The sequence below is a fragment of the Oreochromis aureus genome, linkage group 15, assembly GCF_013358895.1.
Source record: "Oreochromis aureus strain Israel breed Guangdong linkage group 15, ZZ_aureus, whole genome shotgun sequence".
Classification (NCBI taxonomy): Eukaryota; Metazoa; Chordata; class Actinopteri; order Cichliformes; family Cichlidae; genus Oreochromis; species Oreochromis aureus.
The window spans coordinates 35,942,111-36,013,261 of NC_052956.1; the positions used below are offsets into that span (position 1 = coordinate 35,942,111).

Consider the following 71,151-nt stretch of genomic DNA (forward strand, 5'->3'; position numbering starts at 1 on the left):
AGGCTGAGCTCGCTCGGTGCCACTGTTCACCCGGTGTTCTCGCCAAGCTATAGGAGCTCGAACTTTTGTGAACAGACTAGGTCGCTGTTGACCAGATTCCACATGTGCTGGAGGTCCGACGGGAGCAGCTTGTGCACCACAATCATGTTCTTAAAGAAACAAGGTTCTCGGTTCAACTTGCTGTTTTTATTTTTTACCAAGCCAAATGTCTTAAAGGCGTCGTGTTTGACAGGCGTGACCTGAAGCACCTCCAGGCACATGCCCAAGAAGACATCGTCGATGGGGTAAAGCTCCAGCGTGTCTGCAGCCCAGTGAAGCCTACTCACGAGGCTTCCATCCATTAGAAAACCGCCTCCACCTGCGTATGGAGGGTAGTGCGTCTTGTTATACAAAGCCTGGGGGATGTAATATTTGTTGTCCTTTTTACGAATAGGCTTAGCTTTGAAAATCACATCCCCAACAAACAGGTTCTTTCTGTGGCTGCTGTTTTCCAGGTATTCAAAAATATTTTCCACGCTGACAAAGACGTCATCATCCCCCTTGAAGACATATTGCACGTTGTAGCAGTATGTATGGAACCACTTGAGGAAATGGGTCTCCTTGAGAGTCAGGTTGAAGAAGCTATCTAAGAAGTCCCACTGAAGAATATCATTGTAAATCTGGTCTTCATACTCCACAAGTTTCTGATGGTTTGCCCTTTCTGCCTCATTGGAGGACTTACCAAGAAGAAAAAGGGTCTTTATCCTTTTGCCGTCCACCACCTGCTCTCTGCCCCATGTTTTTCGGATGACCTCCCTGCGGTCATACTGAGTGGCCACTGATTTAATCACCATCAGCAGAAACACCTCCCCTGTGCACTTCTCAGGGTGGTTGAGGGTCATGGGGAAATATCGGCAATGCCGATAAAGCAAAAACTGCTTGAAATTGTCCTCGAGGTTCCTGAACCACTCCCCCTGGTTAGAAAAGTTGACATTGGCGCTACAGTTGGAACTCTTTACATCCCAAGTTGTGGGCCTGCCGTCCTCAGGGATTCTGGGCTTCTCTGTGGTGGTTGGAGCTTTTGGCTTTGACCAGTAGCTGCCAGACTTCCAGAAACTTTTTATCTGTAGGTATGAGTCAGTTCCAGATCCTGCTTCCTGAGTAGCATCCAAACGAGCGTGCCTCTCCAGCTCGAAGCTGATGCTCCCTCTCTGGACAACGGTTAACGCAACCACCGCTAGGAGAAACATGACACTCACCCTCTTGTACACTCTCCAGCGATCTCTGCTATTCATCCTGGGGGAAGACAAAAATCATGGGATTCCAGTTAGACAGGGCAACATTATACCTTTTAATAGAGGGAAAGTTGAATATATAAACATTGTTAGTGAAAGGCATATCTGTGCAGTGTATACAGAGATTACCTCCAGGTCTTTTTATCAAACAATGAGAGCTTATTTATTTATTTTTGCAGAGATTTGTGTATTGTAAAGTGACAGACGTTCATTTAGGATTATTTATTTAAAATTGTATATTTAAGAATAAAACCATAAGGGTGAAAATGATCCAAACTATGACACGACACCCTCGGAGGGTACCTACATAACCCACATGTTGCTGTATAGACAGAGAAAAGACAGACGGACTGTCAGCATACCCACACGTCTCCAGAGATTCATTTGTAGTTTTGTGTATGGCCAAATATGGAAAATGTACTTGGGAAAGTCCTATGACACCTGGACTATCTTCACTTGAAATGTTATAACCTATAGAGGCTTCACTATTACCATGTTTCTAGAAAAAAAACAACCCCACCATAGCTATATTGTAAACTTTCTATAGAAGAATAGTCATGAAATACTACTTATTTAACCAGCAGCAGTGCTGTCTGTGGATTTTAAAAACATGGATTGCACTTCAGATTTTTTTCTATGCCAGGCTATATGGCTCTGTATTGCATTCATGATCAATAAGACACTCCTCTATTCCTGCATGGGCCCCTCTACCTCTGAAGATCGCTATCTCCCCCACCCCCATCCTCAAACAAAGTCACTCCTGAAACCACACAGTCGACATACAGCTACAAGTTACAGACAGGTGTGTTTGTTCTTAACAACATCAACAATAATAATAATAATAATAATAATGATAATAATAATAACAATAATAATAATAATAATGTGATTAAGTCATATCCTTGAATCTCTATATGAGATCGATTCCTTTTGCTTTTCATTAAATTATTTGGCTTTCCTTTGTTTGGTTATTTCAAAAGCTAATTCCAAAGGTTAAATTGCTGCTTTCTTCCTTATTTTTTTATTTATTTTTATTTTTTTTACTTATCTGACAAGTCTACTTTCTAAAAGACTTTAAAGATACAGAAAATCAGCTGAAATAAGTGAAAAAGAGATTACGGTGAGATCAGACGAAAAAAAAAAAGATAAACTAAATACAATTAAATCTTTTAATAAAATGCGCCACTTACATTTTTCCTTGTGCGTCAGATTCTTTGTGATGATGTGCCGGCGATGATTGATTAGTTTTGGGGCTTTTTGTTGTTTTTTTCTTTTTAAAGGTAGAATAACTTTGCTTTATGTAATTTCCGCTTCTTGAAAAAAAGCTAAATATTCCTTTCCATCGAAAACAGTCTTGAAGCATCAAATGTTCTGTTTAAAGGTTTTCAGGGACTGTGGTGCGAATGTGCGCTGTATGGTCTGCGCCGCGGAGAGTGCGCTCAGGCGCAGAGATCCGCCTTTAAAAGCTCAGCCGCCGTTACGTAGCCTGGACTACACACACAACAGTTAATGAAAGAACAGAGAGGGATGCATAGTGTCCACGACAGGCCAATTCATCATCAGTCGACAACCCCTAAATCTGCGGCAAAGCAAATATTGAACTTCTTGTCATTTTATTTACTTACGTAGACGTATGTCGTCTGTATGAGGCGGATGAAGGGTGGAAAGGCGGCTTGTCCTGATGACATATCTGTGAGGGTATGGAGAGAAGGCAGAGGAGTTTTTAACCAGTATTCAACAAAATTGTGGATTCCTGAGGAATGGAGAAGAAGCGTGTGGGTACCGACTTTCAAGAGGGTCATGTGCAGAAATGTAGTCGACTACAGGGGGATGAAACTGATGATCCATGCCATCACGTTAAAGGAAAAGGTTGCTAAAGCTAGGTTAAGAAGAGAGGTGATCATCAGTAAGGAGTAATATGGCTTTAAGCTGAGAAAGAAGTCTACAGATGCAATGTTGGCTTTGAGAATGTGGATGTAGAAGCATAAATAAGGTCAGGAGGAGCTGCATGGTGTCTTTGTGGCGCTAAAGAAAGCATGCGATAGGGTGCCCGGACAGGAAATGTGGTGTCTGGAGAAAGTCTGGAGAGGTAGAGATATGCACTGGAGAGAAGAGGAATGACATGGTGGAGATGAGTGTCAGGGCTGATTTGTGACAGAGAGATAGCAGCAAGACTAAAAGAGAGGGTAGCGAGACCTGCTATGATGAATGCTTTTGAGGAATCGTGTGAGGGTTTATATTGTCCCTTTCCTGATCACACTGGGAGAGATCAGGATAGACAACAGCAGAAACGAGTACATGAGAGGGACAGCTCAGGTTGAGAGGCTTGGAGACAAAATTAGGCTGGTGGTTGGACATGGATATGTTGAATATGGAGGTGTCAGGCAGGGAGAAAAGAGGAAAACCACAGAGAAGGTTATGGAGGAGGAAGGAAGACCCATATCTTTTGTAACAAAAAAGATTTATCCAACTAAACTGTATATATAGTTTTGATTATTTATCTAAAGAAACATGAAGTCGTAGTTTTCGCCTTGCTCTCCTGTATGTTACAGCTTTGGCTCTGCATTTTCATATTCCACTTGTTTGTACCTCATGCCCTATAAAGACCATGACGTGCTATAGCAACATAATCCCTTTATACAGAACGGTAACCATTAACTTTGTCAGATAAATGCAGTAAAGTGAAGTCAAGTACAATAAATAAGTCCCATGAAATGTCACACAGCTGAAAGAAGAAAGAATTCCTTTGTTGTTTGTTTTAAGGCAGGTATTTGAATGTAATTGTTGGAACCAGTGCTTTTGTTAACATCTGGCGTAAGTCCTGTAGAAATGTTTGCAAATAAGAATCAATCAGCTATATTACATTACAGGAAGTCTTCCTCATTTCTCCTCATTTTTACACTGCTTAACTAAAGCATCGTTTGAACAGCCAGAGAACTCAATTGTTAAGGTCCAACCTCCACTTGTGTTAATCTAATGAAACTCGCAAGATATCAGTTATCAGACTATTATTAAGTAAATCTGACACTAAGCCCTGTTTAGCTTCAGGTTCAGTGGGTTTTTTTTAACTGATATACTTGTACTTTTCTATGGCTGTAGCCACTACAGAAGAATCAGTAAAAGCATTTGATACACTCTGTCCTCAGTATTTTTGCATTGTGATGTGGCTAAAAGCAGCTGGTTATCCCAAATTATTTATTCTAAACTGTGAATTACTGTTAATAATTAATTACATATTCCAAACGTTTGAGCTTTTACCTCTTAAGTAAATGTTTCTTTTTTCTCCGTATGATTAAATCTGATTTACTCTCCCAAAAAAACCCTCTCACCTCTTACTGTATATCTCTTTTCCAGACGGTAGTGTGGATGGGATTTTTTTGGTATAAGCAGAAAAGGCTTTTTTTAAGCATTCCCATTTTAAAATCAATTATTTAGTTGTATATAAATCTTTGGCCTGTCACATTATTCTCTGGAAAGGGCAAAATAAATAAGAGAGCAACAATGATTCAGCGAATCAGTGTCGCAGCTTGCAGAGAGTAACTCATGACTTTCTTATGTTTTTCAGAGACAGGGCTGAAACACTTAGGAATCAGATTACTCCCTCCTCGAGTAGTTCATCAGACTCCTCAGCTGCTTTACCTGTTGGTGCTTATAAACTGTTCTCTGACTTCAAGGTTATTTCCGTGTCTGGATTAACTAAGGTTGTAAACGCAGCTCGATGTACAACTTGTTGTTTGGATCCTCTGCCAGCCTGGGCTATAAAGGAACTGTGGTCAGTATTAGGACCCTACATTCTGTTTCTTTTTAATACTTTGTTGACAACCGGAGTCTTCTCTGAATGTTTTAAATCAGCTGTGGTAGTACCAATCTTGAAAAAGCCTGGAATGGATGTTGACATGGTTGCAAACTATAGACCCATCTCACATCTGTCATTTTTGTCTAAGGTCTTTGAAAAAGTGGTTTTTAAGCAGTTCACTGAACATCTGTCAACAAACAATCTGTTTGAACCATTTCAGTCTGCTTTTAGACCAACTCACTCCACAGAAACAGCTTTAATCAAAGTGGTAAATTATCTGCTGGTAAATGCAGACAATGATCGCACTTCAGTTTTATTACTGCTGGATCTAAGTGCTGCGTTTGACACTGTGGATCACTGTATTTTCGGGATCACGGAAAAAGTTTTATCATCGCCAAGATCCTACCTGTATAGGAGATCTCAGTCTGTTAGTTTTAAAAATGATCTCTCTGAGACCTGTGCAGTGGGGCATGGTGTGCCTCAGGGCTCTGTACTTGGACCATTGCTGTTTTCGCTGTATCTGCTGCCTCTTGGTGTTCTTTTACGCTCTTTTAATGTAACCTTTCATTGTTACGCTGATGACCTGCAGCTTTATGTTCCTTTAACCATTGGAAATTGTGGTGAAGTGTCTAAACTAGAATCTTGTTTATCTGCAATTAGGGGCTGGTTACCGGATAATTTCCTGCTTCTTAATACTGATAAGACACAGCTGATGGTCATTGGACCACAAAAATTCCAGTACTTGTCCCAAAATTTCACCTTGAGAATTGATGACTATATCATAAATTGCAGGGACAAGGTAAAAAAACTTGGTTGTGTGGTTCGACATGGTGCTCTCCTTCAAGTCTCATGTAAAAGAGACAACAAAGACCGCCTTTTATCATTTAAGGAACATAGCCAAAATCAGACAAGTTTTGTCAAGCAACACTGCAGAGGTTCTTGTCCATGCATTTGTGTCTTCACTTATCGATTATTGTAGCGCAGTTTACAGATGGTGCAAAAATGCAGCTGCTCGCATTTTAACGAAAACTGGGAAATTTGAGCACATTACTCCTGTACTGAGATCTCTTCATTGGCTACCTTGTCTGGTTCGAGCAGATTTTAAGGTCCTGCTGCTCACCTACAAGGCCTTAAATGGTTTGGCACCATCATACCTCTCTGATCTTTTGCACCTTTTTGTTCCATCCCGTGCTCTCCGATCTCTGAGGCTTTCTAAAAGTTCCAAGAGCCAGAAAAAAGACTATTGGAGAGCGTGCTTTTTTCTTTTCGTGCCCCATTTTTGTGGAACAACCTCCCTCAAAATATTAGGGAGGCATGCTCTGTGGAGGTTTTTAAAACTAAGTTGAAGACCCACTTGTTCACACTATCCTACATGTCTTAATTCTTTGCCTTTTAGTTTTTAAATTCTTATTGTTTTTAACTTGTATTGTGTTTTTAACTTGTATTGCTATGTATCACTTTTATTTATTTATCTTTTTAAATAGCTGTAAAGCACTTTGTTTGAAAGAGCTTTATAAATAAAGTTATTGTTATTATAATTATTATTAGCTAAAGTATAGTAATATTGCTTGATGGTATTCCACCGACGTCAGAGGAGGTGCTGGGGTCAATGAGGCAATGCAGAGCAAACTACACAGGTTTTTTTTTTATCAGGTCTGTGGCCTTTGACAGCCATTGTGTGACAAAGAATTCCTTTTTCTTTTGACATCCCATACAAGTGATGCCTTTAATCCATTCTCAAGGAAGGTTAGCTTTTTGGATAAAAGCATAACTTTAATGTGAGTCACAAATCTTGCATACTTACTCTGAAACAAAGGGAAAAATCCCAAAATCAATCATTACATGTTTAACCAATAGATCTGGTGGCTGAAACTGTTGCTTGCAGAACTGCCTTAACCAAAGCTGCACTTAACCCTCGCTGTGGCAAACTGTGCTGCGTGTTTCCGCCTCCTCGTTTTCTGGAGAAAGAACAACAAAATGTCTGTCTGCGCTTCAAAACAGGAATTTTTAATATGAACACAGCTGCGATCCAAAACCTCTCCTTCCTCCCCTTTTCTCCCGATTTCCTGAATCCAACCAGTCATCCTTCTCGGGGCCATGTGCATCCTGTTGCCTGCTGGCTGTGTTTTTTCCGTTTTGATTTTTTTTTGTCATGCCCCCCCCCCCTCCCCATGTGGATTTAGTCTGTAACAGTTCTGCAGAGGAGTGAAGTGGATATGGACATCACATCTTTTCCCCTGGCTGCTTGGCTGACAAGACAAGGAGTGTCGGCTAAAGAGTGAAAATAGGGGAATCAAATCAACAATGCATACATATTTTGAAATTTCAATAATGGATCAAGTCATAGAGTTATGAATCCACAGAAAGTTATCAAAGAACTCTAACACGATCACTGAACAACCTAATCCCACTAAAATGTGAAAAGAGAAGACGCTACACGATCTAGATCTAAAGAGCTTGCAGGGATGATTAGTCCATCGCTGTGAATCTGAAAGCAAATATAATGTTCTCAAAGAAAGATTAAGGCCAGAGTTTAAAGGGTTAATAATTGCTGGAGTAGACTGAATCTACTTCCTGGCACACAGGTGCTCATTTATCAGAACACCATTAAGTTTCATTAGCCATGAAAACGTAACGTAGCTTTAAAATCTTTGCCCTCATCCGATAAACTTACACAAGTTGACCCGCCCTTTTCATATCTGTCCCTCACGTCCACAAACAACGGCAATTGTCAAAAATCTTTGCCAGCTCCTTTATGACTTCAGTCTAATTCTGCTTATGGCGGAATTAGAAAGAGGTGAGCTGAAAGGCCTGAGAAGTTGAGTGGATGAGAAAACGATTTTCTTAATATAAAATAAAGAAAAAAACTGCCAGCACTTTTTAGGGTTTGGGGAAGGAGAAGTTTAACACCTGAGGGACTTTGGTCTGTCGTCAACTAACTAACGCCAATCAACAGGCTTAGGAAAATATGTCTTCTTCCTCTTAAATCCAACTCCAAGCTCCTCGGTCACCATGAAAGAATTTACTGCTAGACAAGAAAAAGGTATCCTAAGGAGATTATTTCTTTTCTTTTTTTTTCTTTTTTTGCACTCAAGTCATCACTTGAGGACCTTTCTCTCTGAGAGAGGATTGAACAAAGGAGGTGTCACCAAGCCATGTTATAAATGCCACTTTCAGCCATGGCTACAAGTAAACACTGGGCCCCCCTTTATGGCCAACCAGACTTCATTAGGCTCAGTAAACACTAAAGTAAGGTCAGATTCATTTCACTCTATGGTTTTTTCCATGCTTTGCTGATTTTGCTGACAGAGGTTTCCACTAATACTGTATTAGTGCTGATACACCTCCTGCTTCGGTTAAAATACATGACTCGTTTAGACCTACGGAAGCATACCAAAGAGAAAGCTGACTGAATGATATTAATTATACTTGGTGTGATTTTTTAAAAACTGTTTTCAAGGTCAAAGTTTCAGCTGAGCCTATAGCTTCACCCCTAGCTCCACCCCACCTCGACTCTGCCTCGCTGTAATCGTGGCGTGATGGGTTTATTACTCTAGCCAAACTGTGAAAAAACACTCAGTGGTACTTTTCAGCTGGTATGAGTCACTAATCCCGTGCCCTACCTCCTTTTGATAAAGACACTCAGTAAACCCGAGACCTTCTCGATGGAAGGCCAGCACCTCGAGCGGCCTCTTGGCTGCCATCGGTGTTTGTAAATGGGTAAATGAGTAAGCCATTGCAAAAGAATTGTTGAAAGGTTAAGAAGGTGACGTTTTTTTGTGTGTCAAATGCTGTTTGCAATCTTAAAAAATAGACCCTCATGCACGAATCCAGAAATGCTAAAGTCAGCAACAGACAGGTCACTCTGGGTGACTGCAGATATCAGAGAGTGAGATTTAAAGCATCCTTGAAAACCCGCAGCAGGGATTTGATCCTGTGTACACACAATAAAAAAAAGTTTAACTGGTTTCACAGGAACTTCCCAATGGTTAAACGTGTAACTAAACGGGGGAATTCATTTTTTTAGTCTGTTTGATTAGTTCACACTTGTAACTAATCATAATGTGCTTTGGACATTACAATGTTTGGTGTGAATGTTTCTGTTAATATCTCATCTCTTCTAATCCTGTGTCAAATAAATTGAATACAACAAAAACAGAGAGCTTCATGTCTTTAACAGAGCAGCTGCGGGGGTCGACTTGACACAAAGGAATGGGACAGGAGGAAGCAGGAGGTGGGGGAGACACTGCAGTCTTTTCTTGGCTGGCGTCACTCCTTTATCAGCAGTGCACATGGCTCCCTGCTGATAAACACAACTAAAGAGGGTGCCGGTGATCCTGATGACATATTGGGCTGTTTAGTAGCAGAAGTGAGCCTTTTTTGTCGAGCACATATTTAAAAAAAAAAACTTTCTCAAATTAGACATATATTTTTAAAAAGTACACTTCATTATTATGACAGAACCTGTTGTAAACAAGTACGTTGAAAATGTCTAACGTTCTTGGACCTTGGACATGTCACCACAGTTTCCATTTGGTAGCTTTCCATAGCTGTTAGCCTCACCCCCCACCCCCCCAGTTGTTATCCATGTTTTGTTATGATAAAGAGCAGCAGCTTCCTCTCAATTGCAGCTGGTCGGTTCCAGCATGAGTGAAGCTTTCGGGGTTACACCTGGCAGCGACAGTGCGTCAGTCCATCATGTGCGGTCCGTTTCCTCGCATTGTGCTCCTCCTCGCCGGCAGCATTTGCAGCTGAATCGGTCAACTCTCAGGAGACAGCATGGAAGGGGTATAAGGAATTCCCATCCAAATCTATCTTTCAACAGCCTTTATATTCCAGAGGTGGACTGACCATCTGTGCTATTAAATAAAGTCCTGCCAATAACTTGACAAAAGTGGACTTCAATCTGTGTTATTTGTCATGCACTCTAGTGAGTCGTGTAGCACGGAGGCAGCAATGACACGTTCCCTAGAGGGCAAGGACCCATCCTATTGTACCTTTTTCCCATACTTCTTCCCTGTGCTGTCGTCACAAAAGCGTATGACAACAACAACGCCATCAGTCAATACTTCACTTGAGTACGGGCACGGATACAAGGCTTAAAAATAGGGTTTGGAGAGGACAGCAGCTCAGGAGGCAACAGATCACTGTCTGGCAGGAATGAGTCACAAGAGCTCTTACAGTCACATGTTTGATATAAATGACGGCCAATAACAGCAGCCTGATGGTAAGCAATTCTCCTGTGTGCCTCCACTCAACCCTCAACCAGTCATGGTAGATCTCTGGAGGTTTCTTCCTGTTAAAAGGGTTTTTTTTCTTCCCACTGTCACCAAGTGCTTGCTCATAGGGGGTCTGTCTCATTGTTGGGGTTTCTCTCTATTACTGTAGTGTCTTTACACATAAAGCACCATGAGGTGACTGCTGCTGTGTGTTGATGCTGTTTAAATAATCTGAATTTAAAGTCTAAGTGAGAAAAACATGGCAAGTAAACGAAGCACTGTAGTCATTTTGCAAACTGCTGACTCATCACACATTTATTTAAAACTGCTTGAAAGAATATTATCAATGAAAATGCACTGCAACAGAAATGTCTCACTATAAATACAAATAACCACAGGCAAACAGTGCAAATAGACAAGCAACTCAAGCTGAATTTAAGACATTAACACAAATTCAAGTTGTTTTTTTCCCCGTCAGTTATAGTATACATGCTACTCGTGTGTTAAAAGTAAAAAGTTCTGGATATCATTTAAAAACATGCACAGTCATACCAGGACTCGTCTTTCTTGTAAAATCTTTTGCAGCATCTGTGAAATAGGAGCCGCCACAAAGAGCTATGCATTTGTGGTAATGTTTTACATTTGAAACACAGCTTGTATAATAATTTATTCATGTGGACAGACATCTTCCACCATAGTTAAAAATCAATACAGTACATTGTGAAATTCACAACGATTATTGATTTACAAAGTCGAGATGAGAACTTTCAGTACCTCTTTGCAATGGCGTTTAAGAGATAAAAATGTCTCTGCTGTATTTTTAAGCTCCCATCCTCCTCCCTCTCGCAACCCTGGCTGTGTTCGATCTGAAAACTTGAGCTCATGTCCGAAATGATGACAATTTATCTGCAAAAAGCTGCACCTCGGGGAATCTTCTGATCCCCGCTGAAGTAACGAACATGACAAGTAAGCAAGTAGGGTTGAGTGAGAGCAAGAGAGACAAGCGTTATCATATTCTGCCCCAACTCAGAGCGACACTAGACTTCGGAGTTAAAACACCTGAATCTTGTTACAAATAAATTCTGCTGTGGTCGGAGGGTGTCGCGCACATTTTGTATCACCTTGAGGAAAAACTGCAGAAACTCAGGGCCAACAGAGACTGTCAGGTGCGCAGAGTTGCATGACTGTGGGTTGTGTTTATTGTCCAACATCATATCAGGTTACAGAAGTAGTCTGCGCTGAAGCCGAAGGGAGAAAAGAGAGAAAAAAGAGAAAAAAAAAAAACTAAATGCAGAACCACAATCCTACACATTGTTCCACCCAGTCCAGCTCCTCCTCTTGCCACTAAGCCTCGACCATCTCTGTTTGACCCTGATCGTAACCTGGTTGGATGATGTTACAGGAAGCCCGATGCTCCTGGGAAGATAGTGCTACCTCGTGGTGACAGCTCCCTCCTCACCTCCTCTTTGATTGCCTGCCTGAAGACAGAGGGAGAGGGGAAGGAAGAAAGGTTGATAGCGTGATGAAGGGGGGTAAGAGGGAGAGAAAGCAGAGGACAATCAGACTTTCATCAATAATTCATTCATCAATAAAATGAGAACAAAATTAAGCCGCTTTGTCATCAATGTATACAAAACGTAGTTGTTAAGCTTCTGTCACTGTGTAAGAAATAGCATATCTAAATAAAAGATTTAATCCAGACCTATTTAAAAAATAAAAAGGACAGTGCTTCTTCTTCAGCTTCTCTCGTTCTCAATCGGCTAGGCCATTTTCCAAACACGTAACCGAGGTTATCATGGTTAACTAAAAACAAACACTTTATTTGAGAAAACACTGTAGTTAACTAAAATAAAAGGGAAACAGTGGAAGTTTTAGTTGTTAGTTTATTATCATTTTGTTACAACTTGCCTGATGAGGCTTTGATTGACGCATTTACTGAGACTCCAAGACTGTGAGTCAGCTGCTTTCAAAAAGTTCAAGGTTTTTATTGTATTACCTACTCTGATTGCGCTTAAATATTTCCTCTGACACCTGCCCGTCATACAACAGTAATTAACAAGACTAAAACCAATAAAAACTGAACTGAAATGGGCAAAACTGCTCTGGAAACCAACTGAAACTAAAGTGGGTGGCCCGTTAAGCCACACATCTTTTCTTTACCCAAGGGAGCCTTTCTCTCAGTCACAGCAGATATGTATGCTAGAAAAAACAAAACAAACAAAGCCATCAGCCTGAGGGGAATCTTGCTCAAATGTGTGGTTGTTATTACACAGGTCGCTGAACCACCCCCCCGACAATAGCTTGAAACATGCCAAAAAGCTTACTATACAATACAGGTTATTTTATATAGCATGTCTGTTTGCTTATTGCCCTTCAAGATGAGATGTGATTAAGTGACAAACATCTGATATTCACCAGACCTCAGAAGTACAACACACTCACAGAAGGATGTGGTGGCTTTGAGTAGCTAATAGGTGCCATTACAAACTTTGTGGTAAGGGCGCCCACCGTAAGAGCCGGAGGTAATCGCTTATGAAATGCAATTAGGATGCATGAGAGCATTGAGAGATGTTATCAGCCAACTAAGAGCACCAGATCATCTCTGTGTTGACTCCAGTTCTGTGTGTAAGACATGAAGTTGACAGCAAATAAAAATGGACCCAATATCAGGCCTGACAGTGCAGTACCTCCAATAAAAGCTAACTCAATTTGCTTTTCCCAATTTTCATTTTCCCAATAACTGCTTGCTGTGTTTTTTGTTTATAGCCACTGTTATGTTCTGCATGATAAGCCAACTTATGATTCGGACTACTTTGTGTCGCCGGCCATAACAGGCAAAACATTAACGCAGATTTATAAGGAAAGCCTTAAAAACAGGGGGATATTTTATTATATAAAGACTTCCGGTAGAGACTGGTAAGAAATGAGAGAGTGGCAGGTGAAATTCCTTAGTGGAACTGAAGCATAAGTTGCTGGAAACCATTGCAACATTTTTCCAGATAATTTCCTTTAACCACTGTGTTGCTGTTGTTTTGTTAACTAAGTACAGTGTGAAAAACTGGATTTTCAGGCCTGGGAAAACCCACACACTCAGAGGATTCCTGACATGGTTGTGCTGATATGTGAAATGTAAAACTGATGTTACACAGAGATTTGGTGACTGTGTGGCAGAGTTTTAATCAAGCAGCAAATATTTCACAATGCTCTACATGTTTGGTTGTGTAGGGTCATTGCGAATAACGCTACAACTCCATGACAGTCACCGGTTTATGGTTTCATCATTTATATAAGATACACCTTTTTTTTCTTTTGCTATGGTTACCAATTTAATTGCCAGACATACGTGTTAATATCAGTACTGTTTTCCATCATAAACTGAAAATGCATGCTTGGAAATGGAGACTCAAATAAGTAGTGTTGTGCTGATATACTGGTCGATACCAGCCATCTGCCAGTATACTGGTATCGATATTTATAACAGCCAATAAGTAAACATTTTAATAATAAAGAGAAGATGGGAACCTTCAACCATGCTATAAGTATTGGTTATTTGTTTCAGAGTGCACTCTGATACTTTGCTGTTGGCAGGGTTAGGCCTGCAGATCGGCTAACAAAAATTGGCTGATCTGCACGGTCGGACAGAGCGTAACCGACTAATCCATGACTTACTGTGACAATAAACAAGATTTCTTTTTGTTAGCTTATCTAACAAGGGTTGATAAATAAGTACAGATAACAAATGTTAGGGAAATCTCTTTATGGCATTTGCCAAACTGTGTGTGTTTAAAAGAAAAGAAAAAAAATCTCGCCTGATATATTAGCTTTTTTAATCGCCACATATCTGTATCGGTTTTAAAAATGCAATATACCATTGCTTAATTCATCTGGTAAAAGTGCATCTACAGCAACTCTTGTCTGAGAGTCAGTGAACATTCAAATCAATGCTGGCCACCATCTAGAGAGGTTGGCAGAGTAGATGAAGTAACCAGATGGGGCCAAAATCTGCCAGACTGGTGTTGATTTCCCGCTCTTAGCATACGCTTACTTCCATTCCCGCCTCCTCCTGTGGAGCTGGCAGAGCCAGGCTGGCTGCTCTGCTGCGGCTCAGACTGTGAGAACTGAGGAGCCAGGGCCAGGCCTCTACCCCGGTGAGCACTGTTCTGGTTGGCTGCTGTGTCAGGTGTACGGGAAATCTTGGGCTTACTTGGAATTGCAGGGATATAATCATTTCTGCTGACAGGGACAAAAACAGAGAAAAAAAATTATCTGTTTTTTGGTAAAATAAAAAAAAAAGAAAGAAAGAAAAGAACATTAACAACAATCTGCCAGTTAAATGAATCACTATAAATACCATGATAATAATCAAAGAAGGACAAAACAGAAAAAACCCCTCAAATTGGTAGGATGGGAATATTTAACAGTTAAGTTGATCTACAAGACTGTGCAAAAGTCTTGCAATCCCTCTCATTTCTGTATATTTTGCAAGGAAAATGGGAGATAGGCACAGCAATAAAGTGAAACATGGAAACATACATGGAATAAACAATATATAAGGCAAAAAACTAAGTTAGTTGATATGATCAGCTTTATTGTTAAATGGACTGATTCTTATATAGCGCTTTTCTATAATCCCGGAATACTCAAATACTCAAGAATGTTTATTGACAGCCATTGTTCCACTGAGACCATTTCCAGTTAGCGTTATGTGAACACTAAAGGATCAACTGAAAGGCCGGATGTTTCTCTCAGGTGCTCTGTCAAGTCTTTCCTGGATTTTTCTTCTTAAGGACATGACATACAGATACTGTTCACCTACTGCACATGTTTTTCTTAGGCCTTCCACTGCACAGCATGTCAAGATATGCCAAGTTTTCAGCTAACAGCTCTTTGGAAATCACTGTACTAGGACAAAAATACTATTTAAAGAATTAGAAATTAGAAAATCATCCATCATCTTCTTCCGTTTATGTGCTAATACAATCTAAAATTGATTCTTTGTTAACACTGTCTTATGTGTTGACACAGATTTAGTTCATCCCTTGAGTCAACTCTCCTTTTTAATGCTTCAACAATACTGATACCAGTGTAAACAGGCTTTTTGAGACACAACAGAAACTACCCTTTGTTACTCTAATTCTTTTTCTTAGCTACACATCGTTTGGTTGGAAAGCTCTAGAGAAAAGCTACTACAGTTATGAACAGATCAAATTTCACAGAGTTTTTTACAGACAAAAATAAATCATGATGTTCTTATGCATAAGATCAACCCTTGCCCTTGATGTTTATCATTATGTGAGTTCAGAGTCTCCACTTCTCTTGACAGCATAAATGACTTTTGTACTGATTATTATTAGCAGGGTTTAGTGTTTGGCCACACCCACCTCATCATTTAAAGAGTATATCTCCAACTTTGAGTTTTTCTCTGTCATACTTTGAATATTACAGCAGGGCACGACTTCTGACTGGACATGCATCAGTAAATCCCCCATTAGTGTTAGCTTTCCTGTTTTGCCTTTCTCTAAAGCCTAAACACACGTAGGGTCATTGTGGTTTCCATAAAAACAAGAAAAGAGGAAAAATTATTCATTTTTACTTCTATATGGGTAACAGACAAGACAATCATTTAGTCATTTTTAGACAATCAGTGTTAAACACACTAATATAACATTAGAACGTATTTACAATTCCTTCCTTCCATTCAAATTAGACATTTTCTTTTTTTTGCACCTAATTTGGTTTGTGCACCTTCTTTATGGTGTAATAGAAACCAAGAAAAGATGCGCGGTGTTTGAGAAACAGGGTCACAAGTGAATAAATGTCTTCAGCATCCAGTCACAACCTCTTCTAATGTTCTTATCAGGAAAGAGCTAAGCGACCTACATCCTGTTGAGCAAGCTCACACTTATCAAATGGATGGATTTCATTCTGGTTTATGTTCAGGGTAGTGACATTGGATCCAATATCTCTGATAAAATCTGGTATAACTAAGCATTACAGTGTATTGTATTTCTGTAAAAATGGGTGGAGGTGCTATCCTTGCATGCTGAGCCCAAAATGAAATGGGTACACATTTTGCAAAACTTCCATCAGTCCCTAAAATTCTTTTTAAAAAGTCTCGAGTCTGAGTCCCGATTTCTGAAAAAGTGTGAATCGAAGACAGCCTGAATCTCCAGCAGGTGTTACTCTGTATTAGGGAATCAGTGAATAAGCCTAAAAACTATTGCAAACACACACATCTGCTCTTTTGGCATTTGCCAAACTGCAGTGTTGCTAAGATTCTCTTCAGCTCAATATGAATGCCCATTTCATCTCGCTATAAAAGTCTTGCTTTCCAAACTGGGGTGAAACGAGGCTACCGAAGTCAGACTCAGCCAGGCTGTATTGTAGAGGTGTTTTACGTTCCTGGGGGGTGAGGTGTGGGTGATGCGAGGGACTACTGAAGCAGTTTCCTGGGACTCATTATTGTGGGTGGGTTTCAGGAGTCAAGTTCCTCTGGGATTTAAAGGAGAGGAGAAGCAGGGGAGGTTTGATTGAATGGGACTCTTTGTGGGCACTGCTCGTTTAAACGCATGTCACAGTCTCACAGACCAGCTTGGCAGTGCTGAGTCATCGGTGTTCAGCAACATTCTTGCCAAATCTTTCCACAGACACACACACACACACACACACACACACGCACACACACTCTTACAGGAATCTCTGCAGTTATGTAGCGGTTGTTTTTTGTGTTCATTCCTTAAAAGCATCAGATCAGGTCTGTTTCTAGTTCTCAGGAAAAATTAAGCCAAGAATATGTTTAGCATGTTATTGTTGGCTCAATAACTTATTTTTTTAAATGTAAATTTAGATTTAGTTCGTTTATATTAAACTATTAAATTAAATACAGAGCGTGCGAATTGGCCAAATGTTTGCTTTTTGAGTGATTTTTCTTTTTTTTGTTATGTTGAAACTGCAAAAATGTTTTTGGTTTTTTAAAATCATCTTGTTATCCGTTATTTTCCTGGCTGCTCTTTCAGTCATTTTCAATCGATCAATCAAAGAGAAAAAAATAGTAAAATATTAAAAATAGTATTTTAGCAGCACCAAGGTCGTCTACAGAGAGCTAACAGCTCTTTGGGAAAAATCCCTGTAAACAAATCTGATAGAGTAAAAAATCCAAAGTGAAACTGTTCATATTTCCATCAATATGTGCAGAGGAGGTCAGAAGAAGGGAACAACAGTGAGCATCTTCTGCTTGGCTGCACCACGGTCTGGGGCTCGATTTCATCCCGTGGTGTCAGGGGATCTTGTTAAAACAGATGGAATTATGAACTCAGAAAAGCACTGTCAGATTTTGATCACCATGCATTGCCATCTGGAAAGCATCCAATTAGCAACAGCTTCATTTTTTAGCATGACAATAATAATAAAAACACTGCCAAGGCGTTAAAAGCACGTCTGGATAGAAAAAACACAAAATATAAATGAATATTAAGTCATGGATTGGCTTCTTCAGAGATCGAAACTCAACATTAATGAAGCAGTCTGGGATTATCCAGAGAAGAGCTTTGAAATGTCCTTTAGGATGCCTGGACAACTATTCCTGAAGACTGCTTAGAGCAATTACAAAAAGGAGAGTTCAGTCTCAGTTGAAGGATAAAGACGGTCTGTTTTTGCCTTTCATACTCTATTTCCCTGTATGCTTTCACTAGGAAAGGATAAAAAAATGAGGGGTCTAAACAGTTTTAACAGTCTCTCTGTGACTGTGTGACAGTTCAAACTCTGATTTAAAAACAACAACCCAATTAACTTTGACTGTCATTAAACTGTTGCAGTTTTATTCAAAGAACTGGAGTAAAATTCAACACAAACAACCATGTTATACATAAAGTATGAACGTGAGCGCGCTAAGTTAACATTTGTGTGTCAGTATACCTGGCAGAGTGTCCGTTGTGGTCCTCCTGGGAACATCCTTTTCTGGCTCTACCTTCATACTGCCTGTCCAATTCTGACTCCTGGGACAACCGCCCACACTCTGAGTCTAAGTGGGAATAAACAAGAGTGTCAAAAGACTAATTTTAGAATCATACCAAAATATCAGACCTTCAAATGGAAACAAAAGTCATAACTTTAAAAAACTAAAACAAAGTAGATGGACAGCTGAACACGATCAAACACAGAAGCACACATGATACCATCAAAATAAGGTCATTAGCCATTTGGTGCTCATTTGGTGCCCACCCACCGATCTGAGCCATGGTGTGAGTAACTCATCACTCAGACCACACACACACATCCTTGGAGTCCTTTGCAACCTGTCCTCTAATGTGTGCCTCCCTCCTGTTTTGCATATACTCCTCTTGTCTACTATTCACTCCTGCTGTCCTACTATTTATATTTGTATTTCAAGCACCCACAATTTCACTGTACATGTACAGTGACAATAAAAGGCTATTCTATTCTATTTTGCTGAGTCTTTATCCCTTATGGTTTGTGAGGAAGTTGCAGGAACTTCCTTCTCTGGAACTACCTTTTGTTGCTTGTGGACACTGGGCACCACGTCAAATACACACAACCAAATAAAAAGCAGCAAGTGGAAGGGAAATTAAAGATTTTTCCACAAAAATGCGCAGAGCTTCTATTAAGTGTTAGTAATCTGAGCGCAAACAGCTGATTTACAGCCACGGCTGTTAGACACGTTCAAAGAGTTATTATTTTACTCTTTTGAAATTCTAGTAAGTAAGTAAGTAAAATTTATTTATATAGCACTTTTTAAGACAAAAAGCTGTTACAAAGTGCTTCACATGGGAATGAAGGCATGTCAAACAAACAATATAGCAGTATAGAAGCATATCAAACAAAGCAATAGTACAGTATAAATATAGAATAAAACAACATATTACACACTAACATTACCCAAATGCCTGTCTAAACAGATGTGTTTTAAGCTGTTTTTTAAAAGAAGCCACAGTGTTGATGGTGCGTAGCGGGGGGGGGGGGTAAACAGTTCCACAGTATTGGAGCCAGGGTTTAAAAAGCGAGATTCCCCTTCATTTTCAAACGGGTCCGTGGAATAGATAGAAGACCACTATCAGTGGATCTAAGAGTCCGCTTTGGAGAGTAGGGTTGGAGAACCTCATTGATATAGGTGGGGGCCTCACCTTGTAGAGACATAAACATAAAGGTGAGGATTTTAAACTTATATCTATACCCAACCGGAAGCCAGTGCAAGGATTTTAGTATAGGAGTGATATGGGAGAATTTTTTACCATGGGTTAACAGCCTTGCTGCGGCATTTTGAACCGCTTGGAGCCGATTTAGTGACGCCTTAGATACACAGGAGAAGAGTGCATTACAATAGTCTAGACGGGAGGAAATGAAAGTGTGGACAAGCATCTCCAGTTCAGTTTTGGAGACAATAGTCCTGAGTTTGGCAATATTTCTTAGGTGAAAAAAGCAGGAGCGGGTCACAGATTTAATATGAGCGTCAAAAGACAGAGATTGATCGAAAATTATCCCAAGATTCCGAGCAGTAGCTTTTATTGAGGATGAAAAGGCACCCAGATGTTGACTAATTTGGGGCTTGATATTCTCTGGAGCAAGGATTAAGCACTCGGTCTTGTCTGCGTTCAGCTGCAAAAAATTGTTTGTCATCCAAACATTAATTTCCTTAAGACAGTCCATAAGAGTGGATAGCTTGTCTAATTCCCAAGGTTTAAAGGAGATGTATAATTGGATATCGTCTGCATGCAGATGGTAGGAAATATTTTTGAAGCCGCTAATGATCCGGCCTACAGGAAGAATATATAGTGAAAATAACGTAAAATAAATTCTACTGGTACTCCTAAGATACATCTGAAACTCTGAAAGTTGAGTCACCCACCGATGCTTTGGCGTAGGGAGTCTACGGTGCTGGGCCGACTGCCAGAGCGTGTAGGAGGTCGCGAGTTGTATCGAGAGTGTGGCAGGCTTCCTTCCCCGCTCTTCTGTCTGTATTCTGTGTCTCTGCTGGTCTCGCCTCCCCGACTGGCGGGTCGATAATCCCTACACATGACACAAACACAATCTCACATTAAGAACTTCTATGAGGATGTTTGTGTAAGTAAGATAGCTTTTAACTTAAAAACAATTTATCTTGATGATTTCACTGACTTTCATCAGTGCTAGTTCTCCACATTTGTACAGCTCTCTCACAGTTAATATTTAAACTGTATAAATAAATACAGGGTTAGGCCTTTTTCTCTAGGTCGGTGCTCAGAGCAAGGAAATGACCTTGTCAAGACCAAGCAAGATGCTTTGTAGCAATGGTATGCACTCATTCAAGTTCTAGTCTACCACGGCTGACTCATCTCGTCAAAGTTTACGCTTTGCAAAGAAAAACATCAAAATACATTTGAAACATTTTTTGCATTTGCAGAGTTTTAGCTAGAGAAACGTCGTAATCTATGTATCATAAAGAAATGGTGGCACAATTATCTACACAAGCTACAGATTAGTCAGCTCATAAGGTCTATGGACTACTGTGAAGTGATCAGCCTTTAAAGAAATGAGGCCTGAAGACCAGTATCTTAGATCTAAAGATCAATGTTTATGGTGGTTTGTAAATCACTTAAATAGAGGCTGCCGCTGCACAGTTTCTCATGACTTACACATTTTATGGTCCCACAGACACCACAAAGAAGTGTTTTAGCTTAAGAGTGAACTTCAGTCTGGATTTCATGACATAGTTTGGTAATTTAACTTACCCCACGCCGATATTCCGATGAGAACTAGGGGTGACTGGTCGCTGTAGCGGCTCATCGGCAGCTGGCTGTGGTAGAGGGGTTGGCTTCCTTTTCACTTTTGTCATGTTGGTCAAGATCTACACAGCCGCACACACAATGAAACAGTAACATACCAAACACATTTCCATTATGGAAAAAAGTGTCAATTGGGAAAAGAGAGATTAATGTGATGGAGTGCTGTAACTGTCCAACACATAACTTTTTCTCACTGTAAAACTGACTGTGTTCTGTATTGGCCGGTCATGAACTCATAACCACATAAAACAGATCCATAAAAAAATTAACAGGCCAGCACCTGAGCTGTCAAGAGCCATCAGCACAAAGAGGCAGCGATGTGTGTGATACCTTATCTAATCATAAGGTAAAATATATTCCACGCTAGCATTTAGGAACCAAGTAGCAAAAATGATTACAATTCTGTAAATGCACAGACCGTGTGTCTAAAGTTCAGTGCATACTGCAATAATGTAATATCCTGTTATTGGTGCAATAAATAAAGTTTACAAGCTACTCTGCAACTTGCCCGTACACATTTATATATATGTACACTAGCACCCCTACTGTTAGTAATTCGTATTCTTGATTAGTGTCAAAATTTGAACTCTGTATCTTCCTAGCTACAAACAATCTGTTTATGGTGAAAATGTGTGTTTTGCTCTTACTCCCAGGTACTCAGTGGTGAGGAGGCTTTCCCCAGACAGTTCCCTGTGCTGTGGCTGGAGAACTTCCTCTTTATCAATGTCGATCTCCATTAAATCTTCCTGTCACAATGTAAAGACAATAAATCACTTCAGAAAGAATTTGTGTGCAGTGTCAAAATTGCATATTGTCCACACATGCACTGAATGGATGTTTAAGCATTAAGCAGCATTATAAAAAAACACCCACAGGGTTGCTGCCGGTTGATTTCCACTGGGTTACTTTGGCAAACTTCCTCAGACGGACTAAAAATTAACTCTCTCCCATTAAGTTTATATTTAAAAATTAATACACTGCTTGGCACCATTCCACAAGGCTCTGACAAGGGACCAGTGTATTCTGTAGCTTTGAGACTCCCACTCAGAAACAGGTATCGTACAGTACGTGTCAGTTCACCATTGTGGGCAGGGAAACGGATAGCAGCTATAAAAAACACAAAAACAAAAAAAACACCTAACTCGAGATTACAGCCCAGAACAAGGGCACTCACACTCAAGGAACTCTTATGAGAACAGGAAGAGAATGGAATATACACAGACTGCACTTATACACCCATCCACACACACACACACACACACACACACACACACACACACACACACACACACACACACACACACACACACACACACACACACACACACACACACCAGGAAACTGCTGTCATTCATTCGCATTTGAACTTTTTAACTCCCTCATACTTTGTTTTCTTTTTTTAGTTCTTTTGATATGTGCCAGTTAATATAGTTCAGTGGTTTAGTTGAATTAATTTTTAAACGGGCATTTAATATGATAATGGAAAACACCAGCACACTGATGTTTATCAGGCGGCCTTACGTCATTGTCATCCTCTTCCTCCTCATCGTCAGACTCTAGTCCTTCCTCTTCAGCTGGGTGGAAAATAATCACAAGGATTAAAAAGCTGGCAGATTTTTCCAAAATTATACTTCATAAAAAAGTGCCACATATTCTTGAAGTATAGATTCAAATGATAACTTATGTTATGAAAACTGGGGATCTGAAACAGGAAATGTAAGATATCAAGTTTCATATTTACATATTTTGTTTTTCCTGCTTAGCGTGAGGCGCTTATTTTTGGACTACCAGTTTATCATCTACATTTTTAACAGTAAATTTCACTAACCTGAGTTTAGCTGTTTAATGATGAATTCAATCTGTCTGTTAAGATTTGGGTTCTCCTCTCTGATGTAGCAGCGTAGAATCTCTTCAACGCTCTTCACACATAAGGGAAAGATACACAAAACATTCATGTCACTTATGAATTCTGATGAAAAAATGGCTTACTAATTAGCTAAAATTTGTTAGTCAATACACTGGATAATCCTCCTTTTTGAAATGATAAAACGATCAAAACAGATTTAATTTGTTAATCAATAAAACCCGAAACAGGTGACTGAGCCAAGAAACTCATCCGGAAAGACGTTATAGTTGTAAAGACAAGATCAACTATAAAATCTTCTTTTTTTTTAAAGCTTTTATAGGACCAAATCTCCTTTTACAACCACAATTATGTCCTGCAGGTTTTAGATGTGTTCCTGACCCACACAGCTGATTTAGGTGTGCTGACCCAGGGTTCCCCAACCCTCATTTAAAAGAAAGCATGTTTTAAAGGACTCACTGATCGCATTGACTTCAGTTTGCAGACCTGGAAGCTGCGTCCATCTTTTATACTTTTTGTGATTGCAACTCCACATTTTATGGCATACGGGAAAACTGCACTTCCATTTACAACTTTCTCTGCCTATTAAATGAACACCTGTTGTTTAGCGAGGAAAGCGAAGAGGAAGAGAAATGCGGAGCAAAATGCAAACTGCTATCTCACCATCTCTCTGGCTTCCTGTCGCACAGAGGGAATGCACAGGATGCTGTATAGAGCTCCATTCACATATGGCCAAATCTGAAAGTGACACAGACACAGACAACCCCTATCTTTATGGTCTCAGCCAAAGTGGTAACAACTTGTATGGAAATACAGCAATTAGAGATGTGTGCCCACAAAGAGGAAATAATGTTCGTGCTGTGGATAAGCATTTTTTTTTTGCAACCTCACCGCTAACATAAGTAAAATGAATGAACTCTGTGCTTTCTATGTTTTACTGACGTTCCTGTAGTCATGGCTCACTTATGCCAAGACTGCAAGACATTTCGAGGGACATAATTACACAGTTTAACACAACAGTAGAGAGAGCTTTTGTAGAGCAGTTTTAGTTTATGATATGCTAGCAGCTCGTGTCATTTTCTATCCTCTAATAGCATTAATTCTGCACTTTCCACCTATTGCATGCAGTACACACTGTTGTGTTGTGTAACCTGTATCCGTTTCAACCACGAGAAATCTGCTCTGCTTGCACATTACAACCACTGTGCACACAACATCTGTGCTGTGTGTTGGCAGATGTGTATATCACCTCGTGGTTCTCATGTCCAAGGAGGTCAGTCAAAACTTTTAGCACATGCTTGGCGTTTTCTGCACACTTCCTTTTTCCTGTAAAAAGACAACCATCCAACACACAAATTTAGCAACACTTTTTCTGTGTGCATGATGATGGGACTCTTGTTTGATTTAATACAAAAAACCTCAGGTTAATGACTTCACAGTACTTATCCGTGTAAGACAATACAATTACTGATAAATCAAATGTGAAACAGTATTTCATTGTGGCATTCTACATTGAGCAGAACTACAGGAAATAATAAAAAAGAAAAGAGGGATCTGAAAGCGATACATCCCAGATATGATGTAAATGGAAGACAAATAAATGTAAAAACGATAGTTCAGTGATAACCATGCGTTCAGAAGGACCGAAAAGCTAAACGTTTGCTTTCAACGCAAACTTAGACAATAATTAACCTTAGTGTACCAGCAAAAAAAAAAGAAAGAAAGAAAGAACAGGAACAAACCTAGACCTTGACTCGTTGTGGCGTGAAACAAGATCATTCTGATTTTCATGATAGCATGGACTATTAATAAGCTCCATGAATGAACGTTAAAGTATAACCCATGATATGTTTGAGAAGACTTATTTGACTATTCACGGACAGTGAAAAGAAACAAAGACACAAACAAAAACACAGAAAATCAACACCAGTCTTAAAGTAAATATAGCATAGTAGCATAGCACAGTAAATATAATAAAGCCAATAATTGTTTAACATGGATTAAAGACAATAAGGAAATTGTAAGCCTGGGTCAAAAGTCAGCTGATCAGAAAAATGTTACCTACAGTATGGCTTAAAAAGAAATCAGTTTACTCTTTAATGCCATGTAAAAGCCTTGAGCCAGCTCTCCCTCTCACCTTCCTATATTTGTTTATCACATTTTGCTTCCACGAAGTGAGACTTTTTTGTCATTTTATTTACTTTATAGTAAGGTTTAAAGTCCAGCCTTTATACCTTGCGATTTTCAGAGGAACGATTTTTTGATTTGTTGATGAAGCCACTTAAACACTGACCTATAAAGACAACTTGGCAACTTTAAATTCTACTTTGAGGGATTTAGTTATTAGCATAATTTGTTCCTATTTCTTCAGTTCAGTCTTTAGTTGGTTGCTGATGTGATTCACAAAGAGTACCCATTTCCCATTTTCCTGGCAAAATAAAAATGTATTTGGCAACGGCCAGAGCTGCCTCTCAGCCTCCTAGCATACACACCTATCAATATCAAAATCCTACGTCCTCTTGTTCTCAAGTTATTGCATTCACAAGATTTTTACAGGACATGATGCGGTCACTGAAATTGGAACTCGTCGATACATCGGATTTTTAGTAGGTACATCTGTGGTATCAGTTTGAAGCTCCTACATCACCTCATTCTGTTATTGCATTCACGTTATCGCATTCACAAACTTAGGCGTCCATGCCGCCCGTCTGGTGTTCGCATTATTTAGTTACATTTGCGATGTTTTTATGCTTACCTTTTGTTCGCAAACACAGGTTCATAAGCAGAGCTGCAGAATACTCCAGGTTGTAGTCACTGAGGCAGTCTGAGTCCTGGAGCTCATCCACTAGCCAGCCAATCAGATCATCTGCGATCATGGCTGTCTGCTGACTCCTCCTAACAGGCGAGACATGATGTAAGGTCAGATATTCATGCTTGTCAAAGGACAAAAATTGTGACTGATAGTCATTTAAGAAACACACATTAATCGAGGATTTTAAGAAACCCACATTTCATTCATGTCAACTTCCCATTTGTGGACAGAAAAAGATGATAACTAGATGTTAATTATACAAACTTCTATGTAATCTACTTATTAATTCTGCTATTTAGGCTACACTATCATTAAAAAGACCAGATAAGGAAGGATTTAGAAAACCCTAGTAATTTTAAAAACTACCTGAGGCTGAGTTTCTGCAGGGCCACAAGGACATTTTCCCGAGTAAGAGATTCTTTTTCTTCCTTCCTGAGCGTTTCTGTCAGATGTTTCAGAAGAATGGGGATTTGGGAGAGGTAAACACGACCTGTAATAAATATCAAAGGAACATCTTGAAAGCATTGACAGCCATTCTAAAGTCTCCTAGTCTTCGTCTTTTTACAAAATGCTGTCTACAGTTTCTGTTTAGCTTTTGTGGAGCATCATTAATAGTTTTTCTTCGAAACGGAAAGCCAGTGAGGTCAAGCCATCAGGAATCAGCTTACAAAGTAAATGATGATGCTTAATGAGCTCTAATGGCAGTTTCAAACTTACCCTCTGCAAGGGAAGCAAATGCATTGATGAGACGGGCCATGTATTGACGGACAATCTCATTTGGTGATCTCATTAAATGAAGCACAGTTTTCTAAGGAAACAAACAAATGTAGGGCAAGTCACTTAGATATACCTAGAAAACCTTGAAACGTACACAGGATTACAAAGATTGAAAGCATTCATGAAAGGGTTATTCATTCTAAAGAGGTTGTATTCAGTGTATCACCTGAAGCTAAAGGCTAGGTGAAAAGAAAATGACGAGAGAGAAGAAAAAAAAGAATAGAGCGTGTCAAAAGTCTTTCATGAGGGTAAAGTTTGGGACACAATCTGAGCTCCTCAGAGGAAACTGCTTATTCCATTTCTAAATGACTCAGCATTGGGTTCAAATATTTCTTAATATAAAGTAATCACTAAACATTTGATAATGTTAAGATCATAAAAAATGAACTTCTTCCTCTAAATTTAAATATATGACTTAGAGAGCTAAACAAACTGACAGATTTGACCGCCTGCCATAAATAAACAATAAGACTATAATATTTTAGAAATCTGTCAAAAAATTTGTTTAAAGTTTGATCGTGATTTTCCCCATAAATAAACTGAATTTACATTTTTAAACCCAAATTTGAGTCGGCATTGAGCTGCAACATTTAACCACTAGAACACATTTTTCCTCTTCAGGAACATCAGTGAGTTAATTTAATTTGAAATGTTAATGAATAGCGTGCTTCATTGTTGTTCCTGCTTTTTTGCTGAACAGTAAATTTAAAAATTCGTGGATAGCAACAATAATTATATTTTAATATTAAAAATATAACTCGTATAACTTTGTGTGCTCCAAATACAGCTTGCACACACTGGTGCATTAACCATTACAGAAAGACAGACAATTATTTGGCTATTACTCATGTTGTTATTCACGGCAGCTGTGCTATAAACCTTACATTAGTTGTTGCTAATATAGCTACCTTTTCCATAAGCTCCAGCTTCGTCATGAAAGTCACCTTGGTAACTTGTGATGAATACATAACCTTTTTGGGAGCGAGTTATGCTCTGAGTGTCAGTTTAAAATTGTCCTGAAGCGCCACGTTTCTATGATTCTTTTATTTACGGCGTGTTTTAAATTTGAACGTTCACAAGTTAATTAACAGCCCCTCTGAATGAACTTTGTAGTGTTAACAATGACATGCATATAATGAAGCTATAGCCCCACCTCTTTAGTACTGTACCGCTCCAGTAGATCATTGCTGATGTAAGCCTGAAGCACAGTGTCTCTCTGTTCACCAGGGAGTGAGCGGGTGAGTCTCTAAAAAGACATTAGAAACAGATCCAACAATCAGCACTCAAAAGTCTAACCCAAGTAAATATAAGTGTCACTCTTCGTCCGGGTTCACAAACTAAACCAAGTTTTTGGACGCCCCAAATTAAAACTGTACTTAACGCATTCTACTCTCTGAGGATGAAGACAGACAAATACACTGATTGTTAGGTTATAAGCGAGCGTAAGAGCCAAACAAAGTCACAAGGAAGGCTGATGAACAGATAAATACGAGACATCTTATCACTAAGGAGAATGCGGGAGATAATAAACAGAATACTCTCACCCAGCGCAGTGCTTGAAGTAGCAGAGACTGAAGTCTCTCTGAGCCTTCGATGAGGTCTTTCTTAAGCTTCTCATAGTCTAACGAGGGCAACATTGGCACATCCTTTGTTCTCCTGGTGATTTAAAAAGAAAGGAAATAGCAGCCTTGTTTTATCGTGGTTTAATCAAACTGTATGATTGGTACAAAAATGATTTCTTCCAAACAAAGACTTACTGTGGTGCAATGGATGCTCGTAGCATAGAGGAAGCCTACAACAGAAACCAGAGGGAGAAAAACAGAAATAATGAGAAGAAAAAAAGGAGGATCTTTAATGCATGGTATTTTTTACAATCTGGCTATATTTACCACTTTAAAGTGTGCAAAACATAGCACATGCAACATTAACCATATGTTACTCTTACCATCTGGTCCATCCAATCTAAGATAATCCAGTTAGCTAATGTGTAAATATGTCATTAGTAGTTTTTAAGACATGCATAGATCATGCGTGTGGTACATGCTGAGTACTGGGACATACAGTATTACACTGTTTGGCAATATTATCTATGCAGTAAGAGGCCAAGAAACAGTACCAGAAAGGGTAGGTTAATACATCTGGATTTGTCACACATTAGTCCATCTGTGGGGTTTTTTAGGTGGCTCCAGAGTGTAGCAGCTGACAAAGTCATCTAACAAGTGAAAGATCCCCACTTTGACTCCAGGAGAAGAAACAAAAACTTGATCACCGAGGAGGTGTTGTGTGTAAGTAAGGTGAAACTGACTATTACAGTTTTTCCTCTGAGGGTATTTTGAAAACCCCTGAAATATAATATAAAGAGCAGGAGGAGGAGGCTGGACCTATGTTGGGAGAACCATAAGGTCAGAACATTGATCCGTGTAAACGGAGTTATCGCTTTGTCTGGCACACTAAAACAAAGAAAGAACAGAACAGTGATACCTGGCTTCTTTCCCAAGTTCCTTTCCCCCTAAACATTCGGTGCCCATGTACGCATCATAATATGTTGTCATGGGACATTTGACACTGGCGCGCCAAGCAACCAGAAGGTCATACTAAAAGCGAAAATCAAATATGCTGTTTAGTAATAAGAGAACCATAAAGCTAAACAAAGGTACTAGTGACAACAGCAGACAGCTGGCAGAACAGAAATCCAAAGGAGGTTTCTGCGAAGGCAAAGATGGAGATTTTCAGTCAATGCCACCAAAGAGCCAATTATATGTTGAACCTGAAATCTAGTGTTTGCGCTGTAGCGTGTAGAAGCTACATTTTAAAACGACTAATTTCGACCGTGCGGTGGCAGGAAAGTCAACTATATTTAAACTACCAATGTAAGCAGGTGTATTTACTGACTTTCTTGAATTACTGCGACCCTAAACTGAATTAGCACAGTTTTTAGATGCTCTTTTTAATCCTTCAAAATTAAAATAACTGTCTCCCCCTTTATTTAGACAAGACGTTCAACCTGCCCAAATAAGTGGCTGGAGTCTTTACCAAGACAGCTGCAGAATAGGGAGACTTAGTTGCAGCAGGAGTTTAATGTCAAAGTTTTATCTAAATTTTGAGTCCTGATTTGCTCTTAAATTCTTTGAATAAATGAGAAATGCTTTTTTTGTTTTTTTTACCTTTTCAGTGTGTCATCTGGATATTTAGATCTGTTTTTACACTGTGATTACAACCAAAACCATGGATTGTTGATGCTATTGTCTAACTACAAGACTTTACGCCTTGGTCCCAACAGCAATAAAAAAAAGATTGATAATGTTCAAAGACAAAGACTGTGATAATTAGGATAAATTATGGCCTTGCACATACATACATACACATACATTAAACTAGCAAGCCTAAACGAGAAAAAAAATACTATCCTCAAAAATACTTTATGAAGCTAAGCAGGTATGTTGACATGCTTAAACCACTACATAACACTGGTTTAAAGCCTGCTCATTTTTTAATGTTTAACTATACCTAAAAACAACAAATATGATATGTTGACCCTGAGTGCCTGTTTTTAAGGTTGTTAAGAATCCTACATGAAGTGTTCTTGTTGTTTCCTTTCAAACAGCTGTAATATAACCTGTCCTATTTGAGAACCTGAGCGTGCGAGTAATACTTTTAAATCAAAGCACCCTGTGATGGCCATTCTTGTTCTGTCATTTTATATGGCTATAATCTAAAAAACAAACAAAACAAAAATAACAATAAGCATAAGAGAAGAAAAATGAACCTGAGAGATAAGTTGAGAGCTAAAAGCTCTAAGGAGAGTTGAGAGGAGGAACAATAACTGTCATCTTTTGGGAGCGAGTGAATGTCATGATTACGTATGCCCTGAGAGGCGTTTGTGTTTGCCATAACAAGCGGTCTGACAAAAAGTGTCATCCTTACTGCTAATAAAGCCAAACATACTTTTAAACTGGGACAATCTAGTGGGAGTGCACATGTAGTCAGGAGGGTGAGATGAAGAAATATGTTAGGAGGTCATGAAGGACATACAGACAATAACAGGAGGAAAAGGGAGACACCAAGGCAGAAGCTAGATGAGAACTGGGGACCTGAGCAATAAGAAAATGTAAAGATGAAAATATATGAAACTTACATAGCCATCATCATAGGGACTCATAGAGTAATATCCCTTTGGGGACAAAAGCATCACACAAGCAAAAAAAAACAAACAAAAAACAACAACACACACAAAACACAGAAAAAATGTTGTTCAGTTCAAATAGAAAGAAACAAGATTTCACAAGCCAGAGGTCAACACCACAATGAAGGCCGCTGACAGCAAGCATGATTGTCAAGCTGTGGACAGTTTCTTAGGTCAGTTGGGAGCTTTTCTACAACGTTTTGATTATCGGTGGCACAAAAGAGGCAGAAAAAGAGGCTGAATAACAGTTTTAATGTAACAGTTAAGTTTTAATGTAACTCTGACTCATCTGGACACCTTTAACTGTCGTCTTTATGGGAGAAACATAGTTACATTTCCAAGGCAGATGATTACGTAAATGTCTGTGACTGGTTATTAGAAATTTGCGTCGTGTACATTTGACTTTACAACAGTGAGTGTATTTATTCAACTCCAGGATCCAGGAACCACTCACTCTAGGATGCATACAACAGAATGACTACACAGCTTACACAAAAAGAACAAAGATGTCTTTTTGTACATAATGCAAACACTCCTTAAGTGCACTTTTCCCTGATTGTGGCTCTTATCTCTTCACCGTCTGCTATGCATATTCTATGCTTTATTGAAATCACATTAAGTTGGGGCCAGGTGTTGCTGTTACTATTCTGAGCATGAAGAAGAGGGAAGGAGTGAAGACTGCGTGCTGCGACTCACAGTGCCTGGCCTGGTGAAGTCCGTGCTCTGCACCACACTCTGTCTCATCTGGCTGCTGAACAGGCGAACACACATACTCTGCAGGTACTCGGGGGAGATCTGAAAAAACAAGGCACGCTCCCCTGAGCTTTAAAATACTGTTCGTGTGAGAAGAGCAGGGTACTAATAGTGTATTCCTGTTTTCCAAATATTAAAATCTTTTCACATATATTTTTCATCCATTTTGTGCATCAAAAGATTTTCTTGTTGGCGCTCGCATGAACACCGCTGGACTTTGCATACGCAAAATTTGTGGGTTTTTTCTGTGCGCACGCATTCTTTTCTAACATTCTTTTCGTGCCACACTTATGTACTCCGTACTTGTTGCACGTCTGACAGAATGTGTGCTTGTTTGTCCCACAGTTAGCCTGCCTTACCATCTTTCCGCTGGCGGTGGCCTCCAATGAGTCGACCAACTCAGCAGTGATTCCAATCAGGTTGTGGTAGTCAGCTTGCATCTTGTTGAACTTCCGTACGTAGCTGTTGATGCGGCGATCCGATTCAGCCAGCTGGAGCTGTAACTGCTGTGTGGCCTCTGTGCATTCACCAAACAAACAAACAGAAAAAGACGGAGACTGCTGAAACCAACACTGGCTTACAACCATTAGGTGAAAATGCCTGTTATCCTTTGAGATCTCAAGAGCCTCATTTAAAAATTAAACAATATTCTGAAATGCAATTTTTAATCAACCTCTCCAACACCAATCTCAGCATTGACTTTTCTACTAACATTTATCAATACTTAACATAATGTCTTTTGTCCATTAGTGAGAGCACTGTGAGTGTTATTACGTAAATAATACTTTCCACGTTAGACAAATGAATCAAACCAAAACCTAGGCAAACAGATGTATAATCGGTGACGCTGATATGACTTCTTTATCTGTAGTATTACTGTAGTTACTTCTGATTAATGAGCAGGTGTGGCCTTGAGCCTTTGTTCCATTTGAGATTATGAAAAGTTGAAAGAAAGCCAAAAACTATATCACATATTCGGGGAAAAAATGAATATCTGGCACTAAGAAACAGCTGTTGGGGTAGGGGTGAAGAACTGCAAATTGAATGCACAAAAAGGTAGACTCTGTGATGGGGTAATTACCTTTAGTACTCCTTCCACTCTCCTTCTGCATGAAGCTGGTTAAAGATCACATACTTAGAGACAAATCAAACATTTCTCCTGTATTTATTCCCTTGTTAATTGTTTTATCCAGAATTACACACAAATGGAATAATTAGTAACAGGACTGCAGATGGAACTAGTAAATATCTGAAGCCTCAATTATGCTTTCTGTGTCCGCTTGAGTCCAAGTGACGCAAATTTCATCATGAGATGCTGAGCGTGGTCCATGCGGACATCTGTTTTCCTGAAAGCAGCACAGACTTTACATTACAATGTACCAGATGTGCATGCACCCCAGGCGGCGGACGACAAACAAGGACAACTGGTTGTGTTCCTGTTTTCACTTAAGTACCCTATAAATGTCATGTAAGCACATGTAAATGTTGTTAATTGGCTGAGCCAAAAAACGCTGATGCTCAAGTGTTCCCACTTTTGGTAACCTTGTTAATTTTGTATACACTAGAAACATTTTTTTCAGCCCTTAGCATTTCATTTTACAAAGCTCTGAAAGTTGGCCAGTTTAGTTTCACAAACATGTACTGAGCAAAGTCCATGTGGTGGGTTTCCAGTATCCCAATAATTCCATTACCTTTGCCTGCCCTTCTACTCTGAGGAGGTTAGGATAACTTTGTTTCTTTCGGTGCATTAGCTGACTTGACAAAATCTAAAACCCCAGTTGGGGTTGTCACAACGATTGTTATCAACTTTCTCTTTTAGGCCAGGCTTTGTGTTTCAGATTGTGTGTGCGTTCTCCAAAAAAGTGCACAGTTTGAATTACTGTAACTTTACAGTAAGTAGTAAGTAAGTAAAAATGTGACAGTTCCAGATTATTTTAAATCAAAACTGACTTTTAGTTCAACATAACTCACTAACCAGTCAATCTCTCTTCGTGGTCCACCTCTCAGGTTGTCACATGATCAAACATGTTACAAGAGACTGGTTGTTAAAGAATTCCTTATTCACCTACAGAACATATTTTTACTCTACATTTAAATGTGCAGTCCAGCTAAAGAAGGCAAGTTTTTTGCTCCTCGTGGGTTTATGTTCTACACATCATATATTCCCTCAATGAAATTGCTAGATTTTTACTATTTGCTAAGTTTTATAACCTTCATTGAAGGCTGTAAAAACTACCTAACCTAATAATCTGTTTATGTAAAAAGCTGGAATTGAGAATTTAATTGACAAAAGTTACATTTTACTTGACAACCGTTTACCTGTCACGTGGGTTTGTGCAATGAATGAAAATAATAATTTTGTGACTATTAGTTTGAGATGCCGTCCTGTTAGATATATCGCTAATGCCATCTCACTGAAATCAAAACAAGACAGACACAAATCCATTTGTACATCTGTACTCTGATGGTTTTCCCAGCAATGGCTCATTAGTGAGGCACAGTAGAAGGATACATATAAAGTCATCAGCCTTGGGCTGTTAGATGGCTTAAGTATCACTGACAGGAACTGCTCCAGCTTATCTCTCAATTTTGGCATCCAGGAATCCTAAAACCATAAAACACAAGCTAAATATGAAATATGATGATGTTCATTCTCACAGTGTGACTTAGTAACTGTACTAGATGGTAAAAAGCTAAGTAATATTCTATAAGTGTAATACCTGGAACAGTTCTTTGAAAGAAGGGTGGACAGTTGGGTTGGGAACAAAAGGCAAAGCATAGTAAGGCAGAAACTCTGTGGTCTGGCTCAGAGCTTCTCCTCGAGTTTCCAGGTACTGCTTGAAGAAGGAAACCCTCTCTTCAAACTCAGCGCGGTCCTTGAGGTAGATTTGAAATTTCCATCAAAAACAATTCATGAACAAAGTTTTTTAAAAATAAATAACTAAATCAGGTAAGCTTAAGGGGTCACTTAAGAAGACACAATACATCTTCAATTATGATTGCATGTTTTGCTAAAAGAAGCATAAGGTTTTTTAAAAAAAAAATCTGTATAAATAAATGAACTCAAAATCCAATTGACTTCACGATGAAAGGTATTTCACACTGTAAGAGATCCACAAAACTGTTGCCGCAGAGGTGGGAAAATAAGACTCTGGCGCAGCTTAGTGGACATATGAAAAACAGCACATAATGACATAAGTATTAACATACACATATAAATACACATGTAAATACATACATGTCCTACAGGGTGCCTCCTCAGTGGGTAGATTGTAAAGTGGATGTAAAGGTAGAACTCCAGTCCCTGGGCCTCAGCATCAGTGTCTTTAACTCTGGGGGGAATATTCTCTGTCCACAGTTCAAAGAACACCCTGTGGTCTCCATCATCAAATGAGCTTAGAAGGTCTTTCTACAAAAGTCACATTTTTTGTGGTTTATCGCACAGTAATAACTGAGTCATGATATGTACATGACTATTACAGACCGTTACAATTAATACAGATACATCAATTTGAAACTTGCTTTGAGGTTGCAATATTTACATGTTAATTACATTTTGTAGTCAAATAGTCTTTTCCACATTTTCCCATCACACCTCCACAAAAAATCAAAGTGTACCTGAATGACACGTGTCTTTGAGTCATTGAGAGTATTCCCTCGAGGCTTTGAGGCGAGTTTGCCTTTCCTTTTGCACTCCTTCTCAAAACTGTGAAGAGTCTCTTCAAATTCTTCAAATTTAAGGTACTACAAACAAAAGAAAAGAATACAAATAAACACACGTGACATACCACCTCAATCAGAGCAGAATGTAACTATGCTTTCAGTCATCTATGCATAGTTGTAGAAACGCTATATATAAAAGTTGTACATTTCGATTACTTCACTTCTATTAATGCTCACTGCGATTTGCATATGGCAATTTACAGAAAAAACGTCCTACCTCCTTAATCATCCCAAGAAGATCGGCTTCATTTGCCAAGATGTCCCCCATCTTGGCTGCCTCCCTGGAACTCATGTGAGTACCGAAAAGCTTCAAAATATCCGGCAGCAAAGAGTCCAACTTTCATTCAATAACGTTTTCGCCCCGAGTTAGCATTTTGCGGTCTGTTTAAATTGGACAGCACAATCGTTTAAGCAACACACACACTCACACACACACTCACACACACACACAGAAAAAACATCTACAGAGATACAACTGATTGGCAGTTTTACTTTAGAATCTAAAATTCAAGCACATTTGCATTAAAAGTGAATTATTTTCAGCACAGTAAGACATCAGACACAGCGTCAAGATGTCACAAGCTAGCTAATAAGCTAGCTCATCAATTAACGTTATGTGACATAAAGAGAGCACATTAACATCATTACCTCGTTCGCATATCAGGTACTTGATGAATACATTTCATTGACCCTTCCGAGGCGCTCACGCGTAGAACCGTCCATTTTTGTGAGGATTTGTGGTCTTGAGTTAAAACTTAAGTTAGTTAGATAGCCATTCGCTAGCAACAGTACACAGACAGGACGCTAAAAAACACCTAGCAACCGAATAGACTGGAAAGTAGAGGAAAATGTCGTAAACAATGACGAAAGGATGCTATTTGGTTCTTAGGTATTCTTTGCAGATTATTGTTATTTTCTTTTCCTCTTTTTAACCTTATAACAATAATAAGGTATCTCATGAAAACCTTTACTTTTTAAACTAGCTGGAAAACCTATATGTTTTTCTAATATTAACGTAGAGAAAGAGGAGATAGGCAGGTATTTTTTTAATTATGCGTTTTATTTTTTGTCTGTGGTTGAAAAAAATCGTCTATCTGTCTTTATCTAATTTTGTTATATATTTACATTTATATCTTTTCTTTCCGTATTTCAAACCGGAAGCACTTTGTATGTCAAAGGTTGAGCACATTGTTTCTGCGCGGTACAGTCTGTTTGGGATAATAATGAATGAAATTTTGATTAAATAAGACATTAGCGCAAAATTAAATACTCGCTGTCGCAGTCTGAAAACCCGAGTGAACGCGACGCCATTGTATTTACAGTATAATATCAAAACTTTATCGTATTTGAGGTAAGTCTTTGCAATCGTGTGGCCAATATGCTAAGGCTAACAATTAGCATGAATGAGAGACGCTAAAGTTAAAGCTTAACCAAGACCTTAATACTTTGGCTAACTGATTCAGCAACAACAGGTATTAGATTACTGTTACATGTTACAAAAACAAATGCACGAAATATTAAGGCTTGAAAGTTTTTTTTAAGTTGTGATACACAGTTGTCTCATTAATGGGTCATTGGAGGTTAGGATTTTTGAGATGTAGTTATGCACAGAGTACACAGAAAAAACAGTAAGCAAACTCAAGTTTCTGTAAATTTCAGTGAAGTGTGTTTGTTGTACTGGCAGGGTGGGTTGCAAGTCTTAGTAATGGTTTTAGTCTAATAAATGTGGCTTCATTTCGTGTTTTTGTCTTTATTTTTCCCTCTTTTTACAGGTTGACAGACTTGGAGAGAGATGGCTGGAATTCTTTTTGAGGATATTTTTGATGTAAAAGATATCGATCCAGATGGCAAGAAGTTTGACAGAGGTGTGTGAAGTATTATTATAAAAGAAAAATGTGAAATTATAACACCAACCAACAGATAATGGCTTGTTTTAAAAAATTCTAGTCTGTACTGCCCTACTAGTAATTTCAGACACAACGGACAGATTATTAGCCGTTGACCCACACTCTTTTAATGTAATATCATCTTGATATAGATAAAGTTTAATTTAGAACCCAAGTGCAGTTTTTTTTTTTAGTGGAAATGTATTGTGGAAAGGGATCTGATAAATATTAAACCTTTCAAATACATGAACACAACTTCTGGCCAATCATGAGCCAGTCTAACTTTCATTATCAACAAGAGGCATTATTTTAGTTATTGTTGATCTTCTTTAATGTCATTTAATTAAAAAAAACAAACAAACAAACATATAAATTATCTAATAGAAACTCTGCAACTGTTATTCTACAGTATCTCGCCTCCATTGTGAAAGTGAATCGTTCAAGATGGACCTCATCTTGGATGTAAACATTCAGATCTATCCTGTTGATCTTGGTAAGAAAAAACCTTTTTTTGTCCCTGTGTGTCTTTGTGTTTCTTTTTTTTTTTTTAAATTGGAAGTCATTTGCTAGTTAATTTTTATCAAATACAATAGTGTAAACCGGCCCTATATACAGTATAATTATAGCAAATGACTATGTCAGCTTTTTGGAATATTTCATCAGAATAAACTGGGACTCTTTAAAAGTAAAGATTATACTGTAATACTTAAAAAAAAAAAATATGATTGCTTGTTAATGTATCCCCTGACTCCCTCAATATTTGACTTTTTCACTTGCAGGTGAGTTGTGTAATAGCTGTATATTAACATTTACTCAACCCAAAGGAACCCAGCTCTATAAGTAAACCTTTAGCAAAAGCCTTAAAGAACCATGTGTCAGAGTTGTATCTGTAACTCAAAGTGTCCAAATGCAAAATATGATAAAGCCTGTTTGTTATAATATACCTGTTTCATTAAGGTGACAAGTTTAGACTGGTGATTGCCAGCACGTTATATGAAGATGGAACACCAGACGATGGAGAGTACAATCCTCAGGATGACAGACCGTCTAGGTAAGACAACTGCTTCCAATTTAAAGTTTTAATTTGTGTAACTCTAGCAAAAAAATGCTGTTTTGTTGGCATTTTTAACAATAATAACATCGTTAGTACTTTATTACACCTATAATTTACAAAATGACTTTCACACTCATTCCACTTTGTTTAAATTTCCAGAGCAGACCAGTTTGATTATGTGATGTATGGGAAAGTTTACAAGATTGAGGGCGATGAAACTTCAACAGAAGCTGCCACACGTCTGTAAGTGAAGTGCTTAGTTTTCTGAAAATGACTATATGTCATGTATTTACTGAAATTCATAACCTGCTGGAACAAAACTGTTTCTAACAGAGAACATGACCTTTCTGTGAAACTATTTGTGGAAATGAGATACCTTTTGAATTTGCCTGTGTGATAACCTTTCCAAACTCTGCTGTTGGTTTGTGCTATTCCAATTTCTTGTGTGTTCTTCTTCTTTCAGCTCTGCTTATGTGTCTTATGGAGGCCTCCTCATGAGGCTACAGGGGGATGCCAACAATCTTCACGGCTTTGAAGTGGACTCCAGGGTCTACCTGCTCATGAAGAAGCTGGCCTTCTAAAACACACCTTTGGTCACCCACCCATGGTTCACCAGTCAACCTTAAAATTATACTGAACTGAGTACTGAAAACATGCATATTTTCAGGTCTGGAGAATCTACAAGGAAGCTGTTGGAAACTTTTATTTTGTTGATTCTCATTCCTCCATCAGGATGGACTAAAGACTAAACACTGTGGCACATAAGAACAGCTACCGACTCCACCTGCAGACAAACTGTAAATAAAGTTTTCTTTTATACACACTGGCATGTTTATTCTTAGGTTTATTTCCTTACATCGTAGCAGCTGCTCTCAAACAAACATTTAATTATCCTTGTACTCGACAAGAAGGGTGAGTCTAACATTATTACACAGGCATCATGTGTGCAGCTATAATTGGGATGGAAGATGGTTCTATAAAGAAACAGTGCTAATTGAATTAAGTAGCTCAGAGAACAGTGAACCTTCAGGTTTGTAATTACAGTTCCAATAAATCTGTTTGCGGTTTTTGGCTCCATTTATTCCCCCTGCAGACCCTAAATGGGCCACTTATCCTCAGCCTACTCACAACAGCAACAATGCATGTTGGCTGATGTCATTCTGACTGCACAGGAGGCAACAAGGGATCCACAACCACAGAGCAAAACCTTAAGCATGTGTAAAAGGAGAAACACGCATAATTAATGCCTAAAGATTGAATCTCCCTAAAAAGAAAGATTAGGAAACTTTAAAACTTCCTTTTAGTTTTAGGAAACTAAAAGGAAGATTTAGCAACTTTGAATAATGTAACCCTACCTCATGTGTGGGACTTCACAGTGTGATGAGCAAATGTTCTACATGCCAACAAACTAAAATGTGAACACACGACAGACAGAAAATTTAATCAAGCGTACACAGGCAGCTTTTTGTACGGAAATGGGTTTTTCTTCTAATGGAAGTCACAAGATGGGGAACATTTTTTTCTGACTCCGACTCGAGTTTAGTGATGCAATAAAGGAACGATGTAACTTCTCTGAGGTCTTCCGCTTTTCCTCCTGCTTGGCATCTCCGTTTTCAACATCCTTTGTCCAACAAATCCACTATCCCTCATCATCATCCCGTGTTTCTCTAACTTCATCTCCAAAAGACTTGACGTGAGCTCTCCCTCTGATACACTCATTTCCTAGCTTGTCCATCCCGGTCACTCTCTATGAAAATTTTAGCTTTTCCAGCTCCAGGTTTATGTCAGTGCCACTGTCCAAAATTATACATCATAGCAGGTCTCACTCATCTTATAAACTTGCTTTTCCACTCCTGCTGCCAGCCTCCTGTCTCACCCCTGACACTCATCTCCCCCGACTTCAAACTGCCTGCGGTCTCTTCTACTCCTAAACTACATTAATCAGCATGACTGAATCCACAATCATTAGTGAAATTAGTACAACGGCTTGTCTAATAATGCACATATAAGCAAGAAGTGCAGTTCTATCCTGGTCATCTATAGGTATAAAAAAAACTTTATTTAGATGGTGCTTCCACAACAAATTTAAGAAATGAGAAAGAGTTTTGATTCACCTACGTGAGGCTTAAAACTAGAGGTGGAGGTACAAACGAGCACATTTACATTTCAGGTCTCCAAAAAACAGAATTTTTTTTTTTCAAAAATGAAACACTGAAAGGCATGTTTTGTTGTATTAATATTAAACAAAATCACAGAATTTGAAAGATGATAATGATTAATGTCAAAAATCATGGCACGCTGCTCTTCCCTTTATAAGCTACCTTTAAAAGTTGAAAGTATCAGTATTGGTATCGGCAATGCTCGCCTTGTATTTACTTTGTATCAGATCGATACCAAAATCTGCAATATCGCACAGCACTACCATCATGTATCTTGTTAAATGGTCTTGCAACAGAAAGAAGAAGAGAAAAAAAACCCCAAACAAACTTTATACTCTATTGTGTGCGTATATTACTCAATCTATGAAAGCAGTTGAAGTTTCAAGTTGCGGGCAACCGGAAGTTGTGTAGGATGGCTTTAAACTGCGCGCTGCTGTGATTGGTTGTTTCCCCTCTGCTTCGCTTTTGGCAGTTTGAGGGCGAGTGTTTAGTAAGCTACGGCTAGCATCAATCATTGCGGAGTATTTACCCGGCTGGTTTAATTACAGACATTTTTACATAGGAATGGACTTTGATCACGACGAAAGCACGAGTTTTCCATACGATATGTGATAACGAGTAGTGCTAAGTGATATTAGCCTTGCAAACGCTGTTCAGGTAGTAGGAACAGTATGCTCTGCTATTTGAAGCATTCTCCAGCTGTTCTGTAATTGGAAGCACTGCTCTCGGGATTATGTCGGCGGTGTTTGGTAGGGAGACGAGAAGGGAAATGTATGTTTAAATTCATACAGAAAGAAGAATTCAGCAGTCAGACATAATGGATAACAGACGGGAAAGGAGGTTGACATTTATCACCATTGGACTTATTTTTCTTCTTAGCGGCGTGGAATATGGTAAGACTTGTTATTGAATGGGGTAAACATGGGTGGATGACAATGACAAAGAAATTGTAACAACTGCAACAAAACAGTTCTATAAAGATATTTTAAGTGGACAAAATGGACCGTTTTAATTATAATGTAGGTGCAATGACACATGAGTCATAAAGAGTCAAAAGGATTTTTCAAAACAGGTAATTTCTTTATTTTATATATATGTCCATATCCCCTTCATATCATATTTACTACAGTCTATTTAACAATGTATGCGAATATATTAAACATTAAAAAAGACTACATTTTCAATGAAGGTCATCTCTACAGTGCATTTGTGATAACAAATGTTTATAAGTATCCCAATATATACGATGTATATGTATTGCATAGGATATGTAAAAATCAAATTATTAGAAGAGTTGGACATAATAATATGTTTCATTGTGTTTATTTACCACATTGGCATTGGCATTTAACAAAAAACATCTGTTCTGTGTTACACACTGCATTATAAGTACCATAAGCTTAACCGGTTATAAATACACACACAGACAACTGTAAAAGAATAGATTATAAATCCAAGCTTCAACCCATACAATTGTGAGCTTTAAATGAAGTGAAATTAAGTACAAATATAAGGTTATCAATTTTATGATTCCGTAACAGCAAATTGTTTTTACTATTTGCTGGTGACATCCAAAGTGTAAAGCAGAAAATAGGAAATTCATTGTCCAGAGATGCAAGATTGAGGTAGTATTGGGCAAACTCGAAGGTAAGACGATAATACCAGTGTAAATCTTTATGTGGTGTAAAAATATTGCGATATCATTGCGTCACCATACATTTGTTCCCTGGTGTGCGCAGTAATGAGGGAACCCCAGGCTGATCTGTGAGTTAGATCCACGTGTGTCAGCCTCCATTGATGAGTTGGTGCCTAAAAATTGAACTACTTGAACAATCTCCAACAAAGCACAGGTCTTAGCAAAATGTGTAAGAAAACTGTTCCTGTATAAATAATAAATATGTTTCACCAGATGAGACCATAGCACAGAACCATCGAGTACAACCAGGCGAAGCGTGAGAGGACCTGTGACCCAAATGTATATAAGTGACTCAGTCCAGCATGATTGGAGCACTTGATAGCACCCCACATGACAGTGAGAACAAACAAGGAAATAACTGATTACTGAAGGAAAATCTCAGGTAGAAGAGATTTTTGCTTTACTTTGTGACAATATTGGGCAACTCCCAAAGAGTTACAAGGTTAAGTTAACCTAAAATCTTAACCAGTTATTTTACACTTGTACTTCAAATTTTAAAGGGAAACACTAGCTGGGTCTTGAGGCTGGAGCTTGATCACAGCAAACTGAACAGTTGGTTAAGTATTTTAACACCAGTGGTTTTACTTGTAGTTGACATTGAATATTTAACTGCACGTCTTCTTCCCCTCACCCCCAACCGGTCTCAGCAGCTTGCCACCCCTCCCTGAGGCTGGTGCTTCTGGAGAATTCTTCTTGTTAAAAGGAAGTTTTTCCTGCCCATTGTCACCAAGTGCTGCTCATACAGGGTCATCTGATTTTAAGGGTTTTCTGTTATGTATTATTATCGCAATATAAAGTGTATTGAGTTGACTGTTACTTTTTTTTTAAATTTGACGCTATATAAAAAAAAAAATCAAACTGAATTTAACTGGTTGGACAACATCATTGTCTTTATGCAAACATCTTAAGCCATTATCGCAACTCGGTCACAGTCACTTTAAAATACAGTCAAAAGAACAACTGACAACAGACATGAATACAGGTGTGCCCTGTGAAACCATTGCGTAATCCATATGTGTTTAAAAATGTCCACATTTAAGACATGTATACATAAGAACAGGTTAGGAGCAATGTGGCAACCACAAATCAAACAAAGTCAATGAACTTAACCTCTTGCAAAAAGGGTGAATTAACACATAGTTGATGTGAAATAACCGCCATGTAAAGTAAATAATTTTCAAATTTGGGACAGATAATTAAAGCAACTACACCAGTGTGAGGAAAAAATGCAGTTGACTAACCGGATGAGTAGTGAACAGCCTGGAAAACCAACTAGCCAACCAGGTGTCAGCTATAAAGCAACATGCATCAAGCAAATCACTTTACACAGTTAGGTCAATACGTTTTTGGACTCTGCTCCACTTTAGTCGATTTTAAATCAAACATTCATGATGTGACTGAAGTGCAGTCTTCCAGCTTTAATTCAAGGGGTTTTACCAAAATAATAATTAACTGATTAAGAATTGCAGCCACGTTTAGCCAATCTTTTTTCAAAGGCTAATGATTAATTGGGAAAAGAAACACAGGCCTTGTTGTGGATCTTTCTACCTCCAGTTTTGTAAAACCATGCTCTGTTGGGGTGAGATCAGATGACTGACTTGACCACTGAGGAATATAGCATTTCTTTGCCTTCTGAAGCTCTTGGTTTGGTATTGCAGTATGCATTGTTTCACTATCCATTTGCACTGTCAGCCGCTGTCCAATCAGTTTTGCAGCATTTTGCTGAATGTGCTACTGCTACTTCTATCAGCAGTCACATCGTCAGTAAGCACGACTAACCCAGTTGCACTGACAGCCATACATACCCATGCTATAATATTGCCTCCATCATAATTTACAGATAATGTCATATGCTTTGGATCATGAGCTCTTTCTCTCCTTCTCCATACTTTTTTCCCCCATAATTGTTTTTTTCAGAAATGTGTAGGCCCCTTTAAATGTTTTCTGGTAAAGTCTAATCTGACCTTCTTGTTTTTGAGCATAACCACTGGTTTGTTGTAAACCCTCTGTATTAACAATCAGAAAGTGTCTCTTGATTGTAGACTTTGACAGTCACAGACCTACCTCCCCTCTGTGGTCTTTCAGGCCTTTTTTTTTTTTTTTTTTTTTTTTTGAGCTAATCAATTCATTCATTCTTTTAAAGAATGAACCAGATTTTCATTTTTATTTTATCAGCTTAGTTTGTCCTGATGTAACGAGGGAATAGGCCTCACCTGGCCGTGAAACTGCTTATCAGTCAATCAGCTTCTATTTACCTTGTTGCTTCTAAAAATTATACATTAGGTATATAAATTGGCCGTAATTGTTAAAAAGTTAATGCAGTGTTTTTGTTAAAAACCTTGAACCAAATTAGGTCTGTACTTCAATCAAATCTTGTTTGATTCCACTGTGGTGCTGTACAGAGGCTGTTTATAGACAACGAAATGAAAAAGAGAGATTATTGAATTACATAGGGATACAGGGGTTTTGCTCTTTCCTAACGAGCAATATATAAATATACAAATAAATGATAAATTCCTAAAGTTTATGAAAAAGAAACCTTCAGTTTTGGAGCTTTTAGTTTTGTCACTTCCACACACAGTTATCTCTGTCAGGGCCATATCCCTGAACGACAAGAATTTGAGTAGTAATTTTCTCTGGAATTCTCAGAGAGCGTGCTTTATTGTGTGCCATCTGACCCAGTAATTGAATTTTGGATTACATTTGGTCAGCATTATCGTTTGCCTGTGTGATAAATAAAGCTCTAAGCAATAACAGCATGATGTATCTATCTTTTTTCTTTTAGTTTTCAGACTGTGATGAATCGTATATGTATGATTTCTTAATGGTAAAATAAAAAACAAATTTCCCCTCTCTTCTCTATCCACAGCTGTAATTTTGCCCACAATATGGCGTTTCTTGCAGACTCTGGATGCAGCACCTTACTTTCTGGGATTGGTCCTGTCAGCATTCAGTCTGAGTGGCCTACTGTCTGGACCACTGTTTGGCCACTGGTCCGACAGAACCCGATCAACAAAGAAGATCATATTGTTTGCCAACATCTTTGAGATAGTTGGTGAGTCCACAGGTCTTGCATATTTTAACACTCAGCAATCCTTCAAACAGGATTCACGTTTGAACCCCAGTTATGCTGGGTACTTCTTTTGTACAAGAAACCAACATAGTTTTTTATTCAAATCTTATGACAATTATTTAAGTTGATTCCATATTTAGTTTTTATCTTTTTTACAGGTAATTTCATGTACTTGATGGGATACTCAAAGTGGCTTCTGCTGTCAAGCAGACTGGTAGCAGGTGAGTCTATAATAAGTAAACGTAGAATTGAGAATCATTTTGTGGATTTAATGACTACAAATATGTTATTAATACTGAAAAGTGTGTTAGTTTAAAACAAATTAAAAAACTTTAATATAAAAGTTTTAGACTGAAAGTACTTCAGTAATTAGAAAATACTGGGATACATTATTTACCGCAAAATATAGTCCCCGCCTTTGTGATGGTTTCCATTGACACTCATAAATCCTTAATTTGTAGGTCACTAATAGTGTTTCAAAGTTCAACCATCTGTTTACAAGCTACTTTAAATTGAGTCTTAAGGTATGTTTGGTGAAATATAGTGCAGCGTTTGCAGTCATTGAGTGGGTTACGAACTGGATATAAGACATTGTTAAGACTTTGTCGAGGTTGGACATAATAGTTGCATAATTGCTGCCACTTTGTTGGGGTAATCTGGAGAAATTTCAAGAATGCCAACTGTTTCCTTCTTGTTTAAATAGTTCATGTTCACAGTTCTTATTTGGAGCTATGTTGTGGGTCATTGTCCCATTGTAGGAGGAAATTGGCTCAAGTGGCTCCAATAAATGAACATTCAATGGTACGGCTTGTACTGCAAAAAGTGATAGCATTCCTTTATCCCGTACAAATCCCTCACTTAGCATCACCAAGACATTCGTGAGAGTCACTTAATAGAGCTGTTAAGATAAGTTGAAGACGTGTAAAGGTGTCTGTTTGTCAGAGTAGAAACTTATTTTCTGGTTTATTGGTTTTCGCTGTTTTACCTTCATCTTCAAAAAATTATTTTCTTGGCCAGTTTGAGGCTGAAACACTCAAAGTTCTGGTTACTCAATAAGCCAAATACAGTTCACCTGTCCCAACATAAGTGAAAAAAACAAAACTTTTTTTTTTCTAATTAATTATGCTTTTAACATTTAAAACTTGCAGCTGTTAACATAATCACTCCCGACACTTGACTGTTAATAAAACAATGAAACATGATTTCTTTTTTTTCCCCCCCCACTTTACAAAAAATAGTTTTACCTGGAAAGAGTAGCCCAAGTTGATGTTTTTGGTTTTTAGTTGGTTTGTTTGTTTCCCAGGCATCGGTGCAGGCGTTAGCTCGTCCATCTTTGGCTTCTTAACCAGAAGCACGGCCCCAGAGGACCGTGCCACTGTATTTGCTGCTTTCATGGCGTGTCGGCAGGCTGGACTTGTGATTGGTCAGAGCTTGTTTGCTTTCTTGTGACAAACATTAAAGATTGTTTAATTATTATAAATCTTAATGGTTTTAGGAGGTTAATATTCATGCAGTATCCTTTGTTTAACACAGGTCCAGCATTTAACATCTTTCTGAGGTTGTGTGATTTCCACCTGGGTCCTTTTGTAATCAATAAATACACTGCGCCCGGGGTAAGATTTAAAACATGTCAGTATGCATTATAAGAAGGTGTTTTATATTTTTGATGCATTTTTTGCCTCCATCTGTGGAGAGCGTGACCTTGTTCATCCATCCCTTGCAGCTGTTTATGTGTCTGCTGTGGATTCTCCTTCAATTCGTGGTTGTTTTCCTGACTGTGGACCTACCACCTGTTGAGAAGAGGAAAGCCAGGGATAGTATGACGCGAAAGAACCAAGAGGAAGAGAATGAGAAAAGCCTTGTGGAAGACGAAGAAGATAGCAATGAAGAGGGAAAGCCCCTAATAGTGTCTCAGGAGCTGATGGGGTCCTACGGCTCTGTCATGGCTTCCAGTCCACCCAGGAACACTACGCTGAATCAAAATCCTTCACCTGACTCTCCTGTTTCACCAGCAGAGTCTTCAGGTGTCTTTAAGAATTTCAGCATATCTCGAGGTCAGTCATTCACATGATTATTGCTGGTTGTCTTGCCTGTTTGTTCATCTCTTCTTCAATCCTCTTCTTAAACAGATTGGATTGCCTTCTTGCTCCAAAGTGTCTTAGTTTCATCAGTCTTGGAATGTGCAAAATATATCTCTTACAAGTGAAGTAGCACAGTTTGTTTGTTTGTTTGTTTGTTGTTGTTTCTGAACTTCCTGGTTATGAAATAGATTTTTGTCCCCTTTCCATCTGACTTTGCTGTTGACCAATGTCTCTTCCCTGTGTTTTCATGTTTTGTCTACATGTTTCTGTTTCTTTGTATCAGAGTTCCTGAGAGAAGAGGTGATTGTGCTGCTGGCTGCCCAGTTTGTCACCTTTTTCAATCAGACAGCGCTGGAGGTGCAGATTGAAACTCACATACAAATTAAATGATCTGTTTTCAATATATCTTTTCTTGATTTTTAATCATTTTAAACCCTGTGAGAGCATGCAAACTAAGTTTTATCTTGCCAACAAACATGATGAGACTAAAGGATTTAACGGGCTGTGTCCTCAGACCATGGTGACACCTCTGACGCAGAAATATTTCAACTTTGGGGAGCTGGAGAACAGCGTGATGTACTTTCTTGGTGGTGTAGTGGTGATCGCCGGCTTCCTGTTTGTGCGCTGGCTGAGCCGCCATGTGACAGAACGGGTCATCCTTGCCATTGGTCTGTGCATGTGCAACATCTCCTGTGTCTGGTGCCTCATCTTCTTGGCTAAGCCGCTAGGTTAGACTCAACTTGAAATTATTAGCTTTTTGATTGTTTATTTTGCTTTAGCTGTTCATCTGGACGTAGCATTTTCATATATAGAACTAGATCCTTGATCTCTCACTGAGACACAGTCAAAGTAATGCTTTCTTTTTACACATACATAATATTTAATCCTCAAAAAAGCTTTCCTGAAATCCATCCTCGAAATGTGTTATATATATATTATTCACCTTTTTCCTTCCTTTGGCGTTTTGTGTTTTCTCTAGGTGGCTTTGCATGGCAGCTGACAGAGTTCATCATTGGGGTATTTCTGCAGATTTTGGGTTTGCCGTTTGTGTCCGTTGCGCAGGTTTCTCTGTTTTCCAAAATTACAGCTGAGAAAACACAAGGTGAGAAACTGCACCATCTACTGGACAAGCAAAGGCATGACAGGGTTCTGGGGTTGTTTCGGGGGAAAAAATTAGTATATCTGTGAAACTGACTGCATATTTTAAGGCCTTATAATAACCATATAAGTAAGCCCTTTAAAGTGTTTTGTGCTGTGTGGGGTATTTTGCAGGTTTCAGTCAGGGAATACGTCGTTCAGTGGGGGGTCTAGCCACCATTCTGGGCCCACTGTGGGCTGGAGGCCTTACCGAGAACATGTATGTCATGATGGGGATGATGACGGTACTGCTGGTCCTGCTAACGGTAGGCAACAATTACAATGACAAAAACATAAGACATCCTGTCAGAGGTTAAGTGTAAACTGTTGGCTGAGAGGAATTGTATTTATATCGAGGGCAAAACCTGAAAAAATAAAACGATGAAAACTTGAAAACTCATTTGCAATATTTGTGCTTTTGAAATTTTCTTTATACAGTGTAAATAGTACATTTGGGAAGGTTTAGGTTATGTGCTTCTCTTCTTTTCCTAAAGAAAATAATACAAATAAAAATAATAAAAATAATACATAATACACAGTTGTGCTTTTGTGTTGCTTTACTTTGCCTAAATACTTCTCTCTACTTTTCATTTATTAGGAATGAATAATGCTACTTGCTTGAGAACATGATTAATCATCACATTCTTTGTTTACACAACCCTTTGTTTTTGCACTGATGTGTATAAAATTAGCCAGTTTCTAAAATTGGGACTCACAAAGTGTACAAACGTGCATTTCTGTTTTATGTCAAAAAGTGATGTTTCTCATCAGTGAGTATCTGTTTAGAACAAATAAAAACCTAAAAATAGGTTTTAAGTTAAGAAAAGGAGATGCACGTTGACATGTCTAGCCAGCAGCAACTGGATTAGGTAACAAGCAAGCACAACAATATCCTTTTAATGAAGTACAGGCTCACTCGTTATGAAACCCAAATGTTTAGAAGCAAACAAGACAAAAACAACCAAATTTACTCCATCAGTTCTTCACAGACCTTTCTTTCATTATTTTCTCTGTGAAAAACATGGAGTTCTACCTCCCTGACACATCCGATGTAGTTTCTCAGTTATCACAGCATCAAACGTTCAGTTCTTAAAAATATTTAAACTTTTACAGATACTACCAAATGAACCCAAATGAAACATTTCCGCTTCAAATCACATCTGTAAAACTCCAGTTTGGATTCAGGACACCGACACTATCTCTTCTTTTAAGATTAGGCTTCAAACTTTCCATTTTGATAAAGAGTATATTTAGGGCTGGATCAGGTGACCCTGAATCCTCCCTTTGTTATGCTGCAATATGCTGCTGGGGGATTCCCATGATGCATTGAGTATTCCTTCTTCTTCTGTCACCTTTCTCACTCACTATGTGTTAATCAACCTCTGTGCATTAAATCATACTCGTGATTAATCTCTGGCTCTCCTCCACAGCATGTCTTCTATCCTGTCTTCCTTCTCTCACCCCAGCCGGTCTCAGCATATGGCTGCTCCTCCCTGAGCCTGGTTCTGCTGGAGGTTTCTTCCTGTTAAAAGGGAGTTTTTTATTCCCACTGTCGCCAAAGTGCTTGCTCATAGGGGTTCATATGATTGTTGGGTTTTTCTCTGTATGTATTATTGTAGGGTCTTTAACTTACAATATAAAGAGCCTTGAGGCGACTGTTTTTGTGATTTGGCGCTGTATAAATAAAATTGAATTGAACTGAAAATTGAACTCAGCTTAGCAACTGCTAAATGATAACGACACCAACTAACAGACAATCTTTCTCTTTCTCTCAGCGACCTTCCACTTCAAAATGAGAATAAACGTTTCTTTAAAAAACGTTTTTTGTCCATTGCAGATGATGCTGGTCTACTCATACAGTCGACTGGTGGAACCTGCTGCACAGGAGCAAATGGACAATTCGGAAAACTTTAATTAGCAAGTGGCTGTTAGAGGAAAAGTGGTTGAAGGAGGTACAGTTTTATTTACAACCATAATGTATGTCTTGATGCGATTCATTTGAATTCAGTTTTATTTATGGTAGTATAGTAAGTTATTGTGAGTATAGTAATATACTCACAATATTACATTTTAGATGTCTAGAAAGTAAACAAAAGTCTTACATACTGTCTTCTTCTGTCTCTCTCTCTCTTTTTTTAAGAACAGTGGGAGCTTCGCGATCTGTACTTTCTGTCCCTCATCAGTCTCACTTTCTGCATCATGACCATCATGTAGAGTAGTATCACGCACCAGAAGCACAAAACTTATTCTATAAGGGTTGGATTTGTCTGTGCAGAGGCTGATCTGATGCTATTTAGTTCACTATATTTCCTATGGAAATAAACAGAGTTCTGCTGTTCATGCAAGAGTTGGATAAAGAGGTTTGTACCAACATCCTACCTGTGCTTCAGCACATAAAACATCATGCTAACTGTTAATTTGATGAATATTCCTAATGTTTTACATTTGCATCAGAGGACCATATATGAATATATATTAAGCAATGACATGATTTGCATTATTCAAGTTTTTTGACCATTGTGGGATTAATTTGCTGACTCCCTGAATTTTTTTGAGGGTGTGTTTAGGGTTTAGGAATGACAGCTTCTTAAGCTTTTGCCCCCTTTTTGTTTTTTCCAGGGGACTAAAGGTAATTTGCTCAATCGACCTTTTTCATGGACAGGTGTAAACTATTCTTTCATTATTTTTTGCATTAGTTAAACAGTTAAAAGATTTTGAACTATGCATGTGAACTTGGAATCATCAGAGATGAAAGTTGGATAGGCTGCAAAAACAAATCTGTTGCAGAGATAACAGCAACATTAGGATTTGCGAAATCAACAGTATGATGCATATATGAAAATAAACATACTGGTGAGCCACAGAAGACATTAGCGGTATTAGCGCTCTGGCTAGTCTGTAACTGGAAGACTTCACAAGGGTAGACTTTATCGGCTTCAAGAGTAGAAAGGCCAAAATCTAAAATGATGATTTTTATTTCAATTATGATTACAATAATGTTTACAATTACATTGTGCCTCTGAAGACAGGGGACTGTAAATGAACATCACTGTAATTACTCAAAGACATAAAAGCTTTAAAGACTTCAATTTCATCTCAAATCTGTTGTAAAAAATTATAACTGACAAAATATCACTGTCTAAATATTATCTACTGAAACTGAATTATAGCTTGACCTATTGATCTTCTGTTGTGATAGAAAATAATAATGTTATTAATGGCAAAACAGTACAGTGCAGAGCATTTTAAAGGCAGGCCTTTTTGTCTGAAAGAGCAGATGGATTTTTTTCTTTATTTCTAGGCTTTCTTCAAATTTACATTAATTTCATTACAGTTGATCAAATGAAATGTTCAACTTTGCATTGATGACACTGTTTTACATTCCTCCAATATTGTATTTATTAATTTAACAAGCGCTTAAACACATTGCTGATATGTTTTTTAAATGTCACAGTAAGTGTGACAATAATTAAACACTAAAGGAATCAGAAATACTTACAACAACTAATACAAGGAATCTTTTTTTCTTTGGAAAGCACTACGAAGTACACATTGCTAATATCATGATGCTGATTTCATATATATTTTCAACACTGGTGGGCGCTCTTAGTCTTTGTTCTGAAATATTTCATTATTACTGCATGACTGGTATGTGATCACAAGGAGTTGAGTCCACTGTTAGAAGTTTTTTTTTTTTTTTTTTTTTTTTTTTTTTTTATGAACATCAACACTGTTAGAGTTGCTTTAGGTTCAAGGCCGTGCTAAAACAGGCACTACACTTTTTGCAGGCTTTATTAATAATAATAATTTCTTCACATTTTACACTAAACACACCAAAGTGATGTTATAAACCGAGTCTTCTTTATTTCATATTTATTTTTCATTATTTATTTATTTTGTTTTGTTGCCTCGCAGAATGTACATGGCCTTCTTTGTATCCTTGTCTTTGAATAAAAAAGATGAACCTCATTATGTGAGCTTTATAATTCTCCTAATAAGTGATGAGTTTGGGTATGGTCACACAGTCATTTTGAGAGTAGAGCAAAAGTACTGGTGTAATAATACATTACTTATATGTTTACTATATACATATATGACAAGAAAATAGAAAAACATGAATGTTTATTTACATATTTAGATTTCTGTTATTTAAAATGCATATTAATTGCAATAACAGTATTTTATCAAGGTTATTTATTTTCTATCGTTTAAAAGTCAAAAAAAGTTTTTAAAAATAGTATCTTGCAGTTTAATCTCTATTTTTTAATTAAACAGTTTCACTGGATTTTATTAGGTTACATCATCATCATCATCATTTGGAGGCAATGAAGCAATGAACCCAAGTGTTAGTATCCAAAATTAATGGTTTAGTGGAAAATGCTTGAGTTGATTTCTAATTTGAAGCACTGTTACAAAAAATCTGGGAGGTTGGTAAAACTACATTATTCTGTAATAAATGTACTGAGTATTACTTGATTGATTGTTTTAGAAATTGATTTTTATATTAAATAATACTTTGTAAAATATAATTTTATATGTATTTTTAATTCAGCTTGTTTTAGAACAATGAGTCTACTAATAAAAAAATAATATTACTGCTAAAATAGTGCCGTTCATATGAAATTAATTTTTTTAAAAACATTTTTAAAACTTTATTAATTTTATTTATTTATTTAGCCTTATTTAATCAGAAAATCTCTTGAGATTAAAATTTATTTTTGATAAGTGACCTGGTCAAGAAGGCATGCCATTACGAAGGTAAAAACATATACAAAACAAAAATAATATTGAATACACATATGCAAAAATAAGTCAGAATGAAACAAAAATAAATAAAAAGAAATGAAATTAGGTCATGTAATACAAAATAAATAGTACATTAAAATTCTACTTTCTTCATACCATTTATTTTCTTGTACATTTAATACACTATAAAATAATTTTACCAGTACATTTAATTTTTTAATTGTTAAATAAAAAATTATTCATATAGTTTTGTAACATAGTTTAAAAAATAATGTAAAATATATATGACATGTACCCTATTTCCTTGTCATTCCTAAATCTGTGCCTATAATGAAGGCTCAGATTTAGAAATGTACATTAACTGATAATAAAAAGGTGATATTATTCATCTCCCTGACCATATTTTTGGTATTATAATTTGAGTGTGTGTGTTTCAGTGAGAAAACTGTAATACATATTTCACAACTCTTTTGTTGCCTCCATATTTCTGTAGAATTTTGCAGTTTATGAAATATTTGTATTTATTTATTAATTTATTTTTTAATAATTATTTAAAATTACTGCAAACAAATTCATTTTGTTGTAAACTAATAGCAGGCCTTCTTTGTTGGTCCATTCAAGACAAATCTTGCTCTAAATCAGGACGTTTTACAAGCTACTGTTGATATGAAGCGAATGTCACCCCACTGGGGGCCGCTGTGACCTCGGCACAAGAACAACCAAGAAACAAGCGTGTAGGTGAGGCCTTGCTCATGACGACATGCCTTCCGCTTGATGACGCGATGGCGAGGAGGTGTGGCCACGTGTTGTGAACTCTAGTTGAACCCATTTTGATGTTGGGCGGGGCTGGCTCGGAAATGTTACGACACAGCGCCAGTAACAGAGATATTTTGGGGTTATCCTTTTTTTTTTTCCAACTCCACTCATCACACACACAATCCCCAAACACAGTTAGCCTGCAGCGGCACACTGACCGAGCAACGACCCTGCATATCAGGGTCAGAAGTGTAGAACACGTCGTGTGTCGTATCAACAATTGTCGGGGTAAATTTGGCTTGCCCGCTCCTCCTCTTTCACTACCAGTCGCAGACATATAACCAAATTCACCGATGATAATGGACACATGAACTTTTGGTGAACTGTATTTTCTCGACTGGGGCAACGAGGGCATGTAGAGTTTAGTAGGACTTTGTTTGTGTTGTTCTTTTTTTTGTTGTTCTCAGTACAATTCCCCAGGCTTGATCACTAATCGACATCCACAAACCGAGTGAGGATGGTGTAGGGATGATGCTCTGTGACTCTGGGGGCCTTGCGGGACCCTGGCATACATATTTTACATGTGTGAGAGCGGACAAAGCATTACCGCCGTATCACCATCCACTTTCCCGCCACATCTTCTTTTTCTTGTCGTTTCACTTGCACTTTACACGACTTTCAAGAATAATACCTTCGACGAGATTTTAAGACTTTCATGAAGCGAGGTGACATGGGTAATAAATGAAGAGAAGTGCTTTAAAGCTTAAACTTAGCCTTTGAATTGCCAAGCGCATGAAATATTTACTTTGTGCACTGGTGTCACAGATTCCTAATGTTTGTGCAAAAAAAAAAGCTCGAGCCAGAGTTAAATCAAAATGATGGCACTGACAGAAACCTGTGAAAGTCTCTGAGTGTCCCTGCAGGGATAGCACTTGAATCCTGTTTTAATAATACATGTGTCCTTCCGAAGAGGTGCGACGTTGCAAACGCAAGACAGTTTATGGAAAAAAGTGAGCGGCTTGAAAGGGCTCGAGTTGTGGGTAAAAAGGATGGGCTGTGACAAGAGTCTTCCATAACAAAGGGTAAAATGCGCATAAAATCTCATGCTGGAGCTGGGCTTTAGAGTCGCTTCTTTAGTTCAAAAGGTTATGCGAGGAGTAGAGTTGTGTTTAGTTGCTGTCTGAAATTGAACTCCTGGAGAAGATTTAACTCCAGATCTGTCACCCGGGGCCGTCTGACAGGCAGACTTTTTCTTCCCCATTGGTTCTATCAGGGATGCAGGGTTGTGTAATGCTCCTTCTGAGCGAATGAATAATTAAGTCTGCGTAGCCTATAGCAGGGGCACCCAGGGATGTGTTGTGCAAGGGAGCCAGCTGCTATTGCACAGAGAGTTCTGTTTTGCCAAATAGGTCACGCTTCAGTCTTCCTCAGTTCTGAGATTTTTATTCTCCCCTCTCTCTTTGATCTTAAAGCATCATACACTTTGGATTTGGTCTTTTTTGACCTCTGACATCCCACCAGTCTTGACCTATGTGGCTGATGAGAATAAAGTAGCACACGCGGGATTAAGAATACTTATGTTACATTTTGCACCGTTTGAGAGTGGCAAGTTTTCACACTCTATGAAAAGAATGTTAATGTTGCTTTGCCACTGAAGCACGGTCCTCCTCACTTTTATTTCCAGGATGCATGTCATTGAATTTCAAGTTCTCGCATGCAAATTTTAGTTTAAAATTTATTTTGTTGACAGCTCTATTCTGGAGGAATATAAATTAGCTTATTTGTTGAAGGGAGACATTGGTAAATGGACCTTTAAAGTTGTTTTTCTGGCAAAGCACCAGTGCACAGAGATGAAATACCTTGGGGACAAAAGGAGCTGCCTAACAGAGAGAGAACAAAATGTTTTTGCTTATTATGTTCAGAAATATTTTGTTTTATTTCAAATTTAGAAAGCTAGCTTACATTATTATAGAGATCGTTATCTGTTCAGTAGCTCCATTACTCAGATTTTACGCACCTGCTTTCAGGAGATATTTTCATATATTAAACTCACAAAATTTTTATCTCCGACTTTATCTAACACGTGTCACTGTCTTAATTTTGTTCCGACCGCGGCTAGCCCACATCCGCACTCAGCCGTCCAGCTACCTCCGCCCTCATGTGTCCCCTCTGCCTTGAGAGGAGAGAGATTACTAGCCCATCTGTATCTCCAGAGCCAGGCCACGCTAAGCCGATGGGAGCCCTGCTCAGCAAGGCACCGCCACAATTGTTAACCCTGATTAACTTGATGTGGTGTTCAGTAGAGAGAACAGTGTGAAAATCCAGCGAGTACCATGACCCAGTGCCCTGCCGTTGAACCTACAGGGAATTGAGCAAACTTTGAGGAGGGTGGATGAGAACTGGAGCCAGGAAAAAGGATGAAGAGCAAAAAAACGACTAAAATAAAAAACACAGTGATTGTATAGAGATAAAACTGGCTTGAAACCTTTAGATTTCAGGTAGAACAGATATGTGCCTATAAATATCTTTCTGTTTCAGTGCACTTGAGTATCAGTGACAATACAGACTCCAGCAATAAAGCATGTATTGGTGTGACATTCTGTGCCCCTGCGACGGTCTACTGTAAAGGCACTGTTTACTGTAGAACACCCACTCAGATTATGATTTCACAGAGAAGGCAGTGTAGATTTATGCTACAGAGCATGAAATGGTGCATAATTTAAAGATGGGGACATACATATAGAGTATAAATACACAGAGAAATACATGCCTTGTTTGCTTTTCTACATAAATTAGTTTGCTCAAGTCTCCAAGGCAAAACAGACTTGTGCTTTGACCTTTAACATACTTGCAAATTCAGATGAACCCAGTTCTCAAGCAACATTATCATCAGCCTTCATTTCATTTAACATATTTGTATATAACATGTCAAATAATTATTTCATTCAGAGCCTGGTCAGATTTGAACTTTAGCATGAACTTTTCTTATTTGTTCATTTCTGGCCCATGGATAATGGCCTATTATATGCTTTTCAGCTGAATAGCCTTTGAAGAATTTCTCATAAATGAGCCTGAAATTATTACTTGTTTGCATATCCAGATGCATTTGCACATCATTTTTTCTGTATACAGAAACGCACCAGTGCCAGTGGCAGTTTAAACAGTCAAGGCACATTAAACAATATACATTCGAAGGAGGTTACATTGTGGTATTCTGTGTGTTGTGATGGGGATGCTTTAAGAAAATAATAACATGTTGAAATCCATACCAGCCTCTGCAGAAGCCTGCATTGCTTAGCTCGTGGCCCTTTCCCCTTTGACCCAATGATTAAGCTGCTTTTGGCCATTTAAGTTGAGAAGCAGCTTTGCAGCTGCAGTGACAAATCTATCCTAAATGAACCTCTGCTTTCACGGAGGCTGCTATTGTCTTATCTGCAACGCATGGACGCTTCCTAGTTCCCCATTGTCTTTTACTGCACTACTTTAATCAGAGGTGTCAAATATAGAGCCCGAGGGCCAGAATCGGCCCAGCAAAGACACCAGTGTGGTCTACTGGATGGCAAATATGAAGGGGGCAAAAATTTAGGACATACTGCTGGAATGTGCAGTTAAACCTCTTTACAGTGAGTTTCACTGGTCAACATATTGTAAATACTCTTATAGGAAAACTATGTTTTTGGAGAGGATTTTGTGGATTTGTGTCAGTTTAAGTTTTCAGTTAACGTGATAGAGGTAAATAAATAGAGGGATTGCAAACTCATATAAAAAATGTTTAAGGTGTCCGTTTATTACCCATGAAACCAAAAGAAACAAAGTCTGGATTATTGCTCATATTAAGCAATTTTTAAAAAGCGCTCACAAAATAGTACAGAGCTGATCAAAGATAACTTTGGCTACGTCCACACTTGCCCGGATAAATTTGAAAACGGCGTTTTCGTCTGAAAGCGCTCCGCGTCCGCACTATCATTTTCAGGCGTTTTCACAGAGTTGTGCGTCCACATCGAAACGGCCAAAACGCTTACGTTCCAGTACTGCGCATGCGTGAAACGCAAGACGATTCGACCTGCCTCATTTCCGTCTGCCGTTTATTTACTTTCCGGCTCTTTGAAACGTTGCGGCAAAATGTCGAGGAAAAGCACCGAGTTCTTTAAATTGTCTAAAAATGAGGTGGACTTGTTGCTGCGAGTAACACAAAGGTACAAAGTTGCAAAAGCGAGTGAGAATTAAAGAATTTGAAGAAAAGCTATCTGAAGCATGTACAAATTGATATTAATCATTAATAGGGCTGTCAAAATTGAGCGCAGACAAAACAACTGCTGTATAATGCCCTCCTCTATCTTAGTTTAATTGGTCACATGACTGCATCACATGACTAAAATGTGTCATCGTTTTCGAAAAGGCTCCGAGTTCGCTGTCCACACTGTGACGCAAAAACGGCGTTTTCAAATGTATCTGCTTTGGAGAGCGTTTTCAAAACTCTGGGTTTTTCTTGACTGAAAACGCCGTCTCAGTGTGGACGGGAGGCCAAAACGGAGAGAAAAAGATGCGTTTTCAAACGAAAACGTATTAGTGTGGACATGCCCAAAGCCCTAAACTGCAGTTGCAAGGCCAGAGATCAGATTCGTTTTTGACCTGCAGGTGTGATCGCACCCTGAGCTCAAGAGCAAACTGTCAAGCACATCACTTTCAAAATGCAACCAAGTCTTGTGAGATCTTTGTTGGAGCTGGTTTTTAACAAGGGGGGTTTCTCAGCCTTTTCCATGTTAGACCGGGTGGGTGTTAAGAGAAAGAGACAGGACGGGGAGAGAGAGAGAGAATGTGTGAGGCAGGAGGCAGCAGAAAGGAGGGTCTTGGAAACAAGCTTGACAAAGGAGTGACCCAGGATTAAGCACGGTAGACAGTAGCAGTTTGATTTGATTGGGCAGTGCTGCGCTGTTAAATCGCTCATTAAATCCAATTAGTGGAGGGTAGTTGGAGACAGATTTGGGGGTTTGTAGGGGACGGTAGAGCTTTTCCTGAGCAGGATTGCATGCCAGGGAGAGCAGGTGACAAACTCCAGCTCTGAACTCCTGACCTAGCCATGGGACTCCCTCCTTTTTTCTCTCCTTTTCACCCCCCTCCCTCGTTTTTTTCTCGACTGTCCACTCACAGCTTTCGTCCGCCTTCATACCGCTATGCTGAGGTGTGATGGTGACGGGCATATCTGTGACACGGCTGATGTCAAAGAGCAGTCAGTCCTACTAGATTTACATGTCGACTTCACTGTAAAGCCAATTAATGTCCGATCAAATCAAAAACAATTAAAGCCAGAGTGTTGCTCTCATGTGGTGCCAAGACAGCAGAGTCACATCAGAGCAGTGCCAAGACAAATGCCACACAATCGCACGGTATAACACCACCCGGCTGTGGCCTCTCAATAACCTCTCTTCAACATCAGACATGGACAAATGCCTCTACCCCTCCTGAATTTAATAATTCCTGAAACTTGATTCCCAACTTAATCTTTTTCTCCAGTTTTCATGGTCCATAATGATTTTGCCCCAGAAATTGAGTGCAGTGGTTTGAGACACAAACAAGTAGGGATTTAGAGAGAATTTGACATAAAGTCTCATTTAGTTGGCTGATCTGTGAGGTCATTGATGCTTTCCTCCCGAACTGTCACAACACTGCTTTTGTGATTCACATTGTTTTCCCAACTTTCACTCCACTGTTTGGCCCCTGATGTGTGATTCATGTGCTGCATCTCTGCATTGTCTGTCCTTTGCAATCCAAATCTTCTTCTACCATGTCAAAGTTTTTTAACATCTTTTTAACATCTGCTTTCTTGATTTGTTTGTGTAACTGAATTAACAATGGGTAAAAAATAATAAAATACATATATATACATATATATATATATATATATATATATATATATATATATATATATATACATACATAATATGTATATATATAATATGTGCGTGACATGGTGTTATAGCTTTTTTCCACTTTGTGTAATTTTAATTTCAATTCAATTTTTTTACACTCTTCAGTGAAATCCAAACGAGACTAACATTTTGAGTGTGACATCTGTTATGTAAAGATTATCCTGTGGTTGTTATTATAATTATTGATATTACTGATAAAAGCTAGAGTCATTCAAGGTGCTTTACAAGATCAAATTAAAACCAAACATAAAAGAAGGAATAAAAAGGGCAGAAATAACACCAGTGGTAATAAAAGTCCTAATAACAGCAACAACAATAAAAAAGCAAATTACAACAATGGCGACATAACAACATAACAACAAATTAATGATGGTACAGCTACCATAAAAGCAATCGTGAATAAAGGTGTTTTTATCTTCTTTTTGAAAATAGCTCGGGCTGATGACGATCTCACCTCAGCGTGTATTTACATTCCAGCTATGGTATTTACATCTGTGCACTACTAGGTGACCAGATGGTGCAGACATACTGGATCCCTTACACATCTCTGATTTTTATATTTAGGGTCCAATTCATTTAATGGTTGAGAAACAAACAGAAATATTCTGTATTTTACTGTTTTTGCTAACATTGTAGCAGTAGCATTTTTAATTAACTTTAATTGTCTAATAGTGTTTTAGGAAGGCCAATAAAAGGAGCATTGGAATAGTCAGCTCTGCAAGAAATAAAGACATAAATGAGCTTCTGCAGATCTTGCCGGGGTGCATAATCTCTCAGTTTAGCTGTATTTCTGAGATACCCGAAAGGCTGATATAATCGCAGCTGTAATATATATATATAGTTAGTGAAACTAAGGTCCTCATCCATCATTGCACACATATATATCACACACAGGGGCGGATCTAGAAGGGTGGCATGGGGTGGCAACTGCCACCCTAAAATGATCCCTTGCCACCCCAGTTTTGCACATGACAGTGTTGTTTATTAAAATAGCATTAACAGTTCGAGCGTAGTTACAGTCAACAGTGAATATAAATGCTAAAACTGAATATACTGCATAGTGTCCCCCCCTCCACCATTAACAAATGGTTCAGCCCATAGCAGGACCGGCTTTTTTCTTGTTTTCAGTAGCAAGCGATGCTTATGATTGTGCCAGAGCACATTTTGAACACCACCATGGGAATTTCGGATTTTACACAGGTGGTTGGATGCTACACTCTGGAAATGGAAGCAAGGTGAGTGTTATTAACTCTCTGTGGTCCACGGACACACTGCACCTCCAAATCACATGACTATGTTAAGCTGACACAGCAACAAGCTGTCAGCCACGCTGAGTCTCTGTTTCAGCCCAGATTGAAAGTTCGCACTTCAAAGTATATACATTTTAATTACAGGCCAGTAAATCCAGAGTTATGATAATATATATAAGCCACGCTTTTTTCTAAATACTGTTGTCACGTTTTTTATGTGTGTGTGTATTTTAAGCGTTTTCTAAGGACAGCGCGAAAACAGTAAAGAAAGGGAAAAAAAGCCACCTCTTTCCTATCGAAAATGTATCATGTCGAATTTTAAAAAAGTCAACACGTAGGATTTGGTTGTTTAGGAAGAGGGGAGAGTTTTGGGAGTGACGGTAATGGCAGCGAGACAGAGCGAGCGAGCGAGAGAGAGAGTTTTTAGATGTGGGAGATTTGTGACGTTTAGTGTGGAGTGTATACTTAGTGTGTTGTGTTGTCTTGTGTAGTTGTTCTGTTGTGTAGTCGTTTTGTTTTGTGTGCCAGTGAGGGCACTAATGAATGTCACCAAGGCACATTTGCAACGTAAACACTGTCACTAAGTAGAAAACCAGCGGAGTGATACACCTCCTGTTGTCAGGCCCGCAGGTTTGTCCCTGTGCTGCTCTCCTCTGTCTTTTGGTGGACCATCTTTTTTTTTTTTTTTTTTTTTTTTTTACTGTGACACATAATTTGTGGGGCATCTTATTGCAACACCTGATTGTTCTCTCATTTTGGTTTTAGTAATATTTTTAAATGGTTGTACAAAATGAAAAAAAAAAACGGCAGGTGTATTGGCTGCATTTTTAGATAAATAGTTGTATATGTTTACAAAATGTACAATTTATATTTTCATTTCAAGGTATAAAAATTTACTCAACATGTCTGTGGGGGGTTTTTTTACCGTAAAAAATACTACTAGCATTTTAAGTTCTTTGTGTGATTTCAGATCAGTAATAGTACTATTAATAGTAATAGTAGTACTAATGCAGTATGTCAGTGAAAAAACAACTAAATTCATTTGAGCTGAAAAGATACCAAACAAGGCAAGGAGGAAAAAATGAAATGAAACAATTTGAGGATGAAATACAAACGTAAACTCAAAAGGAGTCAAAAATGGCCAGTTGTATTTCAGACCTCGGAGGGTTAATCCAACAAATCATGAAAAATTAGGTTTAAATTTTTGTTCATGACAGTGCAGATTTCTGACATTTTGTATAATTTAAGCTGTAACAATGTGACTGTTTTCTAACAAAAAACAGTGTGAAACTTAAGTTAGACTTGTGTTCGTAAATGAACCGCCCCATGTTGTGTAGCTTTCTGGATTTTATACTTATTGGGCTACATATTTATTTATTATACAGGCTATACAGTACATAACATCAAAACTCACATGTTTTATGTAACTAAAGTGTGTAATTATGTGGGCTACAGACAATAATTAAGTTATAGACTATATTTATATGAAAAACGTGTATACTTACTACATTTGAATCATTTTAACCATATGTAACCACCTGCATATGTGTGTGGGGAAAAAAAGGCTTTAATTTTGCCACCCCATTTGGTTTCTCTGCCACCCTCATGCCACCCTAAGAAAATTTCTCTAGATCCGCCCCTGATCACACACACAAGTTGCAAACATGCATCTTTGCTTCTAAACAGGAAAATCTCAGTTTTGTGTCTTTTTAACTGAAGGATTTATTTATTTGTACAGGCAGGTTAATGTAGGTGGAATTTCTGGATATCTTGTAGATGTTTAAACAGATATATTTCCATATTTAAATAATTGATCTTTTATCCATTTAGAAGGAGTTATGTGTCCCAGCAGTCTCCAAACTGACTCTGCTCTAACAGTGGGAAGATGGATGGGCTATTCATTGATATATTTAGGAATTACTGTTAGGTTAAAAATTGTGGCTGATATGTCGTCACATAAATACGGTGAATAAATACAAGAATGGTTAAAACTAAAGATTATTCCCCAAATAAAGTTGGAGAGTTAATATGTGTGGTACATCTATTCTATTGCTTTTTAAATCTTTTAGCTCTTAGTGGGAGTTGCACTTGCAATTTACATCTAATTACAATACAAAAAGCTCAATTTAAAGTATACATCACTAAGCTTCTTGGAAAAAAAAGAAAAATGTAGCTGTAGTCTCAGCCTGTTTAAGTGCTAAAATAAGTTAGCGGCTACAGTGCATCGCGGCTAACAGACTAGCTAGCTATGAACCGTGAGGGTTTTCAGTTGAGTCAGACATGTTTTTACCACTGTGTGAATTACTTACTTGTTTGCCATGTGGCTGTTGTCAAAAGACTCTCTAAATATGATTTTACTGCTATCAGCTGCACAGTCTCTTCCCAGCTGTCTTATTGGCCTTGGGCTTAAGGAAGGGTGAGGTTGTGTTGCACCATATGAGAATTCAAAGTTATTAAAAAAAAACATCTGTGCTTTAAACTCCCCCTCTGTTTGTCAGTCTACCAAAGTGTTAGATGGAATTTTTACAAAAACATTTTTTCCCGTGTGTAGCGTTTGGTATCTGTGTTATTATACATGCAGTGTCAGAAGTGGAATTAAAAGTAATAATGTTGGGGAAAATATATTTCTTTTGTAGAGCAACTCTTACTTCTTGGAAATATTTAGATTCAGTTGTCTCTTCATCCGCTAAATGGAGCAGCACATCTCTGAAACTGATGATATCTTTTTACTGACAGGATAAATTGTTTATATGTTAAATTAATGCAAAATAATTTTAATAATTTTTTTTTGTTGCAAAAAAATACAGTTTACTTTGATATAACTACAACTCTACTGTATGTTAAGACTGTAAAATAGAAAAAAATTACATATTAAAATGATCAGAATTAAAAATGTTAAAACTGAAATGACTTGTGTTGGCTTCAGGAGCTGCTTTGGTTATCTGCTCCTGAGAGCAGAATAAAATACTGCACGCAGAAACACAGTAAGATTTGGTCATTATTACTTCTTCTCGAGAAGCTATAACAAAGTTACAAGTTTCTGGTTTATTTTGATGAGTTTTGAATATTTAAAAAAACCTATTTACAAATATAAGAAACAATGGGCATGTGTACTTTTGAACATTATATCTTCTATCCTTTCTGTATAATTAAATTGCAAATATTTAAATTACTGATCTAGTATCCAGTTATTTACATATAAAAAAATAATAGCACTCTTTAAATAAAATAGCATATTAGACATTAGAATTAGCAAGATTTCTAAGCATACACTTCTTTTTTTAATGGCTTTGAAAGTAAGTAGGCAGCGAGTGGACACTGGATCAAGTGATTTTTTTGTTTAATATCACACAAAGTTTAATGGTTTTAACATTAAAAGCACAAAGAATGAATTTGAGTTAATATCAAGGTTTAAAAGAAAAAAAATGACAGTATAAGTAGTTATGGTCTAATATTCCTAAAGGAAGAGAACATACTGTAACTTGGATTTAATGTGAATGAAACTAAAATTTCTTCTTGTACATCATATCATTATTTTAATTTTTTAACATCAAACTGTTCAAGCTCCAACTTGCAGTGCATTTTTCATGACACCTGACCATTTATACACATAAAGAAATTCATAACAGCCACAGCAAATTATTAAATAACAGTAATTTCCCTGATTGAACTGATGCTGCATAGCCTTAAATGTAAAACACATGGAGCTAAAACCTTACATGCCAAAATGAATAAAAATGGATGCCAGCATTTAGGTCTGGGATCAGTGGGCAGCAGGACCAAGGTGAAAGTGGCAACTCAGGACACACACAAACACACACACACAAACCCCCATAAAGCTGGGCTCACTGTGCCTCTAATGCATGACTGTGTGCCCCAGTTACATCTGGATGTCCACTGAGGAACTCCTCCGGGCCTTCAGACTCACAGTAAAAGTCAGCAGAGCCTGTGCAACCTTTTCCTGACCTCTCCCATTCTGCTCGCTGGGCTCTTGAGCTTCTGGCTGTCTCTTACTTTTTTCAGCACATAACACAGATCAACACAAGATCTGACAAACTCCTGCTTATGTGCAGCATCACAAACGACCAAGTGAGTTGGCTTGGTTTCGCAGCACATTCACCGCGCTGTTGTGCCTTGATGTATATTCTGTTTCTCAGTATGTACAAAGAAGGCTAAGGGGGGCAGTTATGCCAAATCTGTTTGTCAGTCCCTCAAGACAAGCAGAGACAGCTTCCCTAACAGGCTCTTAGAGCCCAGAATAGATGACAACTTTGACACTGTTGTATGATGTTTCAGTAGCACAGACGTGGAAGGCGGACTGCCTAGACTTGATGTACTGGAGGGTATAAGCCAACAGACGTATAAGGGACGGGGGGTGGGGGTGGGGATCTATTTAAAAACAATCATAGCTGTGTATCCACTGTGGGCTAAACAAAGGATTTGGTCTCATTAACTTACAAGTGTATACAAAAGCAGGCTAGTTCTTAAGTGAACATGCTGTCAAGGAGGCCGCCGAGAGGCAATGGCCCATTTTTTTGTTGTTTTTTTTTTCCAGTGCGTGCCCCTCCACTGCATTATATGCATGTACCGAGCATGCTCATCAGCATCTTCCCTCCATTCCCCTTCATCAAGTCCATCTTGCTGGCGGTCATGTGGATATGTCAAGAGAAAGAAAACAATAATCAACATTGACAAACAGCCCGGGCTGATGTTCCACAGAGCAGAAGTGATACCAGGAGGCTGGACACAGCAAATTATATTCCAAAAATACATTTTCCTGCAAATTCAGTGATAATAAAAATGAAAATTTTGTTTTCTGGCTCAGCTCAAGCGTCACAACAATAATAAAAAAAAGAGTAACATTGCAGTGTGGCGATTTAAAACATCAACAGACTTCTGTTTTCTTGTGACTTTGCTTTAATTTTATTTGTACCAAAGTGTTTAGTTTGAATCATTATTCTTTTTGTTTATGTTCAATATATTTGTTTATTTATTTTAAGGGCAGCAGGCAACACAATTGCAATTTCTGTTAAATTACTCCCTTTTAAAATGAAATGATAAAACATGAATAACAAATGCTCTTTCAAAATAAAGCCTCCCCATGGTTTAAAAAAGCACTTTCTAATAAATAATAAAGGCAAAAAAAGAAGAAAAAAAGCATAGACAACAGATAAAATCTCCAAATGTAATAACTCTAAAAACACTTATTTGAATAAGATCGCTTTGCTTGTTTCACTGCAGGCATGAAAAACACAAATTTAAAATTTATGCTGACTAAGACCCACAAATCAAACTGATGTCTAGACTTGTTAATTAAAGTTTCAAGGAAGATTTAAAAGGAGAAATTTCTCTGTAAAAAGTGACAAAATAATTCATGACCTTCAGTAGAAAGTCGTGTATTCCCTAAAGTATACTTCTTCAGACTGCTTTCAGTCTTCTTTCTGTTACATTTTACAAGCTGACAGCTGCACTTTGACACGGTCAGCCTTTAGGAAGTTAAAAAAAATAGAAGCTAATTTACCACCAGATATTTTCAAGTTGGGATTATTTTTCTTTTCTGCATTTTTGTTGAGTCTCTGTTGTATATTTTATACAGTTTACTTCTTAAACTTCAGCGCTGGTAAAATCCGTGACCGGAGGCTTTAGGCTATATTTCTTTGTCCATTTCATTTCCATTTCATTTAGTGTTTCAGGGACACTTTGAGGGTATTTCTTCAAATTAGATTATGATGGTCAAAAATAAAGGTCGCTGTCAAAACACACTTTTGCTCATAGCTCAAGAATCCATGTGCTCGTTATGGCAAACTTTCCAGCAAACATTAAATAAAATCATGATGTTAAATTTTTACATTATATCCCATTTACATTTTACATCCATAAGTCAATATTCAACTTCATATTGTAATAAAATAATGTAAAATGTACTTCCAGCTTTGTATTCAACAATATTTTTGAAGCAAACTGTTTTCCCAAATAATAATCCATAAATTAAATTTAAGTAAATAGATTTTTTTATGTCATGGACTGTGTTTATATGAATAAAAGTAATGCTGTTAAGAATTAAGCAGTAATTACAGTCCCTAAACAAAGGCTTGCGGATGGGTCTACTCTCCCTTTCCCCACTTGACATGAATATATGAACATTCATTTATTTAGTTTATTATAATCTATCATGAATTTACTGGTAGCGGTTCACATGTAGAGAGTATGTAGACATTTATCTTGACTGGACAAAAGCAGTCATATTTTCTTCTAATATAACTTTTTATTTTTATGTTAAAGGAGTAAAGAAACAGTAAATGTCTCTTGATGATTATGAAAAAAAACAACAACATTTCACCTGTACTGTTGGTGGAAATGAGAAAGGACACCGAGAATGACTACTGAGGTTACAAAATAGATAAGGAAACAATTACTCCCTTAGATTTTCCTCACATAGATAAAATAGCTTTTATTTTTCTCTGAGCTTCAAACCTTCAGCTAAGCCTGGGAGCCTGAAAACACTGTCCGCTGACGTCACCACCAACTGGATGCTTCAAGCTAACAAACAGAAGCTCTCGTCTCATTTAGAGTACTGGGCATGTGTTTAAGCTTTGTTATCAGGGAATAAAAAAGAAGCTTAGCTAAAGCAGACACTGTGAACTCTGAGTGACATCGAGTTCACAGAGAGGTTATTGGTTCAAATTAGCTGAAAGATTTGCAGGGCAAACTGATGCTATTTTTTAAAAAAAAATATGACAGACAGCTTCCACTAGGGGGCAGTATATTACCTCAGTTTAGCAGAAGCTGCTGTTAAGAGCAGAGTAATGAATGAATAGAGCAGAGAGTGAGAGAGATATGACCCTCTGATGAACTGCAAATCTGCTGGGAGCTCAGCGGGGCATTGCTGACTGGTTAAATGCCAACGCTCCACCTGCAAGAAGAGAACAATGACAATGATGCATCTGTATGCGTGTGAGAGGCCGCGAGCCTCTGTCTCTTAGTGCGTGTTTGCATGAGTCGGCCGGCGCTTACACGAGCGTTTGGTGAGATTTTGGGTGTGGTTAATCATGCTAACATGCCGCCAGCAGTGCAGCAAACACAAAGTGCCCCACATTTCAGATGTGTCCACCGTGATATACCTACTCATTCCTAGACGTGAAGGCCAGGGAACATTTCCCTCACAGATTAAATTAAGACTATTGAAGCCTTTTTGCTGCCAGATCACTTCTCTAAACAATTCCTTGGCCCCTCTTTTCTCTGTTCACTTTATGCAGGAGATTCTTTTTTTTGCATCTCAGTTTTGGCTCTCTCCTGTACTTTTCTTCCATCGTTTTATTTCGTATCCTAACAAAAGCCAGGACTGCGAGGCACATGATTAGACCCCCACTAATTGGTATCAGATTTACAGGTTTGGATCGGCGCTGTGCTGGCTGGAGTCGATGTATTGCTTACATCTGCACAGAGAGCGGGTTGGTGAGAACCTGAGTGTGTCAAGCTGTTTGGCCAACCGTCAGTTTCCCCTCACAGAGTCATAGGCCTGCCATCACGCACAGCGCTAGGGGCCAGCGCGAGTTCCAAGCACACACGTATGGGAGCTTTCATGTGCAAGCCAAACTCTGATCAGAGGACCTCCATATTGACACCTTTCATGGTTTGTTAGCACCTTGACAGTGAAGAAACAGGACAGCTGAGATAGCTGCAGTGTGACGGGAAGAAACCAACCGGCGTGGAGGGAAAGCTGTGGTTAACGGAGGCGGGGTGGACATGGGGATTAGGGAGCGGGGGGTCTGCCATATTTCCTGCATTCATAGCCCCCAGACATAGAAACCCGCATACACAGACTCTCACACAAAATATAAACATAAAATTCAGGCACACACACTCGTACTTGTTGGCACTAATGCGCTCTGTCAGTGCGCCTCATGTTTTCGGTGTGTTTTTGTGAAATGAAGGACGACTTTGTGCCACCGAATTTGCTTTGGCAAGGCACTGCAGTTTGTTTCGACTTTATCGCCTCGGCATGAGCTGGCAGACAGTGGAGGGCAGTGGCTGGGGGCTGGGGTGGACTGCAATGTTGCGCAGAAGTGATGGCAGTAGCAAGGAAACGAGAATGAAGAGGGGAAAAAGAACAGAACATGGGGACATGTGTATGCTCACGTAACGCATCTGTCTTCCCTGAGGGACGTCCTTGACCCACAAAACACTTACCTAGCGTGTTGTCAGTGGCTAAAGGATGATTTGTGACCATTAAGCTAGTGGAGCGATAGCATGCTCACGACAGCACACGGCAAACTCCTGGGACCCTGCCACTGGATATGAGCAAGCCACAAGGGGTTTCCTGCCAATAGTCTGACAGCTTCTGCCCACCCCTCTTTGGTTAACCCCTTATTTAACCTGACAAGTTCACCAGGAATCCATGTTTGTTTATCATAAGGGGCCTGTGGAGGTGAGTGCAGGGCTGAGGACTGGACACACAGCTGTGATATTATACCAAAGTAGCATGAAAGTAGCAGCAGATCCAGGGCAAGCCCATAGGTTATTTGCACTAGTTCTGATTTCCAGTGCTTGGTCCATGACTGGTTGGTTGAGGAGAGTGCTACACTGATATCTAAGGGATAATAGTGAAAGGTTTTCAGTGAAGTTTTAGTAAATTTGTGATATAATACTATATGGAGAGGCCCGTAACATAATCAACGTGTGCTTGCCTTTGTATTGTTTTAATGTAAGCATATCCCATTGCTGCCATAAATAATAAAGGTCATTATAGTTAACTAAAACTAAACTAAAAACTAAACTGGATGTGAAAAAAACATTTTAATTAATCTAAATAAAAATAAAAACTACCATCTTGAAAGACATTAAAACCAACTGAAATGAACTTGGGAAAACTAAACTAAAATTAAAATATAGTAGACATTTTATTTCTTTACGTGGAAGTTTTTGTTAGGTTGATACAGTTTTATCACATCTTGCCTGCAAAGGCTTTGATTAATGTGTTTGTTGAGACTCCAGATGTCTACAAGACTGAGAATTAACTGCTTTCAAAAAATTATGTTTTGTTATTGTAATACTTGTTTTCCTAAACGTTAGCTCTCGCATATTCCCTCCATACACTAAAAAGACTAAAAACTAAAAATCCCCCCCCAAAGAAAAAGAATAAATAAACTGAAATGGGCAAGGCTGCTGTGGAAACTAACTGAAACTGAACTGAATTAAATACAAAATGTCAAAAAAAAAAACCTCATTAGAAAATAGAAAACCTGACAACAATTTAAAACTAAAAAAATACTGAGGCAAAAAGAGAGTCTAAATTATATCAAAGACTTTGCAGGCCATGAAAAGTTCTAGCACTGTTGCAGTTCATGCTGGCTGATAGCACTCATAAATAACTTAGCATTCATTCGTGAGAGCAGAGCGCAATACTTATTCATTCTGCAGAGCTCTCGAGTTAGTTGGATGAGTAGACCTGACAACTTTCTTGTTAACTATCTCATCTCAGATTTCGCTCATTATACCCCCTGCTAGTATTCTCCAGGCATCTTCCTACCAATGTGGAGACCTCTTACTGCTTTCCTGCAGCTTTGCTGCCGTTTCCCACTGGTGCTTCTCCTAACGCAGTTTTCAGTCAGTTTCCTGTTGCTCCGCCTCCGTTTACTTATCGTTCCTCTGTCAGTAGGTGGTGGCAGCCACCACCCTGGGGAACAGAATGTGAAGCTCCAAGTAATGGGAGAGGACTTGAAAGTGATTTACAGTTGAACTGGGAAGGGCTGAGATGGGTTGACGTATGCTTCAAGACAGATGTAAAAATCTAAGGAGCAGAAGACTTTTTGGACAAACAGGATGGGGAACCCACGCATCCAAAAACTAAAGACAGAAAACAGACAAAAGATTTCTTCTTGTTCAAAGTCAGATAGAGATCTTTTGTTCCATTAAATGTATTCCAAACTGTAGCGTTTCGATGTTTTGTCAGATTTTTTGTTGTAATGTCTTGTGATTTTTTTCCAACCATTTGAAAAGGGTTGAAGAGAGAGAGAAAACCAACTGACAACAGCTGGCTCTGTCAGTGATTCAATATGGACTTTGAGATGGTGACTGCTCCCCAGTGCACCACTATATCTACCTCGTCATTGCATGTAGAAACACCCTCGCTGAAGAAAACAACTTTTGTTTTCATGTTATATTTTGCTCCTAATATCTGCAATCTAACAGTTTTAAAGAACTA

General features: G+C 38.4%; 4 protein-coding genes across 10 annotated transcripts in view; 2 read left to right on the top strand and 2 right to left on the bottom strand.

Annotated features, from left to right (window-relative positions):
• The window catches only part of b3gnt7 (UDP-GlcNAc:betaGal beta-1,3-N-acetylglucosaminyltransferase 7), a 4,470-nt gene extending 1,240 nt beyond the window's left edge, over positions 1-3,230 (bottom strand). The window contains exons 1-4 of one of the 2 annotated variants that reach the window (XM_031759287.2): positions 3,062-3,230; positions 2,900-2,964; positions 2,465-2,765; positions 1-1,275 (exon numbers count right to left, since the gene is read on the bottom strand). The exon at positions 1-1,275 is cut by the window's left edge and continues 1,240 nt beyond it. In XM_031759287.2, coding sequence (XP_031615147.1) covers positions 48-1,275; positions 2,465-2,637 — 1,401 coding nt within the window. In that variant the 5' untranslated portion in view covers positions 2,638-2,765; positions 2,900-2,964; positions 3,062-3,230 and the 3' untranslated portion in view covers positions 1-47. Of the gene's footprint in view, positions 1,276-2,464; positions 2,965-3,061 lie in introns of both variants that reach the window. The other variant, XM_039598559.1, reaches the window with a different exon arrangement.
• Positions 3,231-10,572: 7,342 nt separating this feature from the next.
• LOC116335580 (lisH domain-containing protein ARMC9) lies at positions 10,573-36,102 on the bottom strand. Of its 4 annotated transcripts, XR_004200653.2 has the most exons (27): positions 35,828-36,102; positions 35,397-35,560; positions 35,075-35,200; positions 34,695-34,865; positions 34,177-34,332; positions 33,969-34,061; positions 32,538-32,562; positions 31,816-31,973; positions 31,400-31,498; positions 30,656-30,691; positions 28,278-28,312; positions 28,065-28,176; positions 27,674-27,766; positions 26,461-26,551; positions 26,110-26,233; positions 25,687-25,826; positions 24,181-24,257; positions 23,595-23,669; positions 22,896-22,986; positions 22,589-22,641; positions 21,715-21,813; positions 21,014-21,129; positions 20,152-20,312; positions 18,204-18,309; positions 14,335-14,522; positions 11,672-11,767; positions 10,573-11,522 (listed from the first exon to the last, which is right to left on the bottom strand). XR_004200653.2 is itself a non-coding variant. In XM_031759314.2 (26 exons), the coding sequence occupies exons 2-26, from the start codon at positions 35,469-35,471 to the stop codon at positions 11,745-11,747; spliced, it is 2,523 nt and encodes an 840-aa protein (XP_031615174.1). In that variant the 5' UTR covers positions 35,472-35,560; positions 35,828-36,102; the 3' UTR covers positions 10,573-11,744. The 4 variants fall into 4 exon arrangements, 3 of the variants coding, with proteins under 3 accessions (XP_031615174.1, XP_031615176.1, XP_031615177.1); XM_031759314.2 differs by having other exon boundaries at positions 10,573-11,767; XM_031759316.2 differs by having other exon boundaries at positions 10,573-11,767; positions 14,335-14,519; positions 35,828-36,093.
• A 224-nt stretch (positions 36,103-36,326) lies between these two features.
• Positions 36,327-38,942, top strand: polr2h (RNA polymerase II, I and III subunit H). The gene is made up of 6 exons (XM_031759309.2): positions 36,327-36,530; positions 36,952-37,044; positions 37,475-37,558; positions 38,023-38,116; positions 38,279-38,362; positions 38,583-38,942. Exons 2-6 carry the CDS (start codon positions 36,972-36,974, stop codon positions 38,698-38,700), a joined length of 453 nt encoding a protein of 150 aa, XP_031615169.1. The 5' UTR covers positions 36,327-36,530; positions 36,952-36,971; the 3' UTR covers positions 38,701-38,942.
• Positions 38,943-40,697: 1,755 nt separating this feature from the next.
• mfsd8l1 (major facilitator superfamily domain containing 8-like 1) lies at positions 40,698-52,234 on the top strand. 3 transcript variants are annotated; one of them, XM_039598474.1, is made up of 12 exons: positions 40,698-41,171; positions 44,879-45,029; positions 45,206-45,268; positions 46,351-46,470; positions 46,581-46,660; positions 46,771-47,101; positions 47,412-47,485; positions 47,643-47,856; positions 48,108-48,230; positions 48,401-48,531; positions 50,103-50,217; positions 50,406-52,234. In XM_039598474.1, exons 1-11 carry the CDS (start codon positions 41,169-41,171, stop codon positions 50,181-50,183), a joined length of 1,371 nt encoding a protein of 456 aa, XP_039454408.1. In that variant the 5' UTR covers positions 40,698-41,168; the 3' UTR covers positions 50,184-50,217; positions 50,406-52,234. The 3 variants fall into 3 exon arrangements, with proteins under 3 accessions (XP_039454408.1, XP_031615160.1, XP_031615159.1); XM_031759300.2 differs by having other exon boundaries at positions 40,701-41,171; positions 44,844-45,029; XM_031759299.2 differs by having other exon boundaries at positions 40,701-41,171; positions 44,844-45,029; positions 50,411-52,234.
• The last annotated feature ends 18,917 nt before the right edge of the window (positions 52,235-71,151 follow it).

What these genes read in the sequence shown, in the direction of transcription:
- LOC116335580 (XM_031759314.2), bottom strand. Translation starts at nt 35,471, where the DNA reads ATGAGTTCCAGGGAGGCAGCCAAGATGGGGGACATCTTGGCAAATGAA. An exon ending in AGGAAGAGGATGACAATGAC is followed by an intron (nt 21,814 to 22,588) that starts GTAAGGCCGCCT and finishes ACATTGTGACAG; the next exon opens with GAAGATTTAATGGAGATCGA. An exon ending in AGGAGGAGGCGGGAATGGAA is followed by an intron (nt 11,768 to 14,334) that starts GTAAGCGTATGC and finishes CTCTGTCTTCAG; the next exon opens with GCAGGCAATCAAAGAGGAGG.
- polr2h (XM_031759309.2), top strand. Translation starts at nt 36,972, where the DNA reads ATGGCTGGAATTCTTTTTGAGGATATTTTTGATGTAAAAGATATCGAT. An exon ending in CAGGATGACAGACCGTCTAG is followed by an intron (nt 38,117 to 38,278) that starts GTAAGACAACTG and finishes TTAAATTTCCAG; the next exon opens with AGCAGACCAGTTTGATTATG. An exon ending in ACAGAAGCTGCCACACGTCT is followed by an intron (nt 38,363 to 38,582) that starts GTAAGTGAAGTG and finishes TTCTTCTTTCAG; the next exon opens with CTCTGCTTATGTGTCTTATG.
- mfsd8l1 (XM_031759300.2), top strand. Translation starts at nt 41,096, where the DNA reads ATGGATAACAGACGGGAAAGGAGGTTGACATTTATCACCATTGGACTT. An exon ending in TACAGCTGAGAAAACACAAG is followed by an intron (nt 48,231 to 48,400) that starts GTGAGAAACTGC and finishes GGTATTTTGCAG; the next exon opens with GTTTCAGTCAGGGAATACGT. An exon ending in TACTGCTGGTCCTGCTAACG is followed by an intron (nt 48,532 to 50,102) that starts GTAGGCAACAAT and finishes TGTCCATTGCAG; the next exon opens with ATGATGCTGGTCTACTCATA.